Source organism: Sturnus vulgaris, chromosome 13 (assembly GCF_052056855.1).
Source record: "Sturnus vulgaris isolate bStuVul1 chromosome 13, bStuVul1.hap1, whole genome shotgun sequence".
Taxonomy (NCBI): Eukaryota; Metazoa; Chordata; class Aves; order Passeriformes; family Sturnidae; genus Sturnus; species Sturnus vulgaris.
The window spans coordinates 13,278,970-13,348,185 of record NC_142255.1 but is presented as its reverse complement, the minus strand read 5'-3'; the positions used below and the strand labels follow the sequence as shown (position 1 = coordinate 13,348,185).

General features: G+C 50.7%; 4 protein-coding genes across 6 annotated transcripts; 2 read left to right on the top strand and 2 right to left on the bottom strand.

Moving 5' to 3' along the window:
* Positions 1-18,546: 18,546 nt before the first annotated feature.
* MRPL46 (mitochondrial ribosomal protein L46) lies at positions 18,547-20,997 on the bottom strand. Its single transcript, XM_014886342.2, has 4 exons — positions 20,787-20,997; positions 20,275-20,467; positions 19,570-19,743; positions 18,547-18,988 (listed from the first exon to the last, which is right to left on the bottom strand). Exons 1-4 carry the CDS (start codon positions 20,979-20,981, stop codon positions 18,738-18,740), a joined length of 813 nt encoding a protein of 270 aa, XP_014741828.2. The 5' UTR covers positions 20,982-20,997; the 3' UTR covers positions 18,547-18,737.
* A 7-nt stretch (positions 20,998-21,004) lies between these two features.
* On the top strand, positions 21,005-24,779 carry MRPS11 (mitochondrial ribosomal protein S11). The gene is made up of 6 exons (XM_014886315.2): positions 21,005-21,092; positions 21,251-21,361; positions 21,598-21,687; positions 22,431-22,560; positions 23,916-23,981; positions 24,419-24,779. Exons 1-6 carry the CDS (start codon positions 21,046-21,048, stop codon positions 24,524-24,526), a joined length of 552 nt encoding a protein of 183 aa, XP_014741801.2. The 5' UTR covers positions 21,005-21,045; the 3' UTR covers positions 24,527-24,779.
* Positions 24,780-32,812: 8,033 nt separating this feature from the next.
* DET1 (DET1 partner of COP1 E3 ubiquitin ligase) lies at positions 32,813-46,309 on the bottom strand. Of its 3 annotated transcripts, none has more exons than XM_088172616.1 (5): positions 46,052-46,309; positions 44,487-45,687; positions 41,240-41,430; positions 39,422-39,613; positions 32,813-35,666 (listed from the first exon to the last, which is right to left on the bottom strand). In XM_088172616.1, exons 2-5 carry the CDS (start codon positions 45,567-45,569, stop codon positions 35,477-35,479), a joined length of 1,656 nt encoding a protein of 551 aa, XP_088028742.1. In that variant the 5' UTR covers positions 45,570-45,687; positions 46,052-46,309; the 3' UTR covers positions 32,813-35,476. The 3 variants fall into 3 exon arrangements, with proteins under 3 accessions (XP_088028742.1, XP_014741824.1, XP_088028741.1); XM_014886338.2 differs by having other exon boundaries at positions 44,487-45,595; XM_088172615.1 differs by having other exon boundaries at positions 44,487-46,309.
* A 19,236-nt stretch (positions 46,310-65,545) lies between these two features.
* On the top strand, positions 65,546-69,010 carry AEN (apoptosis enhancing nuclease). The gene is made up of 4 exons (XM_014886349.2): positions 65,546-65,685; positions 66,074-66,729; positions 67,013-67,213; positions 67,588-69,010. The coding sequence occupies exons 1-4, from the start codon at positions 65,565-65,567 to the stop codon at positions 67,789-67,791; spliced, it is 1,182 nt and encodes a 393-aa protein (XP_014741835.2). The 5' UTR covers positions 65,546-65,564; the 3' UTR covers positions 67,792-69,010.
* The last annotated feature ends 206 nt before the right edge of the window (positions 69,011-69,216 follow it).

Here is a 69,216-nt window from a genome sequence, read left to right as displayed (position 1 = left end):
GGACAGACAATGCACTCACTCTCCCTGCAAGAGGGACAGCAATGTTTTAGGTGGCTGCACCCATTCGCACACCGGGCAGTGCAGGGAGGAGCCCCTGGGCACACAGGGATGTTCTGCTGCCACCCTGCCTGGGAAAGAGCATCCCCCAGCACAGAGCACTTCACTGCGTGGCTCTGCTTTCATTGAAAGGCTGGTGAACTTGACAAACTTTGAAGAAAAATCCTCATGCCCTCAGGCTGCAGAGACAGCTGTAGTGTTTGCAAAGCAGGAAGGGGGATGACTCTGAGAATCCCACAGCGACACAGTAGGAACAGCATGATGTGGGAAACCTCCACTTTTTTCCACCAGAGATTATTCAGACAATTTCAGAAAGGTGACAGGAGTGCCAGGCTGTTCCCAGCCCCTCGCTGTCCCCAGGGTAGCTCTGGAGCCACATCTGTACCAGCACATCTGGCAGGTGTCCCTCAAATCAAAAGCTGTGCTCATCACCTGGGGACAGACTGAGGCATTCCACCAGTCCCCCTGCACCTTCACCTATGGCCACATGGACAAAATCTCCTCTGCTCCCCTTTCTCTTAATATATAGAAGGAAAACATCTGAGATCACTGCGGTTTTATTGTCAGATTTGGCAGCCTTTTCATATTTGCTTGGATTGAGATATAAATTGAATTTGGTTTTCTCCCGCTGACTCAGTTATTTGTTATAGGAATTACCATGTGGTAATGGATTAGACAGGGGAAAGAGATTTCTCTTTCAGGCGAGTGCACAAGGTGGGATTTGCCATGCCCTGTCCCACGTTTTCCTGGTGTGGCTTTGCATCATTAATGATTTTGCAAGCACCTTCCCCTTGTTGTCTGGCCACAGCTGGACGTGGGATTCTTTTCCGGCGGACTTGTGCTTCTTTCCCCAAATTCTGCAATGTTTTAGTGTGGAAGAGATTTAACCAATAGGGAAGTCCTTTGCTAAGTCTGCTCGCCACCCATATCCGTCCCTCTTTTCCCTAGTCCCCATCAGTCACTTTGCTGGAAACAGCAAAGCGTTTCTGCAGCTCCTCAGCTGTGCCTGCAGCAACCTCCCTGCCAGAGGAACTGTCAAGCTCCCTTTGCCCTTCCATCTTCCATTTGTGCAGGCCAGGAATGGCACAGGATGCTTTCTGCATTCCAGCCACATCCTTCCCACCTCCCTGCTCGCAGCAGGGCCACACTGCACCACCAGCAGCCCTGCAGGGACAGTGGCAGAGAAAAGGGCAGCTTATGTGGCATTAACCCCTGGATTTGCCCACCAGCTTTGGCATTTCTACATTTCCCATCCCAGTATTGCTGCTTCATCCATGGTATGGCACCCCTGGTCTTCCTCAGTGCTGCCTGCCCACCTAGGGGCAAACAGAGCCCCCCAAATCCCAGGCATGGTGCAGGCAGAAGAGCCCAGCTCTGGCTCCCCAGCATCCCTCCTTCATGGCACTTGTGGGAAGTTGTCATGGAAAGCACACAGGATCCTGCTGTCCCTGGCTCTTGACAGGGATGCAGGTCCTTGCAGCATCCCTGAAGCCACAGCACACTCTGCAGGCACTCACACCACAGCACCGACCCCAAACCCTCCACCAGGTCCCTCCCCAAAGTGTCATGGCCTCAAGCCCTGTCACTCCACGTGTCCCCAGGGATGGTGGCAGACGAGTCTGTGCCCACAGCCCAGCAGGTGCTGGGAACTGGGGCCATGCAGAGCCGAGGTCCACAGACACCAGCAGGCAAAGGCATCAAACAGCCCATTGCATCATCCTCCCACTTCCCCCAAAAGCTCTGCTGCCCCACTGCACCCCCTCTTTACAAATCACCAGGCATTCATTGCCCGCAGCCCAACCACCCCCTGCTCCCCTCCCAAGTGGGATTTGGCAGCTCAGGGCAGCTGCTGCAGGGCTTTGCCCCTTCTGATGCTCATTCCAGCTGCAGGGCTCCAGCACGGCACGGCCATGGCTCCACTAATTCTATCAGCATAAACATGGTTTATAGGGCTGCCACTGCTGCCTGTCAGCTTTTCTAAATCACCCTCTGCAATGGTCTCCATCCCTCACCAGAGCTCCAGCCCCTCTCCTGAGGTCAGAGATGCTCAGAGATTCCCCTGAGCAGCAAACAGAACCAAAGGAAAGTTTGCATCTGGTGGGGATGTGACAGGCTGGAGGCATCAAGAGCAGCTTCCCAGCAAGGAAACCTCCACATCAGCCAGAGAGAAGGTCAGCCTCACCACATCTCTGGAGCACACCTTGCAGGGAGGCATTAAGGGGAGAATAAAACCAAACAAGCAAGCAAAGCCCTGAGAGGAAAGAAAATACAGGCTAGACAGCTCTATGAAGTAAAAAAGCAGAATGGCCACAGACCAAGCTCCCCACCAACCCAACTGCTGCCAGTACCCCCTACCCCTGAGCATTTTGGTGGTGGTGGTTTAGATTTTTTTTTTTAATACTCTGCCCAGCTCCCCCAGGACATGCCTAGTACCTACTTTCCAGCCTTAAGGCAAATGCCATTTTTTGAGCTGGATATGAAGCACCAGTGGTTCCTGATGCCCACACCAGGCCCAAAAAGCCCTCACATCAATGATTTCACCTGCAGTGATTTTCATCTGGCCCCAGCTCTCAGGCATTTCCCTGTCCCAGTGCCACACATCCTGGTGCAGGGAAGGAGGCCAGAGCTTGCCAGCAAGCAGCAGCATTTCTGAGCAGAGCTCTTGCAACATTCCCATCCTTTCCCACTTGATGGGCAGCAGAAGCAGCCACGGCGTCCCCACCTTGGAGGAAAGGAGCCACGAGGCAGACAGAGCCTCTGGGCAATGAGGCACTGCAGTGCAGGCTGCCAGGAGCTCCTGGAGCCTCAGTGATGTGGAGGCTGCTGTGGCAGCAAAGCCCTTGGCTTCCCCACTGGGAAGGCTGATGGCCAGGGGACACACTGGGATATCCCAGGGCTGGACCAGTCCCATCAATGGCTGCTCTGGGGTGACTCTTGATGTCTAAGGAAGCCCCCCCTCTCCCCCCCCAAAAAAAAAAAAAGGTGTGAGTGATCCCAGGAGACAGTGAGGATGATGGGGGCTCTGGGGAGCTGGGCGCTGGGGAAATGTGGCTCGAATGAATTCACATGGGGAAGTGTGGGATGCCAGCTCTCTGCCTGAGGGTTTGAGCCTCCAGAGACACGTGTGTGGGGGTTAAAACCCACTGCTCAGCTGGCACTCGCTGGCAGAGGCTCTGGGGTCCCCTGGGTTCCTGTGTCCTCCCTGCTGGAGTCACACACTGATGGAGCTCAGCATCCTCCTGGCCTCCTCTACACTGCTACCTTCACTACCCAAATCTGTCCCAGATGGGACAAACTAAACAGCTAAGCCAGCAAAGGGACTTGATTGCTGCAGCAGGGCCTCTAAGCTGGCCCTGTCCACCCCTCGTGTCTTACCTGGGCTGAGCCTCCACTCAAGCACATGTGCCTTTCAGAGATATTTAAAAATAGAAATAATAACAGCCTCCTCTCTTTCCTGCCTGGTTGGAGAAATAGCTTAATTAGTTAATAAGGGGTTTAATTTGTTGTGTAGCTGTGTGAAGAGCTTGCAGAGGGCAAGCTAAGTCACTAAGTCCAAGCACCGAGCCTTAGAGGTAGGCTGGGGAGGGGAAAGTGCCCCAGCTGTGAGCAGCTGTGACCAGCCATGTCCTGCAGGGACACCCAGCTCTACCTCCAGCATCACAAGAATTTCCAGGCTAGGCTTGAGGATCTTCTCTTGGTGGTGAATCAGCTGTGTCCAGGGGGAAATGTTGTGGCAAATCAATGTTTCTTGTTTTGCAGAGTAAATTCTGCCCATGTTAGTAGTGCAGTTGGATCTTAAGCAAGAGGCTGCTGCCCCCAGACGTGGGGGGCTTCCCTTCTCTGCATTGAGGTGTGGGGTTCTCAGCATCCCCTTGGGATTTCACTTTTCTCCTTTTCTGGGGAAAGGCAGGAAGGTGACCAGAGGACACTTCTTTATCCCCACACACTCAAACCCAGGAGCAATGAAGACACTGGCTCCCGAATATGGATTCCAAAGTCTCTCTCTCCAAATGCACTGGGCTTGTACACCTGGGGACACTGCCCTTATCTCCTGTGCCCCTGTCCCAGCTGCAGAGGCAGGACTTGGCCACCCAACACCCAGATCCTTCGGCCAGCAGCTGTCTCAGCAAACTCCTGCCTGATCCAAAACAACCTGGCAATTGTTTATCCACAGAACATTTACAAAGGCATAAAATGGATCTTTCTATGGAGTCACTGCCATGCTGCAGACGAGTCTCCAGCTCTCCTCATCCCCAAACCTGGGCAGGGGACAAGGACCCTGTGGTGGCACCCAGGATGCTGCAGCAGTCACAGCTCTCAGGAATGTCCTTGCAGCCCTGGTTTCTGCTGGATCCTGTTGAGGGTGAGCTCTTACAATCTCTTGATTCTACCAAGGGCAAGGACTAGTGCTGAGCTGCTGATGGAGTCAGAGACAGGGAAGGCTCCTGGGGTCCACCAAGAGCCACACTGGGATTTACAGGAGGAGCCAAATTATTTTCCTCAACTATCAAAGGCAAAGCCAAAGCAAATTTGTCTTTCTTCCCCCATGGCAGCTCTCTGCATCCCATTTGGGTGTCATTATAGGTAATTCCCTGCTTGATGTCTCGTCAGAGGTGGGGGAGGGAGGCACCATTTCAAGAAAAGACAAAAGGGCTCTTTCTTCATCAGCATTAACCTCAGGCAGCTCTCGAGAAAAATTCTGGGCAATTAGTGGAGCATAAGAAGATTTATAATTGAAATCTAGTTTGTAGCACTACAGGCAGCTCCCTCGAAAGACATTTCTCAGAGACCAAAAAAAAAAGGGGGAAGAAAATAATAGAGAGAGACAGAGGGGGAGAGGGAACTAGTTAAAGAGTTTTAAAATCTCGCTGAAAACTCCATTTAGTTTAACATTGCATGATAGCTTTCATAATTCAGAACAAAGTGCAAAGCTCTTTAATGAGGCCATTAATGACCCTTTAATTTACTCCACCAGGGCTGAATTCATAAAACATTTATGTTCCATTTACACAGGATTTTCCTGAGACTGTTCAGGGCAAGTCACCATCACAGAGCAGGTGGGATGAAACAGAGGATTCTTCTTTTCTGTTCCCACTCTTCTTCACCCCAGCACTGAAGCTCCACATGGGCCTTTTAATTCTGCCAGAGACACTGCAGGGACCCAGGAGGGAGGAGAGCCATTTTTTACTCTTCTGCATGGTAAACAGATGCAGAGTGCTCTCTTGGATTCTGCTCTAGTAACAATGAAATCCTTTTGAAGATTGAGCTGTGGCATCGACAGCCAGCCTTAGAAAATGTTTTTAGAAATCATTACATTCCAGCTCCAATTCATTACTGACTTGTGATATCAGATTTGCTCTTGGGGTAGCACTCTTGAGAGCATGGAGGGAGATATGACCCCCCAGCTCTCCAGGCTGCTCTCCATGCTTTGGGTGCTGATGGGGGAAGGCTCAAAGAATGCAGGTACAGAGATGAGTGCTGAGGATGCTGCTGCTGACTGCTCTGCTTGCTGGTAAGGGTGGGCTGGACTGGGAGCTGCTGCCAGACTGCTGGTAGGGGTGGTCACTGAGATTGTCTCTTGTCATCTCAGCATCTCCTGTCCCTGCAGCTGTGGGAAGCTCAGAGAGCTGTCAAGGGCACACAGGGCAGTACCCTGAGGTGAGGATGGGCTGGTTCATCACCCCCATTCAGCATTTCCTGAAAGCCACGTGAGCTGCAGGTCATGCTCCAGTCTGGCTGTCCCATGATCCAAACTAAGCTATTTGTCTCTCCATGATTTTTCTTCTGTTGCAGACTGCAAGCAGGGAGAAACACCTAGGAATGCTTAATTGCTTGTATTGGCTGAAACATCTCTTTTTATTAAAAAAAGCTAAACAACTCTTCCTAGTTTATTCCAAAGACCTCACTCTCATTTCTTCAGTAAATGTCAGTTTCTGAACATCTTCATATAAAAAGAGCCATTAATCATTCCAACGAGGTTCACAGCATCATAATTTTGCTTTGACCAGCCTTCTCAGCTGCTTGCTCAGCTTCAGGACTGTTAAACACTTTTCATCTGCTTCCCTCTGCAGTTTTGACCTAAGGAGGGTTTGTTGCTTGCACAAAAAATAAATTTAGCAAATAAGCAAACAAAATATTCATGGCAAAACCAGGAGGACAGAGGTGCCAAGCCACAAGAATCAGCCCCTCAAAAGCCTCTGCAGAGAGAGGTGAGGAAGATGCTCCAAGGTTCTTGGGAGGGTAAGAAAGTTGGTGCCCATTGGAGAACGAGTCCAGAGTCAGTTTCCAGCATCTGTAAATAACAGCAGCAGTTCACACCTCAAGTCTGTGGAGCTGGGTCTCCCTGCAGCTTGTGCCTGCCAAGGTGTGGGGACACGGGCTCAGAGGGACATGCACTTTCCATCTCACTTGCTCCCTGCCCCTCAGATTCCGGTTGTCATTCTCATTTCCTCTCTCCACCCCTTATTTTGCTGACGCGGGTTAGAAACCTGATGGCCCATCGAGGCACTGACACTGCTCAGTGCAGTTCATGAGTCACCCTCCTCATTTCGCAGCTAGCAGGGCTGCTGACGCTGATGGCCTCAGAAAGGACACACCAGCAGGAGCATCAGCACCTCTGAAACCTGGTCAGCACGCATCCACAGCAGGCTGAGTGCACACTGGTTTGTTATTGCAGGGTCTCTGGCGTGCACTGGGTTTTACACACTGTGTTTGTGGTTGTAGGGTCATTTTTTACTTCAGGGGAAAGAAGCAGAGAGGAAGATTGCTTGACCTACTTGGATCATTCACGCAGAACTGTTTTGCAGCATAGGGTCAAGTTTGTCAGAACACTTACATCACAAGAAGAAATTATGGCCAAAAGAAATTTTAAACTTGCTCAAGGAAAAAAATAACAAAACCCCCACAGACATACACTCCAACAGAGAGAAAAAAATGGGCACTGTTTTTCAAGTATTTCGTAATATTTTGGAATCTCACACTCAAAAGTGATCTGAGCTCTAAAGGCACCATGACCCTGACAGGACAAACAGGAAACTGGTCCCAGTTCAAGCCTAAATGGTGTCAAGACAAGTGGTGTTGCAGGAGATCGGTGAATGAGAGGAGAGAGAACCTGCAGCAAAAAAAGGAGGCAAAATGGAAGTGGCTGCCCAAGGGCCCTGCACATCTGGCAGCAGCAGGTTACTCACTCTGAAGGGATGCTCTCCATTCCAGCACAGAGATGAGATGCCCCTAGGTAGATGCATTTTGTGGACCACAGAGGTAGGAAAAGTCAATTTTTCTTCCTGAAATCACCCTCAAAGGGAGAGGCAGGAGTGCTAAGGGGAGCCCATGGATGGAGCTGGCTGCCCCCAGCACTGGGATCATTCCTGGGATGCTGTGACAGCTGACTGACAGCAGGGAAAGGACCACATCCGAGCAGAACAGGGACATCCTGCTGTCCCACAGAGCTTCCTGCAGACCTGGATGCTCCAAGGGCTCTTCACTCCCTTTGGCCCAATAAACAAACAGCTCTGGGCAGCTCCAGGAACAGGCTGCCTTAGTTCAATTGTTATTTGATTTCCAGAAACATCAATCCAGGGATTCCATCCAAACTGGACCCTGGGTTGTTTACTAAGCTCAGGCTGCCATTTAGTTAGAAACACATGGGGTCTTGTTACGTTTCCCTGGAAAGAAAAAAACAATGGTTTAAAGGGGAAAATATTCAGTAGAAATCAAAATTTGTACTCATACACAGAGAGGCTCTGAAATCTCATAACCACTTAATTCCCTGCTCCTCCATCCACGTTTCCTGCTCAGCACAACTCTGCTTACAAAGACCACCTCTAGGGAAGCTTACAGCCAAGGGCTGGGGTTTGCTAAGGTTACCCACACATTGACAGTCACGTCTTGTGGGGTCAAGACTTGCAGGCTATGAAGTACAGGCAGGCTCTTGAAGCTTTCCACATTTGCATCAAATTCTTTACACCTCCAGGTAGCTCACACACCTCTGGGGCTCTCAGCTGAGATCTGGCAGCTACTGTCCTTGAGGACATGAAGTACTTGAAGCCAGCAGACACATCACCTTTGTGAGGCTCTTTTTGTATTTCAGCTAAAACCAGAAATGCAGTTTCAGCCACACTGAAAGACCCCTGTGTATATATCCATGAGTGACCCAGCCTATACTGAGCAAAAAAGATCTCTCTCCACCATTACAGCTGAGTCCAGACACCTGAGGATCCTCATGCATCCACTTTCCCGCTGCTACACTAAAACCCACAGGACAGGGAAGCTGAAACACTAAAAGCCTCAGTGTGGTCACTTTGACAGGCCCAGGAGGTGGGCCAGTGCTCACAGGGTGTCTGTCCTACTGGTGGTGCTGATGCTGTCCGAAAATCAACGTGGTTTTGAGGCAAACCACGAGGTACAAAGAGGAGAGGAACAGCAGGCTTGTAGGAATGCCCTGTTTTCCTTTGTACAGCTGCTGGGTCTTCTAATCAGGACTATCTGATACACTGATGTCATGCTGGTAATGGTATAACTCTATATCAGCCTAATGGCACAATGGGTTTACAAAAGGAGCAGTATATGCAGAAATATGCATTCATGCTTGCTAATCCTTCATAAGCCTCTAATCCTGATTTTCTTTTCCAAATAATAAGTGCAGATCTATTAAGACCCTATCACTAGCTGCATGTTGAATTCCTCTCTTCCTGCCTGGAATCTGCAGTGTCCCCTGCACCTGGTGGGGCAGGGGGTGACATGCCATCCCCACCAGCCCACAGCCTCCTGGGGTTTCTCCTTCACCTGTGCACCCAGGAGGAGCACATGGAAGCAGCCAGTTTCACTGCCATTCACCTCCTTTCTGGAGGGCCTGAGAATGCCTTCCAGAGGGCTTTTCTGCATCAAAATGAAATAGATTTATTCACAGACATGCAAATAAGCAAGGGGATAACCAGCAGTGCTTGACAGCTTCCTCCATCCAGACCTAGCATCCCTTTCTTGCCATTTGTGCCCCAGCACTGGCAAATTTCCACCTCCACCAGCATTCCCAGTCACAAAGAGCTACTTCCCAGGAGTCTTGGTATCAAACAACATTTCACAACCATTCTCCAGCCCCTTCATACAAACAGCCTGGAAATAACCTTTCCAGGAGTGACAAAGTAGTAGTCACTAATGACACAATTAATTTATTCTTTGGCAATAATAAAAGAATGACTTTGTGTTACAAAGGAGGAGAAAAAAGCAGAATCTAAGGATTTATTTAATTAAAGCTACAATGTATTGAAAAACCAAGTAATTGTAATGATACAGACAATGCTGAGATTGTATAATTAATAATTAATTACCTACAGAAATGACACTTTCTTTTCTTTAAAGCTATTAACTTTTTTCTTGTTTTTCTTGTTTTATTTTTTTATTTCCATGGAACTGTCTTCAGGGCACACAAATCATGGGAGAAAATTGGTGCATGGCACAGCAGCTACCAGGTTCTGTGTGCATTTTTACATGTGCACAGAGGTGCTGTACTGTCACCTTTCCCATCCTGATTCCCCACTGAGCAGCAGTCACAAAACTCCCTCCCTGGCTTCCCTCTGCCTGTAACAACTGCTCTCCATACCAGAAGCCCTATAAAAAATGGGCAGCAGGGCAAATTGTGACTGCAGCCATGAAGAGCCACTGGGCCAGAGCTGAGAGGCAGAACAGTTACAGCCTTCTGTGGAGGGTGTCAAGGCACAGACTCTTAGCCCAGTGCTATACATATATATATATATATATAATATATATATATAATGCTTATAAGTCCTGATGTTAACCAATGTTATATATATATTTTAAGTATTCATGTATTCACAGCCATAAAGGCCTTTTCTCTACTTGAGCTAAATTGTATAACCGTGACCTATTGTCCCAGAAGGCTTTTTATTCATGTTAAATGGGTACTTGGATTAGAGCGCTCCTTGGTAGTAGGTACAGAAGTGTTCTGGAGGAGACAGGAGAAGATGGATGGTTGTATTGAGGCTCAGCACAGAAACCAAAAACAGGAGAACCAAGCAGCTCTGCAGCCCAGCTGGCTTGGCATCTGAAAAATCAGATGTGGGGTTGGAGTGGGGATGACAGTGCACAGCACACACCCCTCACTCACTCACATATCCCCAGTTTTGGTAGCTCCAACTTCCCATAGGGATCCCTCAGCACCCTCCAGTCCCATCTGCTCCTTGATCTATGATCCAGGGACAGGGAGCCAGGCTGAGCTCTGTGCTGCTGTCCATGCTCCATGCTGCACTCTGACAGGCTGTCTCACCCTGTCCTGCCCCTTAGGGACAGCATTCCTGCTTGTACTGCCCCTGGAAAACAGCACAAGTGCTCCTGGCTCTCCAGTACCCATGGACCCTACAGCCCCACCACCGAGCACAGATGCACCCTGGCAGCTCCCAGTTAATATTCACAATGAAACACAACCTCCCTGGAAAAAACCCTGCATCAGCATCCTGCACCCTCATCCCTCCCTGCCCAGTCAGGAAATCACTGCAAATCACATCAGTGAGACTGGCAGTTCCCCTGCTCTGATCTTAACCTTTATCCAAGGCCAGGGAACCCCTCTGGCTTTGAGTCTCATGGTCACACAGGCACAAGCAGGGAAATGTTCCTTCTCCGTCTGTTCATTCCCAGAGTGTGCCAAGGACAGCCTCCAGTTCCTCAGAGACATGTTACCTCCGTGCTGTCTTGGGAAGAAATCAGGACAAGGCGGACCTGGGTGCTGGTGCCAGGATGCACGGTGACATCCAGGGATGCTGGTGTCCCCTCACTGGCTGTGACACTTCAGTCGCTCTGACACAGGCAGGGTGGAAGCAGCAGCGAGCTGGCTGCTGGCTGTTACACTGCTGCCAGATGGTGGATGAGATTAAAAGAATTTGATTTTCAAATAATCCATAAACCTGGCTGAGCTAATGTCGTTTCATATGCATTATCTTGTAATCCCAGGGAAGAGAACGTTTCAGAGCAAAGAGCCTTATTCTCCCTCCCTGCAAGGACTCTAACAAGCTAAAGATAATCCCCTTTTTGTTGGAAGGTGCTTACAGAGGACCTACAACACCCAGAGTGTGGCACAGGGGCTGTGGCTCTGTGCTGGTGCCTGGGAACAGGACAGCCAGGCACCCAGCACCATGGGTGCTGCCTTGTCCTGAGCTTCATAGCTGTGGGAGCAGCACACAGCAGGGTTCAGGGACACGCTGAATACAGACCCCTGGCCAATAACGACCCTTCTTTTGCCACTCCTGCCTCCTAACAGTGCATGGGATCACAAGCTGCTGCATCACTGGGGTAGAGCAGGGTATACATATATTCTTCTAGGTGAGTCCACTTTTATATGTACTTTTGAGGATAAACCCCAAAGTAAATCAAAGTAAAGTTTGATTTTTTTATTTTAATATCCAAGTAAATTAAAGGCATGCTGTGGCAATCTGGAGAGAGGATCAGGCCCTCCCTAGTGACTAAGTCCCACAGCTAGAGTCTGGTGACCAACCTCCCCCTCACAAGGTGAGGGACAGCATGTGGCTGAAACCTCGACATTGCCCTCTCCAAAGCAACTGCTGCACAACTAGGCTCGTAGGAAATTCATCCTTAGGGGTTTCTTGACTTCTCCTTTTTTGTGTCAAACACGCACAATCATTTTTTGCCTCTATCCCTATTCCATATGGATGCACCCCCATCCCTCCCTACCCCTGCACAGTGCCCTGGGCAGTGCCCTCAGCACCTGCCCTCCATCCACCCTCCATCCACCCTCCATCCTCAGATGCTGCCTGCCTGCTCCCTGCCTCTTTTCCCTGCACTGGAAGCTCCTTGGACTCTCCTGCTGCTTGTCAAGCCTCAGTGGAGCAAAGACGACCATCTGCCAATCACTGGCATCCTTCAACATGTGAGGTACAAGCTTGAACACAGCAGTTAAAAATTGTTGATCCTTATTCCATGCTCCAGGTTCCCACGCTGAAGCATGTGAGAGCTAGACCAGGAGGTTATTTTAAGGGGAAAGGGAAATAAAACTCCACTGAAAGGATTTCCCAGTCACTGCCTGCCATCTAGTGCCTAGCACTGAGCTGTTTCACGGGCAGCAAGCAGCATCCACCTCCATCCTTGGGGGAATTTAGCTCTTAGATTAGAATCAGTGACATTTGAGCATCGAGCTCCCAGCACTGATAATTCCCTGCCATGCTCCTCATTCTAAGCCAGAGCCAGGGAATGGGTTTGGAGTCAAATAGCCCAAATCCTGGTGGGACCTATCAGGAAAAACAGCATGGGAGTGAGGAGAAGCGATGCTGTGTGCCTGCCTGGGCTGTGACACGATGCCCAGCTACAAGAAGCTAACTAAATACAACACAGCTTGACTTGCTGCAAGCTGCTGCCTTCAAGGTCGTGTCATCGTCGTCAGCAGCTCTGATCAAAGCAGTGCACACAGGCATTGTGTGAAGAGTGCCACAGACAGGCTAAAAATAGGGAGACAAATGGAAGCATGAGGGAAAGGGGTGAAGGGTGAGGCTTATCAGCTGTGCAGGAGACTGAAAACTTAGAGAAAATCAGGAAACAAACAAAAGTAATCAAGAAATACTGACTTTGTGACTTGGAATATGCTGGTGCTTGGACACACCTCCGAATTTTCCCACCCAGTTCAATTCATGGACAACCACTGCAGCAGGAACACGGTCCCTACCAACCCCTTGTAGCTGATGATTTTAACCTTGTCTTCAAGCAATCTCAGGAGCTGATGCTCTCCCTTCCTTCCTTCCTTCAGCACGGATGTACCTGGTGTCACCTTAGGGGGTGTCTGGCAGCTTCTTGTTCCTCTGAAAGGGCTCGGGTAACTACCTACCCACAAGGACAGGAGAGAACAGGCAACACAGATATAGCTCACCTTAATCCTATTTGCAGGCAGAGAAAATTAAGTGATATGAAATCCAGAAAGATCTGGGGCAGGTAATGCCCATCTTGCTCACTGCCTCCTGCCCCGGCTCCAGGAGCCTCCAGCATTCCGGGGGAAGGCACTGTCTGCTGCACCACATTCCCCAAGGAGGGACAAGCCTGGATGTTCAGCAGAGGCTGAAAAGTGGGTCCCAATGAGTCCCACCCCCTGAAAGGGGAGACTCACTGCCCCTCCACACAGGGCACTGGTGGGATCAGACACCCTGAACACCCGATTTCCCTCCTCCCCAAACCCCCTCATGGCTTGGCTACCCACTCCCCATCAAATCCCCCTTTCCTCAAGCTCATCCATCATTTGCAGCCTGTGCCACTTGGTAGTAGCACAACCTGGAAAATAATTGCTGTTCTGCAGAGGGGCATTTTGGGTCTGACACAAATGAGCTGCATCAGGAATTTGGAAAGGGCAGGCGGGGCAGGGCAGCGGCTCCCAAACATGCAGAACCAGATTTACTGATTAGCACATGGCTCCGATTTCGTCCAATGCTTCCAGAAAAGCAATAGGCGACATTAACAAAAGGATTACTCAGAATTCAAAAGCAAATGGGATTTGTGACCCATTATATTAACCGGGGACTGGGGAAAGCTCTACAGAGAGAGAACACTGCCGGCAGGTCACCAAACCAATTATTAAGAGCTCACAGATCACGAAACTAGATATATACACACATCAAGATAAATTTCTATTTGCCTGCAGAAGCAGGACGCTGGCTGAGCCACCCTTCAAACCCAATGTGTTTTTTCTATGTGCCCATTAAACTGGATTATATCTAGGTTTTTTTTCCCCAATAATTCACTCATCCCACAGGTTTAATGCTGAGGAATAACATTTGGGAGGGTAAAACCTGAAAGGAGAAATGTAATGAGTATAATTACTTTGATAGATGAGAGAGAGCAGAAAGCAGGCAGGCAGCAGCAGTGCTGGCCCATGTCTCATGTCATGATGTCCCCAGTCTCCCTCTGCCCAGATGCCTGAGAGGAAGAGCAGCCCCTCAGAAGATGATCTGCCTTCAACATCAGCTCTCACCTTAAGCTCCAACAGAGTTCAGCTTAAACTTCAAACTGTTAACTGAAAAATCTTTTCCTCCATTTTTGCATCAGTTAATTATGAAATTGGATGTTCAGCAGCCAGGTAAAGAGCCAGTTGCTGGCAGCAGAGTCCTGCTCCTGGAGTGGGCTGTGATGGTAAGTCCTAAAGCCTTGCATTCTTTCCATAAGGGCTTCGTTGCTGTGCCTGGGTTTTGAAGCTTCATTTTAATATTGCTGAAAGACCCTTCATAATTCAATTGAGAAATGTCTCTGGGTCTTCAAGCATTGCCTATGAAGTCCTGACAAAGGATTTTATACCCCACAAGATCTGATAGGGAAAAGTAGCCTTGACAGCAAAGCTGTAGCTGGAACTACCCTGAAGGGGGTTCCTGTTGTCAGCATTTCACACTCACCTCAAAAATTCTTGGCTTTCCTTTTTGAGAGGCTGATGTTAAGGATTGGGTATTATTAACAAAGCTTCTGGGGAAATTTGACCCTGAGTACAAGTTTCCCAGCAGCACCCGTTCTTGTATATCCATTCTTACTTTTGCAGAGATTCACTCAAGCCTTGCCTCCTGACTGCCCCACTCTGTGTCTTTCCAACATGCTGGTTATACCAACCCACAGGGATTTCACAAATAAAGGGAGGAAAAATGCGTCTTTATAAACAAAAGGATGGGATCTAGTCCAGTCATGTCACTGGTGACCTCAAGCAGATTTCCCACACAACTTTCTGCTGGGTGTCTGGGCTGCCATGAGCAGAACAGCCCACGCTGCCTCCCCTGCAGGCAGCAGAGCACAGCAGGAAAGAGCAGCACCTGCAGAAAAATTCCTTCCAAGGAGTCAGATCCCTTCCAACACAAGAATGGGAGCTTGAACATAAAGGCAAAGGGACTGACGCTGCTGGAGATGCTTCATCCTCCAGGACAGAAAATGAGCCCAAAGGCTGCAGCAGCTGGGACAGCACAATTCCCATCCTCCCTGAGCCAGCTCACCCCTTGCCCCGGCAGTCAGGGATGCCTGAGGGTGCTCCCCGCACCCCAGCAACTCTCTCTGCTCATGGTTTTATTTGGGAGAATAACATCTTTCCTCCTAGAGGTTTTCAGAGAGCAGGAAGAGGTGTAGCCTGAGGCTCCAAAGGTCTCTCCTGGCTCTGCATGTATTTATCTTCCCAATTTTAAAGACTTTCATTGCTTGGGTTCAGCCAGGAGGAGCAACAGACGGCAGCTTTGCATTATGTGAGAAAGTGTGAGGTTCTGAAAAGTTCACACTGTATCTATCACAAAACATATGAACAGGGCTCTACGTAGAGAACACCAACCCCCAAAACATACACAGACAAGGAGAAGATATCAGCTAGTGAACAATTTTGTAAAAGTAAAGGAAAACTGTATCTGTGAAGCTGGAAATGTTTTTATTAGTACTTGTTATTTCTCCTCCACTGGAGGGGAGTGCTAGTATCAACTTGCCACAAAGAAAACCTTTAGCTTTCTCTTCTAACATGGTGGTTTAAGCAATGGTTTAGATGCCAGTGTTTCAGAATGCAACTGCTCCTTCCATTTGTGTCTGCTACTGGAGACTTTTAGCAACAGCTGCTGGACTGCATCACACCAGGATCAGGACATCTTGAGATGCTTCCTTCCCCCTTGGAGAGGGAAAAGATGAGGCTTTTTGTCTATGACTCTCAAGAATGGAATCATCCTATGCCAAAAATGGCCTTGAGGAGCAGAAAGCCTCTGCAGCATGAGCAGTCAGGAGCCTCCTCTCTGGTGTGCACAATCAGGAGCAGGTAACAGCAGCACCAATCTTACCTTGGACTGCTTAGATAACCTCACATTGCTGCTCTCAAAGTGAGGAGTTATGGGTCCTTTCCAAAATTCCTCTCTCCAGTGCATGGTTCACAGGAGAGCTCTTCAACTGATCTCACAGAGATCGGAGCAGATCAGGTGCAGAGCCACAACAAATTCAGTTTCTCTCCCAGGGACTTGCTGTGGCCTCAGGTTCTGGCAGAAATCTGATGTGAGGCCGTTGTCAAGGTAAGAAAAATCCTCCAGGATTTGGGTGCAAAAAAGCTCCAGCCTCCCCCAACACCGAGTAAAACACTCTGGTGGTTCTCCATAACGTTTGCAAGGGGAGTTTTATGTTTTATGTTCAACTAAAGTAAAATGTTCCCCCTGCTCTTTGTGCTGGACTGCAAGAGACACACCTGGCTGCAGCAACTCTCACACAGCCACGACTCCACAGGTTTCTTCTGCTCTCTCAGAAAAGGCTCTCAGGCTTTGTGCTGCCCTTGCAGCAGTTACCAGCAAAATATATCACACCAGCCTGCTCAGACTTCTGCAGCTCTGAGTATGGGAACAGGTTCACATTGAGTGGAAAGACAGCCTGCAGCCACCAAGTTCCCAAAGGAAAAGAACAGCCTCAGTGACCTACTGCAGGAGTTCGGGGGTAGAGGAAATGAGAAGACTCAAACCATCTTCGAGGATCCTCCTGCCTTCCCTCTCCCCAAGGCTGGGGAAGACATCCCACAGGAGAACTGAGCAAAAGCCCCTGAGTTTCGGGATCTGGGATCATTTGCAGCAACTGGCTGAGTGGTTTTAAATAAAATCAACTAAAGGAATTTTTTTTTTTTATAAATTAATAAATAAATTAATAAATGGTGCTGTTCCCACGCAGGTTGCAAGCAGGAATTTTTGTTTCAGGTGATGAGAAAACAACACTTTCAGCTTTCAGAATAGACCAAGCTTCTCACACACATGCTATCTGTAAGAAGGTCTGAGGACAAGGAAAAAGTATTTTTAAATGAAGGATGCTGTTGATTCTGACCTTTCCACTGCTGAAGGAGCTAGACATCTCTCAGCACAGACAATGCCGAAAGACTTGCAGCTTGAGTAATCCAGAAATAGGAACTGTCTGGGTCTGAAGATCTGCAAGGTTTCAGTACAGTCTTTTCTTTCATTTGTGCTGTCTTTTAGGAGCAAGCACAGATTAAACAACATTTTTTATGCTTTGAAGGTTTTGTCCCAGCAATAAAAAACCTGCCCTGCTATGGGAATCAGGGCAGACTCTTTAGCTAAGGGCATGCCTTAAGCCTGTGGCCACAAGGGCTCTGCTGCATCTTCTGAAGCCAGTGACAGCCTGAAACAAGAGCAGCAGAGAAAACCTGTACTGACTGCACCCATGTCCCCCACAGGAGGGGCACAGCCTGAGGGGAAGGACTCACGTCCCCCTGCTGCAGGAGCTTCCACTCCTGTAAAAGGTAAGAGGCCTCTCTTCAGCAGTACTGATCTCAGAGAGCAGCCAAAAATCTGCAGTCTTTCAGGCACGTGTTCTGCTCCACATTTATTTCCTCTTTGCCACTGCTCTCTGCTGCAGACTCAGCCTCCTTGCCTGGCCTGTGAGGATGCTTCCAGGACCCAGATTTTGTTGGTAATTTATGGCAAACCTGCAGCTCCTAAACTGTCCTGCACTAGAAAATGGAAGGTTTCTGTGTTACCCTCCATCCCAATGGCTTGCAGAGTGATTAAGGATAACTTTAATTTGAGGCCTGGAGCTCAACAGCTCCCAAAGGATTGATAAAATACATACAGCAATCTCCAGTTCCACCTCTGGAGGCCAAACTCTCTCTGGATGATTAACGACAGTTATTTCCTCCCTCTCTCCCTGCTGCTGGAGGAAGCTCATTCCCTGCGAGGTCCAGCAGCACTCTTGACTACTGAACAGCAACATTTACAACCAGAAAAAACCTCCAACAACAGAACCAGCCTCAGAGCGCCAAGACAGCACCACATAAGCCCAGGATAGATCTTCTAATAAAGAAATTGGGGTAATAGGGTCAGGCTGCCTGAGGCAGACCCAGCTGTGCTGGTTAGCAGTGCTGGCCTGATGCAGTGGGAATGGGAGCTAAAAACTCCCTAGGGACACCTTTGAGGCTGCTCCCACGAGGCAGCAATGATAAAGCACCTTCTCCTCCCAGGAAAAACAAGCCTCCCAGCCCAGACAGAGAGCAGCTTCTGTTGCTGTTATCCTCCTCCAGTGTCTGTTGCTGTAACCCGAAGCTCACAGGGAGGCAGTGTGAGTGGGAAGGCAGCTGTCTATTCCTCATGGATCCATGTCCTCCACGGCCACTGTGCATCACAGACTCCAAGCCAGAGGCAGGTAACACTAAAAGTTAATAAGCTGTAAATATCCCTGCTCACATCTGCCCAGAAACCCACCTTGTCCTGGCTGGTGGTCAGGAGAGTCTGTTCCCACCCGGACACACAGATAACCCTCCAGTGCTGCTCTTATCAGAGAGCAGGTACCAGCGATAAGCATTAGCTGTAGCAAGGAGAAACCCTTTGAGGCTGAGCCTGTGACAGGAATCCGGAGAGGAAAGCAAACCTTCTGGGTACCACAGCCCCAGGGAACCACACTCTTGGGAGAGGAAAAGATCACAACATGCATTTCCAGAAGAGGTGGAGGAAGAGAATTCAACAAGAGCAAAGAACTCCCTCAGGAAAGCTTCGCTTCCAAGTATAGATTTTAATATTTATTCAGTACAGGCCCAGCGAAGAGAACTGGGAAATAAGGCAAAGGCAAATTATCCTCCAGAGCCCAAGTGAACATCTGATACACACCGACCATGCAAAGCAGCAGCCACGCTCCTCCCTGGAGCCACGTCCCACATCTTCCCCATCTGCTGGAGCACAGGCCATTGCTTACAAGTCCAGGAGGAATCGATTGACTTTTTTCAGGTATTCCGACTTCAGGTAATCTCCCAGCTCCTTCTTTGTGACCCACAGATAATCTGCCTTCAGCTCTGCCTGGGACAAATCACTGCTTTGGAGGTAGGCTTTGAAGAAGAAGACTTTGGCTCCCACATTATTCTCAGTTCTGATGGCCCTGGGGAATTTATACTTGTAAATCCCATATGGTGCATTCCCCAGGACTTTGGCTTGAACGTGATCTCCTGCAAGAAGCCAGCAATGTAAGAGAAAGACAGTAAGACATAAGAATATAGAGCAACAATAACTGCTCCCCTGTACAATAAAAACACAGCATAAGCCAGTCAGACTGACTGTTCCCTCTTTAGCAGAAATACTGACAACTGTGAAAAAACCTGTGGATTTTCTCATGAAAAAACAACTTATTTGGGGACCAGAGAGACCTCTCAGAGTGGGAGAGGGAGGAAGGGGAGGGTATCCAGCTTTGCCAATCTTGAGTGAAAAGCAAGGACAAATGTTTGCCATCATCACCCATCTGCCACAAAAGCTACTACAGGGCAACTAGAGGGAAAGAGAATCCCAAAGCAATCCCAGACATCCAGAAGTGTCTGGTGATACCCCAAAATCAGATCATGATGGCCAGACATGGTACTGCTGCTACGGGCAGACAGAGATCCCAACTCACAGTGTGCCAGCTCTCTGCCATAACATGCCTTTTCCCAGCAGACAGGAGAAGATTTCACCACAGCAGATGGCAAGAATCTCTCAGACAGGGCACTGAAAGAAAACCACTGGGACAAACAAGAGGGAGGGTCAAGTTACACACCCAAAAACGTAGCCATGGCTCGCTCAGCTGTGCTCCGTAGAGTCTCTCCAGGCTGCCACTCCACTTGAGGCAGGAGCCACAGCTCCTGGTTACCAATTTTCTGTTTCACCAGAAGCATCAAGTTGCTGTCCAGCTTCCTGCTCAACGATGTTCGATCATTGCTTTTATCAGCATCTGCCAAAAACCAACACATGATGAAAACAAAGTCTCCTGGCAGCGTGCTCTGCTCCCCTTGATTACCAACCCTCTGTCCCTCACATCCAGCAACAATACACAAATGTGGATACATGGAATAAGACAAAAAAATCTAGACAGGAATGCTCTCAGTCACTCTGGAAGTCATTGCAGGATTCACCTCCTGTTTTCCTTTTCAGAAGGACTCTATAATAAACAGCCTGGATCTCCACCTTCACAAAAATCAGCAAGAGCACTAAGCAGAGCTTGGGAACCAAATAACCAAACATTTCTCTTGTCTGAAAAACACATCTTTTTTTCACCATTTTTCCCTACGGAATACACACATTTTTGCAGCATAGGAACACTGATTTTCCTGTCAGACAGTTAACTGCACGTGTGATGCCATAGAGTCAAGACTCTCTTTAAAACAATAATAAAAAAAAAGACCCAAAAATGCCTTCCTTCTACTAAATTGCACTCTGGCAAACAATCTGGGTGTTCTCACCCAGCACGAACTCCAGGCTGCACCTGTTATCCGCGGGGCAGCTTTGAACCGCAGGAACTTCTGTTCCCATTTCTCCTCCAGGTCCTGAGCCATGATGACCGTCTTGCCACGTGCTTCATCCTCATCGTACAAGCTTTCCTTCTTCCTCTTGAGCTGCTCCTCCTCCTCCAGCTTACGGATTTCGTGATCTGAATAGTGGCTCTTCTCCAGCTCTATCTAGAAGAGCAACATAAAGAATTATTCAGCCACAAGCACTATAGGTATTAGCAAGCAGAATTAAATTATTCCCAACTCAGCAAACCTAAGGCAACGGGAATTTCCTGAGGTTGAGCAGGGTTCCCTGCTTGCAGCAGGAGCGTGTGACAGGGACACCAAGACCATGGGAACACCACCAGCACCCACGAGATATGGTGCACACCGCACGCAGAACACTCGGGGAGCAACATCACAGACGGCGTGTGCAAGGCGGACAGCCCCTGATGCTCCTCTCCCCTCATGCCTGAGAGCGCCATCAACACCGCCATGCCCCCTCTACCTGCTCCATGAGCGCTGCCACCTCTTCCTCCTCCTTTTCCAAGGGCTGCGTGATTCGGGGAAGCCTCAACAAGCACATCGCCCCAAAAAGCTTCCACGGGCGCCGCGCGGCAGCGCTACAAACCCACCGAGCGCTGCCCGCCGCCCGCCGGGCCAGGGGCGCCGCCATCACCCGCGCCCCACAATGCCCCGCCATGTCCCCTCCTCGTTCCCGGCGTGCCCCGCGCCGCCGCTCCCCGCCGCGGGTCGCAGCCGCCGCCATGAGCGCCGCCATGGCGGTCGCCGGGCAACGCGTGCTGGGCTGGGGGTGAGCGGGGAGAGCGGGACGGGCTGTGGGGAGCGGGGGACAGCGAGGGGACAGAGAGGAGAGCTCCCCTCGCTGCGGGGTGGCCGCTGGGGATTCTCGGTATCGCTGTCCCGAATCCTCGCACCCCCCCAGCGCTCACCGGTGGTTGTCTCCCTCAGGGCCCGCGCCGCCGCCCTGTGCCGCGGGCTCCGCACCGGCCTCCCGAGGCTGCAGGACACGGCGGGGGCGGCTGCCAAGGAGACGGAGAAGCAGAGCGCGACCGAGCAGAGGTGAGAGCCGAGGCCAGGCCGCGCCGGGAGGGCGCTGCCATCTGCCGCTTGCTGCGAGGTTTTATCGCCTTCGGTGGGTTTTCAGACGAGGAAGGGGAGGGAGCCGCTTGACTCAATCAGAAACGCAGCTTGTGTTTTTCGGAGGCTTGATCCCTTCTTTCCTTATTTCCCGTTATGAAATGAAACTTTGTAACGTTTAAAGAGCGAGGCCTGATAACTCTTGTTTTGCTCCTCAGCTCTTCAATCCTGCAGAGGAACTCCATGAGATGGGATGGCAAGGTTTATGAAGAGGTCCCGATAGCTCACATCAAAGCAACGTACAACAAGTAAGCAAATGAACTGCTCCATTTCTGCTCTCGTATGAAATAAAAGTTTAGAACCCGGGGTTTGGCCTGTCATCATTTTGATCTAAAGGCTCAAAGGAAAACAGCCAGGGGAGTGGTGTTCATGGCTGGGAAGATGTCCCTTGATTTAAACCTCATTGTTGTTCAGGGAGCACAACTGTCCTTGGAGTATCTTAAAAGCAATGAGATTGGTTTTATACATTTTGATTACATTCTGATATGAATAATCAGATGCTGATAGTTTTAACAGAAGCTTACTTCCAGCCCACTGCTCTAGCACTATTTCTGTACTATTCTGTACTATTTCTTTTTCTTTTGGTGTTGAAAAAATTATCATATTCTCCATGAGAGACAGTTGTGTTTCATCAGTGATTCCCCCTGTGATATGTTACTGCTTAAGGCTCTTTCAAGTTCTAGAAGTGTTTTGTGCACTTTTGTTTTTTTAATAGAAGAGATAACATGCAGTGAGAGGTGGGTCAGAAAGGGCTGAGTGGAGTCTGAGGTGTACTGAATGTGTAAAGCACACCTTCTCCAGAAAAGTTCTGCCCGTGTCTGTAAGATGACCAGAAGGTCACTGCTGGTGGTCTCTGCAGTGGGTTTAAGTGGGATACTTTGAAAGGGAGGCAGAAGTCCTGCAGTCAGCTGTGCCAGTAAGGTGAGCGAGAAACTGGAGAATGAAGCTTCGTTCCAGCTTGCTTCTTCCCTTTACCCCTGTCTTTCCACAGCACCCACATCCAGGTGGTGAGCTTTGACAACCAGCCTTTTTCCCGCACATCCTGCGGCACAGAGGGCTTCCAGAACGCCAAGAAGGGCACTGCCATCGCAGCACAGACCGCAGCCATGGCAGCAGCAGTGGTGAGTCCCACCCGAGATCCCCACCTCCCGAGGGGAGCACTGACTGCCTGCCCCCATACCTGGGCACAGGCCTGGCTCACAGGCAGCACTCCATAGCTGTTCTGTGGTGCTGGAGCAGTGTCTCAATTTCATTTGCACGCAGACAAAGTGTGTTTGAAAGAGCTGTTAAAATGCCCAGAGTATGAGCTGAGCTGTGCAGGTTGTGATTGGAAATGTGTGATTGTAACTTGGAGCCTGTCCTTTCCTAATGCCATTCTGCATAGCCTCCTGTTTTCCTAAGTGAACACTTCCCAGTCATTTGGGGAATGTAGCCCCTGAATCAGCAGCAGTTCCAGTTTTGCACTGTATGGGGACTGAGAAGTAGTTGTAGTTACTGTCTGGATGTTTTATGTCTGCTCTCTGCCACAGAACTGAGCTCCAGTCAAGATAAAGTGATGTTCTTGTACCTGTAGTTTCTAGCTGCATATGGTTCATTGTAACTCTTTCTAAAAAAACACCATGTGGGTGTCCAGGTGGAGGAGATGAGGCTGGCTGTGCCATGGTCCTCATTACAGCAAAATGAGGCAAGGTTAAACTGAAAACCCTTATCGTAAATTAGGTGGAACTCACTCCAGCCTTTCATGCCAGAGGAGTTTGGTGCCACTGCTGGCCAACAGCTTATTGTGGTTGACTCGGAGGGATGTAAGAACATCTTCACTATTAATCTGTACTCGTTGGAGCCTTATAATAGCTGCATAGCTGTGCTTGGACATTTATTCTGTCACTGTTGAAGTAGTTAGTACGTTAATTGCACCAGAGCACAATGAGAAAGAGAGCCAGAAGAGCTCCCTCCACGTGGTGGCAGCAGGGCTGTGCTGTACAGTAGTTCTTCATTTCCAATTTGCAAGCCCCTAGAATTTTTGCACTGGAGGTGTGGACTCCTGCACAGCAAATCTAAAGCTTGCCTGCTCTTCTCATTTACTCTCCAGAAAGAATCCACTGCTCACAGGGGAGAAGTCGCCACATTAGAGAAAGGAAAACAGCTTAGAGTTAGTCTTTGTTAGTCCCTTGCCGCTTCAGTCATGTATCCATGGATATGTCCTTTTCTGCCCTGGCTTTAGGTCACAGATAGTTTGATTTGAGAGCTTTCTCTGTGTGCAGAGCTGATAGTCCAGCACAGAAGTTCTCTTGAACTGCCATGACCATATCCCAGCCTCCTTTGCTCTTAGTGTCTCTGCACTAATCCCCATATCTATCTTCTGTATCCATTATTACCTAATCTTTATTTTTACTTTAATACTGCTATGAAAATGAGAGACAGCAGGGGAGCCAGAGTTTATGTCAGAGAGAACACTAACCAGTTGTTCTTTTCACAGAAAGCACGTACGAAGGGTGTATTGCACGTGCGAGTCATGGTGAAAGGACTGGGACCAGGACGCAAAGTAGGTGTTGGAGTTTCTTTTCCATACTTTATTTTCTCAGCTGTCATGGATGTTTGCTAAAATCAGGCTGGTCTCAATTAACTTGTTTTTTCTGAAGCTGATACAAAGGGTTCCTCACCCAAGTGCCCAGTAATGAGTTTTTAGAGTCATTAGAATATTAGAGTAATACCATTTTGGAGGTAGAATAAAAGCTGTATTTGGGACTTCTTATGGCTAAAAAGTAGGAAAATTAATGGGAATGTTTAATAAAGGACTAGAGCAGGTAAGTTTAAACTGGGTTTTCTGACATGAGTTACTTAATTTTAAGAATTACAAAGTGAGAAGAAGCATTGGAGCAAGTTGATTTTCAGATGGGGGACGAAACTGTTTTGGCCTGAGCTTTTTCCTTTCTCTGCTGCTCTGTGTGTTGGTAACTGTCATCTGCTGTCTCGTTGCAGGCTGCCATCAAGGGGCTGACCATGGGAGGTTTGGAGGTCATCTCCATCACTGACAACACCCCAGTCCCCCACAACGGCTGCCGCCCACGGAAAGCCAGGAGACTGTGAGGGCAGTGCAAGGGACACCCAGCTTTCAGAATCAGTTCATCAGGGACTGAGTTGAATATTGCTTCTGTGACAGATTCTGGAAGGCCACCCTCCCTGGAAGTTCTTGTTTAGGGAAGCTTGGAGAGGCCATGCTGAGCCTTAAAAATGCAGGAGGTAGAAGCTGCTGGTGAAAGCAGGAATCCGTGTATTCCCTTAGTGGGAAGCCTCTTGTGTACAAAGTTTGTTGATTAAAATGTTGGTCTTTTGACAGCCATTCCTGCTGTGTTCCCAGAAGTATTTTGCCTTATTATTGCTTTTCGACTGCTCTCTCCCTCTTACCACCACATGTGGCTCTTGACTAGTCCTCCATGCCATTAGTGCCCTTGTCAGGCAGAAGGAGAGCCTGAGATCTCGATCTCCTTGTAGTCATTTGTAATAAACAACTGCACAGGGTCAGGTCATCTTCCTTCCCTCTTTGTCTCACAGCTCACATTGGGAAACAAGGCATGGAGTAACTTTCCTTCCCCCTGGCTCACAGAGCTACGTGTGCCCTAAGAGAGGCAGCTCTCCCTGTTCACAGAGCACCAGCCTGGATCCATTCCTGGCAAAGATCTCTTGCAGCACTTTGTTTCATCCAAGCTGTACTGACCTGCCACTGCTCTTGGCAAAGGAAAGCACCACTCTTTCTAAAGGGGCTGCTGGGGTCTTGCCAGGTTTGATGCCTGCAGTCTCTTTGGCCCTGCCTTGTGCACCACAAACTGGATTTTCCAGGGTCCTGGGGAAAGCAAGTAGGGGTTACTAGGCCCAAGGAATAATGAAATGCTGCCAAGGAGATACAAAGCACTTAAGTCTTGAATTGTACCTCTGTGTATCCACAAGCAGCAGGAGCTTGTTGTGGGTCTGTGATGTATTATCACTGTCCCAGCTCTATCCAGAATTTCTGCCAAGAAAATATGTCAGGAGCATTAAGCAGGGAAGGTAACAGCAGTAACTGACTACAGGATTGATTTGCTGGATGGCAGAGGCACAGTGCCCAGCAAAGGGCATCTCACTGAAATCCCTGCTGCCAGAGAAGCCCTGGCCCTATACAACATGCTCTGGGCAAGAATTTCACCTGTAAACACAGTGTATTTTGGAGCAGCCAGCAGTTATATTGCAAATGCAGAATCTTCCTTTCTATTATTTCTCATTCTGTCATTCCTCTGTAGTTTCTTAAATTGCATAGTTAACTATTTTTTTCCTCTAGAGAAAGGGTACCATAGCAACAAGGCAGTGAACCTCCTTCATGGGGCTGAATGGCATACGGCAGGTTTTGAAAGAAATCACTCTGCTTAGAAAAGCCTGTTGAATTGCATTTGACAGGAGAAAACAAGATTTAGACAAATCTCTTACTTTAGTCCAACTCTTTGAATTTGAAGGGAGGGTAGGTGATCTTAAAGGGAAGTTCCTCGAGCTGTCACAGATCTGAATGAGGAAGTGAGGCTCTTCCATAGATGTTTGACACACTAGAAGAGTGTCTACCTCACTCCTGGCTGCACTAGGAACTTAATATTCTGCTTTTTAAGAAGATAGCAGGTCAGCCATAAACTGCCAAGATGAACTCTCTGAATATGCAGGCAGCTGGCTGGGGAAGGGGTGTGTGATGTGCTGACAGCAAGGCTGGGCTGGTGTCTGTGCCCAGCATAGCAACCAACCTGACAAAGGAAGGGCACCAGGCTGTGCTGGCAGGTTTGTAACACAGAAAACCAAACACTGCTGTTCTCTACTGCAGCCTGTTCATTGCATCAGTGCAGAGGTGCCCATGTCACATGAAGATGGTAGAACAAATTGAAAAGTAAGATTGTGAAGAGATCTGTGGTCCTTCTGGAATTCAGGAAAGAGTATGTGGGTGAATCAAGAGTCAGAAAACAAGAAGAATAAATCTTGGTCTTACCCAAACTTAAAATTAAGGCTGTGTTCTCTGTAAAGGCCGCTCCTTAACATTCTTGGTTTCTGGGTGTTTGTGAAGGTTTTTGAACTCTGCCAGTGCATCACCACTGCTTTATGTCCCTCCCTGCCGTGCCTACTTCTGGTAGCTACCCCTACTTCTTCCTTGGACGGACAGTGCTGTAACACCCTCTGCTCTGGACAGAAGAGGCTGACACTGTTCTCCATGGCTCAGTGGCTGGGATCTGTACAGTATGATGCAAATCTTCCAGACCCCGAGCTCCCTGTACTCCGAGCTCCCCAGCACAGTACTTCAGTTGTCCAGCTTTTTACTGAAATCACATTTTCCATCCACCTTCTCTCCTGCCCTGATGGAGCACTCCCAGAACCATGTCCTATCCTGCAGCACATCCCAGTGCTCTGGGGCAGTCAGTGAGGGGAGGGAGCACAGCTTCACAAAGCAAGGGCTCAGGTGCTCCTTCCTGCACACACTACAGTGGAAGAAGGCTTAAAACTCTATTGTGGTTCGTGTTGCAGGGAATTAATAGACACCAATAGTGCTTAACGATTTCCTTACCCTTCAAATGAAACTATTAATTAAGGGCCTGGTTTTAGTCAGCCACTGGTGTTTATGAGTTCTAATTGCTTTTCTTGGCATCTGGTGGAAAGCCGTTTTCTACTGGCTAGCATTCCTCCTGAGCAGCAATTACTTTATTTGTCAGTAGCACGGCCACAGCATTAGCACTCTCATTAGGGTCATATCCTCTCCCTCTGGGCTTCCCTATTGCTTTTGGACATTTTTCACTCCATTCCCTCCTAACTTGATTCCCTACACTAAAAGATGACTTTTTCTGCGAAACAATCTCAAGAATTGCTGCTGGCTACAAAGCTTCATCCCAATTCAACCTTGGTCTTTCCTGAGATCTTGCCTTCCGTTCTAAATAAACGGTCACGTGGACCACTCTCCATTGTATCCCTTTAAATCCCAGTGTAAAACACAGAACAGGCTCCTGACTTACAGATAAAATGCTGCCTCAGGTCTGTTTACCCCTTACTGAGTGCCACACCGCCTTGGGGAGTTAGACTAACACAGTTACCCTTCCCTTGCACAGGGATGGAACCTGGTGGCCTGGAAAAATAGCCCTCAGTCATCTCCCTAATAGTGTATTATTCTGCAAAGAGGAATTACTTCCCTATCCCTAGCAACAAGGACTTTCTGCTCAGAGCTGCAGCTTTATCTGCTGAATTGGTGATTTACTATTTCTTCCATGAGCATCTCAGTGACAAGAGTCAGGCAGCCAATTTGGATCCCTTTGTGAGATTCAATTAAACCGTTAGGTGATGTCAGTGTCCTTTAACAGCTGACTGTACACACAAGCAGGCAAGAAGGGGGAGAGGGGGACAGACCCTGCAGTGCTAATAAACTGTAGCAGCAGGGGTGGCTTACGGCAGCCCGGCTGCAGCTGTTAAAGACATCTGTGCAGGTTTTGCTGGCTTTCCCTCTGGTGTGGGAATACCTGGCTCGAGATGTGCACAAAGCAGGTCACTGAGTAGGTGTTTATAACCCTAAAGCACTCCCAGGAGTCTTGAAGAAGTAACAGTTCAAATCAGGTTATGGTTTTGCACTCAGACTTCGGCAGATAATCACGGTGCTGATTTCGTGCCTGGCATCCCCACCTGGCCCCTCTTCCCTTCCAACCTCAGCCCATGACCTCTCAGACCAAAAAGAAATAAAGGGCCCTCAGATTGTTTTTGTGCTTTTCCAATGCTCTCCTCTCCCTGAAGAGGCATTAATAGGTACTCGATGGCAGTAGGAACTGCTCAGAGGTTTTACTAATGAACAGCCTAAGAGCATCCAAGTCCCCACACTGATGGTGAAGCAGGGCTGCAGGGTCCTCTTGGGGAGATGTAGAGGGGGGCCATGCCTCGATGCTATTTTGTTTTTTTGAAACTACTCACACCCCCTCTGCTGAGTTCTCCAAGCTTCCCCTGCACTAGTGCCACTTGGCAGGGTCCTCTAATTGCTCCAGAGTCCGTAGCCCTCCTCCAATGCCCACATCTACTAAGAGTCGAGGCTGTGCACCTGGATCCAAACATCTCAGCAGCTCTGGAGCCCTAACAGCCATTGCTTAGGAGAGCTGCTTCCAGCAGCAACCTCACTGCTTGTTTTTCTAAAAAAATGTAAGCAGAAAGGAAAAAGGATTAGGCACAAGGGGCTCCTCTGCACAGCAGCAGGCAACGCTTCCCACCCACACAGTGCTCCAGGTAACAAATAAAATGTGGAGCCCCAGGCAGGAGAATGACATATTTTACCCACCAGTCTCCCATCCTCTGCCCCTTCTGCAGGTCCCCAGGTGAGGTGAAATAGGACTCATCTCTGCATGCACCAGCCTGCAGGCACACAACTTGCTCTCCTAATTGCCAGCCAGGCTCTCACACAGCCCATTGGCAAGATCTGGCCACTGCCTTTCGTTTTGCTCCTGCCAAATTCATAGAAATAGCAATTTCCTGAGCTGCCAAGGTCAAACTGACCAAGAAATGCAAATTACTTTAGACTGGCCAGCCCTGTGGACTTCTTAGTAAGGCCAATGGCTGGAAAGTAGCCTTCTCCAGCACTGGGAGATGCTCTGGGACAATCTGGACATGGTTTCAAAACCAGCCCCATTTACCAAAATCCACCCAAAAAAGGATGCTGGCTGGGGAGATCCCCTTCCAAGTGATCCTGCAGCCAAGAGACACAGTCACAAAAGGGCCAGTGTAAAACTGGAACAAACCCTGCTTGGCTGCACAGCAGAGCTGCCCTCCCCAGCCCTTATCAGAGCCAGTGGATCAGCACCAACATCACCTTCAAACCTGAGCCCTCTCTAGGGGAGCAGCCGATGGGGGATTTAGGGGCTAGGAGGCAGGATGAGGAGAGATTAATTCAGACTTTGCTGCCCAAAGCCAGACTGGCTGCACTACACAATCATGCTGTCGAGATGACATTTGTCTGTCCTATGTTACAGGAGACTGTTTAGCTGCCAGTTGCTCTTTCTTCCTTACAAAGAGGGATTTTACAAGCATTAAGTACTAACCAGTCAGGGGTAAACCAGTGACCTACCTACACTGCTGCAGGTATCAGCACAGATAATCTGGATCTTACCCTGACTTCAGGACCAGCCCCAAAAAAATAGGGCAGCAGCAATGAAAATTATCCGTCACGGTCAGAGACAACAGAGCACGTGCTGGCTCTGCACTGGGGACAATGCCAGCGTTTTGGGATGGGAGGGACACATGCAGGGACAGTGCCAGCGCTGCAGGAACCCGCAGGATGTGTGCTCAGCCCTGCAGCTCAGGCCAAGGCTCCCTGCTGGTCACCACAGAGGTGCTGGTGCCCCTCACCTTTGCGAGCTCGCCATCTGAACCGCTCTCCCGAGTGGCTGGCGGGCACAGCAAGGCCGTTTCCATGCGGATGGGCTGGTTCTCCCCGTTGCTGTGGCGACGGCACTGGGCGCCAGCAGGTCGGAGGCGGGAGGGCGAGGATCGTATCTCCCTGGAGCACACCAAGGGCACTGGGTACATCTAATCCAGCACTGCTCCATTTTAGGCCTCCGAGGAGCTATCAAATGACCAGCTCAGCAAGCAGGCACTCACAGGGATGCAGTGCTGCCCACTGCTCTTAACAACACCCTAAAATCATGTCCAACTGCAGCCAGATGACCATGGCAGGGCTTCCCTGCCACTTGTCTGGTTCTCAACCCTCCAAGCCCCTTAAGCAACTGGTCCCACATGTCCCAGCTCCAGCACCCCCAGGCTGGCAGGGTCTGGCCCAGGGCTGGATGTCAGCGCTGCCAGTGCACCCTCAGCTGCCCCATCCAAGGTGACCCAGTCAGAAAGTGGGACAGTGACAGTGTGCTCTGCACACAACTCTCTCTCATGCCCTTCTGCCTCTCTACCTGATGCTGTTGCAACACACCTGGATAGAGGAAGGACACTGGCAGATGGAAGGATGAACTTGTGCAAGAGAAGCTTTCAGAGCGAACAATTCACTGCTGAAAACAGGGGCTTAGGGAGTCCTCTCAGCAAAGCCAGGGCTGCTCTGGACTACATTTCGCATTTTGCGAAGTTTCTGGGTAGAAGGAAAGAAGACAGCCATGGAAAGTAGAAATAACATGTTCCTGGCTTTAAAAAGACTTAACTCAAACTAGTTTTGTCATCCACAGAAAATAAACTCCTCCAAAGGCTGCAGTTCATACCTGGACAAAGCAGAATGCAGCAAATGCAAGGAACTTGGTAGTGTTATCCAAAGGCCCTGGGCATCCATCACATTCTTCCATAACTGTCCTCAGCTCGTTAATTAAGTGAGGACCCACATGTTACCCAGATGCTGCAGCACAGCCCTGAGTGGCCAGAACCAAGGGCAATGTGTCTTTTTCCAGTTCTCCTCATACACAAGACCACAGCAGTTGGCCATGAATTGCCAGTTTCCAGATTGCTAGTTTAAAACTGCAGTATTTTTATGTCAAAACATCATTAAAAAAAGGTGCCATTTAGTGTTTTCTCCACATCAGTATTTTTCTGAGAACTTATTTCCTTACACAGTAAGTACAGCTCTTCCCCAAGAGAAAGTCAAATCAGACCTTGGCCAGCAAACAGCTCTAACAGTGGCTCGGGCTGCCTGAGCCAGCACCAGGCTGCAACTGCACTGCACAGCTCAGCCCACAGCCCTGGAGCAAGGAAAACACGAAAAAAAATAAAAAGCCATTGCACCATTCCCTCCTCCTGAGGAGTATTTGACCAGAAAAGCTTTTCCAACCATGTAACAAGTCAGGGAAGCACAGGATTCAGGCACATCAATGACAGACTCCGGAACTTGCATAGCAAGGACAAAGTAAACCCACAAAATCCTGTCCCGTTGTCCACAGAACATCCATTTGCTCTGCAGTGTGCACCCATCTGATAAAGGCTCACAGAAGGACAACAACTGGGAGAGGGCCACGTGTCTCATTGCCATCCCTTTGCCATCCCTCTGCCCACAGCCCTGAGAGATCCCTGCAGGAAAAGCTGGCAGAAAAGCAACAAAACAGATCACAAAGAAGAAAAACAAAGAGATTTCTTAAAGCATCAGAAATCTGATTATTCTAGCTGGGTCAAAATGGCCAAGGGAAGAGCTTAATAGATGCAGCACCTGAGCAAAAGGAAGGTTATGTCAGTACACACAGGCAGCTAAATCAGGGCGAGCCATGAGCACTGGAAGGTTAATTGATAGGAGTCTTTAGTAGGGACACATCCTAAGCATATCAATACTTTTTACTCTAATGGGATTTCTTTGTCTTGCTGTGTAATGCCTTTTATATAAGAAATAATGCAACTGTCCTGCTTTCACTACTTTTTTTCTTAAAGTAAAGGCAGCACAAGAAGTAACAAAAGGTGGGATTTTGCTGCCAGTCAAACACGGTTTCCAGCTCAAGCATCTCCTTGTCACTTAGTGCCTATCTGAAAAGCTCCAGGCTCAAGAGCTTTCTGGTGTGCTCAAGGTCCGCACAGGAAAGCATCTGAGAAATGGAGGAAAGGATCAAAGGAAAAATCGCTTTCATGTTCAAGATGCACATGGTTAGAGGAACTAACACAAACAGAGATGCTGCAGTTCTCAGCCAGACTCTTCTGCAAAGAGGCAGGGAGCAGCACATGGAAAATCTGAGTGCCTCAACCCAACCTAAAAGCAGTGGACAGGCTATTCTGCCAAATCAAGGTGTGTTCAGCTTTGTGCTGGTTTTGGCTGGGGCAGTTACAGGGGATGGAGCCCTGCTTTCCTGGAGATGGCTAAACACCTGCCAGACCATGTGAAGTGGGAATTAATTCCTTGTTTTGCTTTGCCTGCATGTGGCTTTTGCTTTACCCATTAATCAGTATTTATCTTAACCCAAGTATTCTCACTTTTACTCTCCCAATTCCCTCCCCAGTCCCACTGGTAAGGGAGTGAGCAAGTGGCTCTGTGGGGCTGAGTTGCCAGCTAGGGTTAAACCACAACAAGCTTTCATCCCTTGATCATGCAGAAAATTACCAAAGGGTTAGATAAATGCTGCAAATGGAATAAAGGAAGAGTCCCTGAACACAAGTTGGGCTAGTAATAATATACAAAGGGAAAAATGTAACCAAGAATTCCTCTCCTGGCATTACTTCATGTGGACAAGAATTTGAGAAATCTGCAGGAACTACAGAAATGCCTCAGGTGGGAACATTCTTAAGCATACTTGTACTCAAAGTGCCAGGAAGAGGCAGCAAGCTTCCATGTGATGTGTCTGCACAGTCCAAGGCACAACCCTGCCATCTCTTCTTAGCAAAGGAATTCCCATCTATACCATTCTGATTTTTGGAAAACAAAGACAATAAATCAGACTCTTAAAGTCAATTCTGTTTATTCTGGTTTTGTCTTGTGTTGCTAACAAATCTTTACCCTAACCTAGGAAAAATATCAGGTAGAAAATATCTCCCCTTTTCTCCCACCCTCCCCACCACACACACTTATTGTTTCTTAAATAAAAGCATCAAAATTTCAAGGATGAGAGACATTTCTTTTCATACATTTCTGTAATAAAATTAACTCTGTTGCTGATATAAAATGCAGCTGCCAAGACCAGAGGATCTGCTATGCTACTCCAAGGCAATTAGTACCCAGTATGATCAGTTTGTCTGCAAACATAAGAAAATACTTAGCACTTATCCAGCACTTTTTATCCATGAATCTCAAAGTGTTTTACAAAGGCTGAAAATATGTTTTTGGCCTCATATACAGAGAAGAAAACACCAGCTGGAGCAGGAAGAGATTTGCCCCCAGCCTCAGAATTTAATAGCAGAGCTAAGAACAGATCTCTTTCTCAGCCTCAAGTCCAACAATCCGTGCCACACTCTCTGCTTCACACAGGGCAGCCTGAATTTGGCAAAAGCCCATACTACAGAAATGCTGAAGTTTATATTTTTGCCACTGAAAAAAAGAGTCTCAATGGAGATCTAACAGCTAATTTAGTAAGCACTGACTTCCTGAGGCTGTGACACCAAGGAGTAAACACAGTCTCAGATGGAGCTGCTGGAAGCTTGGGGGGCGGGGGGAAAAAAAGTCTCATACTGAAGTGCGAACAGCTGTGAGAGTGGTGCAGAGGGAGGTAAATCCATGATCTACAGTGTGCAAACGATTCTCCACTTGGAGCTTTAATTGAATGTTTGAGGAACAGATCACAGGATAAAACCCTAAAACCTTGACAAATAGTGTTATTAGATGAGAGGAACCTGCAGCTAAAGCACTGACACCTCCTCTGTTAGCAGTCCCTGACCCGCCGGCACTCCTGACAGACCTGAGACACCAACAGTGCAAACACCAGGAAAAGAGCAGTGAAATGCTATGTCTTCCCTAGAAATATGTTTAGCAAGGCCAGGAGAGAAGTACAGTGAGGCAGAGAGCAAAGGCTGATTCAAGGTCCCAAGGACACCCTTAATTTTGAGGTCCACCACTCATACAATGAGCAGGCACCCCGACCCACACAGTTCTCTGGTGCATCACCAGCAAAACGAATGCATGACTCCAACACTCCTCTGCACTGGCATGTGGCCACAACACATCACCCACAGCTCATTTTGGTCCAGTCAAGACACCCACAGGATCCTTTAACAGAGAGGCCCTCCTGTGTATTAGCACCAATTTTCTATTGCACCCACTGTACCTCCTAAAGGAATGGAACAAGAACAGGCTCCAGCTCCTGATGGAGCACATCGTGATGCTGGGTGGTTGTGCTGCCTGGCAGCAGTCATAAACCAGCCCTTGTGTAAAAAACGCCTAAATGCTGGCCTACAGCTAAAAACTCAAATTTTAAGAGAGAAGGGCAGGCTAGCATCCTCACCAGCCTACAGTGGCAGGTAATTACACCCAGGAGCTTAATTTATCAGCACCACAAACACTGCCATGGTCCAGCCAACACCGACACGCTGGCCAGCTGTGCTCTGAAGCCTGGAAACAGAATCTGGGTTCTCATAGAGAACAGTGTATCAAACAGACAGAGGTAAGCAACCTAAGTCAACAAGTTCATCTCCAAACTGCCCACCCACAGCAGTGAACATGAATTCAGGTCCCCACCCTTCTTTCTGGGCATACCCTACTAATTTTCCATGCTGGTACTCCAACACACTGGAGGGTGCCAGCAGCTGGGTCTCCCTCTTCTCAGCAGCAGAACCTGCAGATGGCTGTGAGGATTAACCCCCATGCTGCAGAAAAGTCCTTCTGACACGACCAAGGAGCTGCTGCTGCTCCCCACACCCTTCCCAGACACTCATCTTTCTCCTGCACCCACCTCCTCATGCATTATAGACACAAACAGCTGCCCTGGCCTGCTGCTGTAACATCACCTCTCACTTAGGAGCTTTTACAATACTAAGGCACAAAGATTAAGTGACTTGCATAAGAGTCAGGAACACAGCTCATGTCTCTCAACTGTAGCGATTTCTCATACTTTTTTTTCCTGACCTCTTGCATATTAAAATGACGTGAGTAGATTGTGTGGATGAGAGCAGGATCTCATTTCCCCAGCAATTCTGAAGATACAAACAGGGGTAGCTGTATCCAAGCTCTCCCCATGGCTCCCATCCCTTCCCTCTGTGACAGGCCATTTGTCCAACATGGTAGGAGAGCACCAGTGCAGAAGGAGTGCTCCACAAGTGTGATGCAAAGCTCCATCTCTGCCATCCTAAGATCCACAGCAGGATAGAAAGCAGCCTCTGGGAAACCAGGAAAGGAACCTCAGCTACACTTTTTTCATCAATGAGAACAAGGAAGGACAGCAGCGCTGAATGCTGGGGGATCTCCACAGTACAAACAGGGTCAGCAGAAGCATCCTCCCCAATAACTGGGGTGGATCAGCTTTCCACAGCTGAGGCTGAGGGCCCTGCAAGATGCCACTGGTAGGAGCTCCCAGGTGAGGCTTCTCTCCATGAGTGATGGTTTGGTTTCCCAGAGTGTGTGGCTTTGGTGCACCTGTGGCAGAGGCCCAGCGGCAAGGAGAGCAGTCCCCAGCCCCTCTAGGTGCAGCTGTGCCTCATGTGGAAGTTGACCACGTACTCGGCGTTGGTGCGCTGCACCGAGATGGCAAAGGGCTCGAAGGGGTGGAAGGTGAAGGCGACCAGGCGCCGCACGGTGTGATTGATGGGGCGCCCCAGGAGCCCCGCCTGGATCTCGAACTTCAGCAGGCCAGAATCACGAGCGTAAAATCTGAAAGGAAGAGAAACTCAATTACGCCTGTTCCCGACTATTGACTTTGCCATCTGGGCTCTTTGCACACAGAGACAAGTGCCTTGTTCAAGCTCTGGTGCTCCCTGAGGGGCAGAAGGTCCTTAGCTGGGTGTCTGGCTCTTGGCTTCGCAGGAAAGTCCCTCTTAGGGCAGTTGTTTTCCACTCTCTAGAAAAGCATCACTTTATTTATTTTATTATTAGCAACGAGAGAACTCTGCCTGTCACTTTGATGGACAAAGCTGACTTCACAAGAGGGAGTCAGTTTGGTTCAGACCCCACCTGTGCTGGCTCTCCATCCTCTCTTAATGCAAGCTGCTCCCCTTGATCCCTAAGGCAAATATACTGTACAGAAATGAGCTCCCTTCCCTTAGCAATGGCCTTCACTGAGAGTGTCAGGCCACCCTTTCCTCCCCTGGTACCGCCAGGGAAGGCTTTACACTGCTGTCCTTGTGCCTGCTACCTCCCTGTTCAGTCAAGAAAGTAGCTCTGATCCTGCTCAAGGGTGCCATATTGTACTGTTCAAGCAAGGCTTTGCAACTCCGTTTAGGCCGCCACCAAGAAAGTATTAATGAGATAGGCTGTGCAGGAGGTACCTGATGAATTTGATTCAATAACCACAGCAAGGACACAGATCAAGTAAAACCTTGTGGCCTTCTGCTGTCACCCACACACCTGCCTGTGGGTGAAACTCACATGCATCTCCAACAGGTGAGCTCTGGAACACAGCTCCAGTACAGAGGGAACATTTTCAGGGGGATGAGACAAACAGTTCTGAAGAGACAAGTGAGCCCAGGGAAGCTCTTTGCCTCTTGAACCTCCCCTGCACACTCTGTGTAATTGACATAAGCCCAAGTTACACCACTGTCCTCTGCTGCTGTCAGAACACAGGACCCTCTGTGAGGATCCCACCCTCCCTGAGACTTTGGGGAAGGCTTCTGGGAGGTAGTGGTGGAGGTTTCTGGATATGGAACCTTCACCAAGGAGCTGGGCTCTAATTCAAATCCTCACCCTGAAGTTGTCTCTGTTTTTAGACCATTTTCATTAGACCTCTTCCAACTTCAGGCACAGAATTGCCATTACGCCTCCCAGCTGTTTTCTTTTCCACCAACATTTAGTGCATGCGGGTATTTTGCATTTTCCTCTGATTTTAACTCCAAGAATGCTTTTAATGTTGGAGCACATCTCCCCCCTGCCAGCAATACGATGCACTCAGCTCTCAGCCTGGAAGAACGGATGATGACAGATACCAGCGATGCTGTTTCAGGAGCAGACATACTCCACATTTTAACAACACAGCCTATTGAGAACCTCATATTCTTCCTGGAGGGCCACTCTCCTCTCCTTTCCTCTGAATCAAAGCGCCAGCCAGCCCTGCCTGAAAATTGCACACAAGAACCCAGCAAGAGAGTCACAATCTTGGTATTTGGCTTTTCAAAAAGCCCTTTCCCTCCTACACAAGGCTGGGTATGCAGAGGGTCATTCTTTAAATAAAGCACAGTCCCCCATCTGTTCCTCTCTCCCCCAATTCACAACAATTTACTACTCAAGATGAAGCTCCCTGTAATCTTAAAGATGTGCTCAGTTTGGTATTTTTAAATGTATTTTTAAAAGTGCTCTGCAATCAGAGGCCATTTCCATGGGCTCTCATTCTGGGGATAAATTAGGCACTGCAACATAAAATTGTATGTCAACAGAAACAGCAAGACCAGCCTTTTCAAACCGTAGGAAAATGGAAGATTTATCTGCAGACCAATTCTTTGGTTAAATGGCTCCTTATTAGCCATCTAGATGGATTTTAGATACCCCCTGCTATAGGTAGAGTTGTCTTAGAGCCTCTTCCCTCAAGTGCCTTCATTTCACCCACTGAATCTCTCTTCAAGACTTCTAAAAAGAGACTGGAAGGTAGTGGTGATGGGGAACCTAAAGTCCTTCCCACCCAACAGCAAACAATCACTGGTTTCTTAAATAGGCAGAATTGAACCTTCTGGGATGCAGAAAAGCCTTAAGGGTTAAAAGAACACTGAAATACTGAATTTATGTGGAAAAGGTCTGGAAGCCTTCCTAGCTCACACATCATGCCAGGAAACTGCACACAGATTATAACACCCTGAGCTACTGAAGGGTTTTCCATTCCAGACAATTACAGGACTTACATTACAAATCCTGTGGTCCCTCGTTTCCAAGCCCTCTAACCCCAACAGGCAGCTGGCATTATTTTATTAATCCCTTTGTTTTGCACGAGAGAACCACAGCAGCACTACTTCAGCTACTGAATGGTTAAGGTTAGGGCCTCATCTTCTGCTTACTTTCCAAAAACCAGGAGCCCCACTGCTCCGAGGCTCTATTCAAGTCCTAATTGACTCTGCACAGCTTTGAGCTTTAAAAGCTCTGGCTCTGAAACGCTGCTTTGCTCAGGGGAGGGAGGGAAGGTGGCACTTGGCTTTGTTTACTACAAAGACTCCACCGCAGCAAATGACTGCGGTTCTGCTGCCTTTTGTCCACGGGAGCCGGGCGCAGGTTGGCGCTGGCAGACAACTGCCACCCTGCAAGTTCCCAATGCCAAGCACGACAAGGGGGAAAAGGGCAGGCTTTCTTTGCCGATAACATGGAAGTTAGAGATCAAACCAAATCATACAGGCAGAAGAATCAATTAAATATACATAACTTGGGAATTGAGAGTGCAGGAATAATCAGAATTTCCCCGCCACCTGAGTCAGGGCCAGGGGAGATATGAAACCACTTTTTGAGAATGCATTGATGAAAATAAAGTTGGGACGTGGTCCAGAATGATCTCCCTAGGCTGTCTGAGCCTCCAACATGTGTGCAGTCACTAAACAAAGCACTCAGGCACTGAAGGCTCTCTTTGTTTTCAGAGCATAGGTTTGCTTCTGCAGTACTATGAGCAGAAAGACTATTCTGCCTGGCTAACTCAGCCTCTTTGAGCCTTTCAAGCAAGAGATGTTGGAATTTTAACCACTACCTCTTGCAGCCATGGCTGCAGCCAACAAAAAGAAATAACTAGCCCTGATGTTTCTTCAATAAGCATTGCAAACCTCCTTATTCTCAAGCTCAGACTTACTCCCTCTCCCAGCATTGGACACTCAGACAGAAGAGCCACAGAATGGCCCTGACACTTGGCTAGAATTCCTACTACACACAGAAATTTCCTACTGATCACAGAAAGAAGGGAGTATGAAAAGGAGTACAGCTCCCAGGGTGAGAACAGTAAACAAGGGAAGTCTGAAAACAGCTCAGTCAATACCACAAGCTTTCTGAGTAACACCTAGCCCAGATACTATTTTATTCACAGGACAAACCAGACAATCCTTGCCAACTAAACCCACATGCTCAGAGAGGATCCTTCCAGCACAGGAAAGCAAACATCAGAGCTGTATCACTCTGCAACCCAAACACAACGGCAGCACTGCAAGAAGAGGAGGAGGAACAAGACCATTCATATGGAAAAGTCTCAGACTTCACCACCCAAAACTTCCCCAGAGCAGAGCAGCTCAGTGAGAAAACATGAAGAGCCCTCCCACACATGCACATTACTGTAAAGGAGAGAGGCCAAGTTTTGTGGGATTGCTGAAATAAATCCCCTGGTGAAAGGATTTCCTAAGAGAAATGCTTAAATCCACTCCCTGTTCTGCACACTTGATGCCACATGGCAGAGGTGATTCACAGTGACTCCCTGCACTCTCTCCTCACACACAGCTCCCTGGCCCGTCCCATACCTTATGGGGTGATCACCACACGTCTTGGGCCGCTCCATGACTGACACCCACTTGTCATCGTAGCTGAAAAGGGACAGGTCGAGGTAGGGGCTGCCGCTGTAGGACTGGGCGCTGATGGGGAGCTGCCCCAGCAGCCGCCGCACGGCCTCCGTGTGCCCTCCGTACTTGGCGTTCACAATCGTGTCTTTGAACCTGCAGCAAACCAAGAGACACCTTTTGTTCACAAAGGCCACAGATGTGTTAACAGCACATCTTAAATAAACCAAGCAGGAAAACCGACAGGGAAATAAAACAGCTGCAGTGTAAGAACTAAAACAGCTCATTTCCAAAGACGCATCACAGTGATTCTAGCATCAACCAGTTCTGATGACCTTTTCATCCTCCCTCATCATTACTGTCTCACTCAGAACGTCCAGAGTGACAGAAGGAGAAGAATGTGCCTACCCACAAGGTCTGTACCCAGCTGCTCTGCAGTACAGGAAATGAACAGGATCAGAAACAGGGAGAGATGGATTAGCAGCTTATCAGTCAATCTAAGTTTTACCATGAAGCCTGGAAACAGCATGAACAAAAGCCAGGGGGCTTTCGCAGTAACAGCTGAGTCCTTAATGTTGACTTGACTGATCCACCTCTCTCCAGCCACTGTTTTCAATGCATAAAGGGATAAACCTCATATGAAGAAGAACCTTGATGAGAAGCATAAAGTTCTCTAGAATCTACAGTGAGCTGAAAGTTCTTCCTGGAGGAGAGAAGGAAAGACTCCTCTTTCCAAGTAAAATTTGGAACTTTATATGTGCGAGAACATTCAGATCAGCTGCAGGGACAATAAAGAGGGTGAACACTCAGCCAGAAGCCAGCTCACTGTGGACTATGATTTATGGTACTTCGCTGAGGAAGTTACAACACTCCTGTTACAGGCCCTTGTTGCAAGGGGATGAAAAGACTCTCCTTTATACTTTAACAAAAGGCAGGAGTTCTTCTTCATGAGTCTTCAGTGAGTTCTCTCATTCTCTCTCCCATTAAGCATTATGGATTTCCTGACAGGATGCTCTAGAAAGTTACAGACATAGTCAACTTCGTCAGATTTATGTGACATCAGCCTAAAGTCAACAGAAGCTTGATGCCCATAAGTGGATGCCAAGTACTTTGGATGATGAGAAACAAGTCACTGGAAGAACAAAACACCCTGAGTCACAACACAATTTTCCTAGAGAAATAACACACTCTGCCTCTGCCTCATTAAAACCACATCTGACTGTTAAAGCATATTCTAGAAACCCAGGTTATTTTGGTATTTTGCTCAGCTTTCACAACAGATCTAAGCAGATGAGTATCCTTTCTCTTAGTACAGTGATGAGAACCACGAGCTGGTGACTGATGTCGAGGAAATGCTAGAGAACACAGTTTGGTACACACTAAATTCAGAGAGTGGCACTTGGCAAAATACACCCAACTGGATCATGCCAGCATCTTGACAAATCATATCTTCAGGGACCAAAGCTATTGGGCAGTAACACTAATAATCTCCAAGAGTTACTCTCAAGGAGAGACATCATCTTTCCCCCTAAATTCCTTTCCTTTCTTCTAAGCAGCAGTTTGCAGCTGCTTTGTTCCTTCTTCTAACAAGGCAAATGCTGCAGAATACAAAGCCAGATGCATCAGGCTGCAAGGTGAACCATGTATAGTCCTGGCCCTTGCACTAGCTGGCAAAGGGGACCAAAGGAACTGGTTTCTCAGGGTTGGTATTTGATACTGGCCTTCAGTGGACGGGGGTGAGCGTGTGTCTATACGGAATAAAGCATGCTCCGAATGGCTCACCGGCGCTGGATCTGCCTTGCAAAATTGTTGCTGGAAGCCGAGCAGGGGAACTGGACAGCCTCACTGTGCAGGGTGGCATTCCTGAAGAGGTCACAGAAGTTCTCAAACAGCTCCAGCAGCTCATCAGATGTGTTCTCAAAAACGGCAATGACCTCTGTGGTCACCATGTTGTAAACGACGAAGAACGAGGGCTGAGGAGAGAGGCAGAGGTTATCGAGGAGAGCACAGGTGGGGAAGCTGTCCCTTCCTTCTCCCCACATCACACCACAGACCCTATCCAAATTCCCCCACAGCACAGGAGAATCCTACATCCTCACACTAATCCTACTGGAATGCCTTGTATCAAATTATCCAACACTCAGCTGTGATTATTTAAGAAAACCTCATAGGCTTCCAATTTTTCAACTCAAACTAGATGCAACTAGTTTTCTCTTCTTCTGTCCTCCATGAAATCCAAAACACTTACTCAAGTGCCAAATTTAATTTTCATTCCTGCTGACAAAATGACTTTAGATTCACTGCTAGCTGACCTTAAATTATTTTTACCTCTGCACAGATATATTATTTTCTTCCCCTCCTCAATATCTGCATCACACAGAGATGAGCCTTTTTAGTGCACTGTGCACTACATCACTGCCCACAAAAAGCTGTGCCCTCCAGGTACCCTGCCAACACAGAAATGAAAATCTGAAAGGCATTAATGACTTCTTCTTAACGTTGACGTTCTTGTGCAAGATGGCCCTTGCATCATGCTGTGGATTGGCAATGGCAATGAACCCTGGCACAAATAGCAAGAAATTGGGGAAAAAGGTGACATTGTGTCAGCACAGCTACAAAGGGAGATGACATTCTCATCCCATTGGGAAAGGGCATATTTAATTCTTGGTCATTAAAAGTAGCTTTCATTAGAGACAGGAGTGCTGGCATCCCAAAGTAAGAACCTGTCTCCACTTCAAAGGGAACTAATTCCCATGGTACAGACACGTATCTGATTAAATCTTCTGTCAATAGAAACAATTCCTAAATGCTTCACCTTCTGCTCCTGAACAATGTTCAGGGATGACGGCAGGCACTCTGCCCACCCCACCCACCTGCAAATATCACAAGGTTTGTTTGTTTTACAGCCCCAAAATAAACTGTGATAATACAATCCAGCCCCCACATGTCCAAATGAAGCACGCTAGATGAGGTTACTCACTAGACTACTGCCTGAGGAAAGGGAAGCCCTTCTGAAATAAAGGGTTGGAGCAGAGAGAAAATAAGAGGAGACAGCAGAAGGAAAAGCTATTTAAATCACAGAAGATGGCGGGGAGTATCCTCCAATTTTAAATTTAAAAAATTCCTTTGCCAGGTTAACAGATACATCTACAGGATGTCCCTGAGTAGGGAAACCCTCACCGCTTTTGCAGCACCTGTAACACCACCAAAACATCATCACAGCATAGGAGGCATCAGTTGAGTGCCCTAAGAATCACACAGCAATGCTGTCAAGCCTATCAACACAAGCCTACAACAGCAACAAACCCCCAAGCTACCTATGCAGAGCACACTCTTAAAGACTTCAAAGGATACGATGCAGATCCAGACAAAAAACACAAAACCCACAACCGTGAACAGCAACTCCTCAACCTTCTTGGCAGAGAAGCCAGAGGGGAGAGAGAAGCCTGAAACTGGATGAAACCTCATGCTCCTTGTCTGACTGACTGAAGAAAAATGGGAGCTGTAGTTATTTTTGTGAGCCAAGTTTTATTCAGAAAGCCCTAACACAACGCCTACTTTCAGACAGGTCTGTGGAGACTGCTCCACATCTGGAATTATCTCCTGTAGGATAATTTTCCTACAGCACAAAACCCAGTGCCTGAGGCACACTGCAAACAAAGCACAAACTGCATCTTAAAGTAACCCTAGGGTGAAGAGTAGAGAGCTTCCTGCAGCAAACCAGGCACAAAAGCCCCACTAACCACAGCAGAGTGCAGAGCTGAGCCTGCCACAAATATTTACATCAGGGTCAGGAGCTCATTCCAGACACCAGCAATGAGCAGAAGCCTGCAGGCCACTTCCACAGAGCCTTCATATTTCTGAGACAGAAGTTCAGCTTTACACCAATGGGCAAAATGGATTAGATAAAGCCTTATCTATTTCTTCCCAAAGCAACTTCCCCTAAACGCTACAGATGAGGAAAATAAAATAAAACAAACCAGAGTCATCTCCTAGGAAGAACTGGACAAAGGCAACACATGAAGAGCTACTGTCTATTTCTTCTAGGACCTAAGTCCTGGATCTGGCAAAGATGTGGGGAAGAGAAGTGCATGAGAGAAAACAAACACCTGGGGAACAATCAGACCTACATGCTACATTGGAGATTTATTACAAATTCTTGCTAAATACTTTCAGCAGAATAAAACCAAGCTGATTAAAGGAATAAAAATTAGCTTTAAAAATATCTTAGTTTCACAGGGCTCAAAATGTGACCAACCACTCTAAAAGCAGTAAAAAGAGATAATCAACATGTGGGGTTGGGAAACATCTGGAGGGACCCAGCAATGACTGAGCCACATTTGCTCTAATTCTACTTCTTTAGTACTAAATTGAAAAGAGAAGCAATTGGCCCATTAGCTTGATCTAAAAGCTGCTACTCCAATTTGGAGAGATCATAAATACTACCTCTTACTGAAGCTTGAAAGACTAAGTATGTAGGCAGAACAGAAATGGTAATTGTACTAGGGGAAATGAAGACTATTATATTTGAAAAACAAGCTTAAAGATACATGAGAAAAAGGAGAGACTACTTCTACAATTTAAATGGACCATATAAAGTATCAGCTAAAAATAAATTCAGTTGAGGATTTGAGGAGGGGAAGAGGATGGAACAGCATCTATGAGCACGGGGAACAATCCTTGGAGAAAGGAACTTGCTAACACATTCGATCTTTCTCATTTTGCAGGTGAGAAGGAAGGAAGCAATGAAATTAAGAAAACAAAAGATAAAGAAGTTATTCAAAGGCATTCAGAGGCATCATATGTCCACACAAGAATCAGGCACTGGGGATCCTAAATAACTTTTACAGGCTCAGTAAGGAACAGATCACAGCACTGTAATGCTTTGAGCACTTGTCCCAAAGCAACGAGCAGCCTGAAGAGAGAGGCAGCATCTGAACCACCCGATCTAGTGGACCCCTAGCAGGGTGGTTGGAATTAGATGATATTTAAGACTCCTTCCAGCCCAAACTATTTTGTGATTCTATACCTGAGAAGGATCTGTCACCCGCAGTGTGACCACATCTTCACTTGTGTATTTGATAAACAGATGGTTCTCATCCAAGAGCTGCATCTTCCACATGCGGAGCTGCCTCAGCTGGTCAAAGTACTGGAAGAACCTTCTTTTTGCTATAGCACTTCCATCCTGCTCAGCCCTTCTCCACAGGTACACCAGCAGCCTGTGCTTCAGGGAGTTTATGAAGGGCTCTTTGTAAGGGTTGGCCATTCCTGTCTGAGTGTCCCGCTGCACCTCAGGGTACACAGCAGACAGGGTCAGGAGATCGTCCTCGTAGCAGAAGCGGCCGATGGTCCGCACGTCGATGAACGTCCCCTCGGGTGTCACCTGAAACACGTGAATGGTCTGCTGCTGCACAGAGAGAATGGCCAAGATGTTCTTGTACAGGTACAGCCCCTGGTTGTGAGACAGGATGACTTTGTCACACTTGAAGGTCCGCGTGTCGCACAGCCTGCCCGTGTGCAGGTCGATGATGTGCAGGGAGTAGTCCTCCAGCGGGGAGCGGGGGTTGGGGGTCACGGACTCGCTGTTGCGGTACACCTCGAAGAAGGGCGGGTGCGGCTCCTCGGGCAGGTAGGCGGCCGAGCCCACGATCACGTACCGGCAGTCATCCGTGAACAGGCTGCACTCCCGGTTCAGGTGCTCCCCGTTGGAGGCCACGTTGGTGATGTGCAGCAGCACGAAGAAGCGCTCAAAGAGCCGCCCCCGGATGTTGACAGACCTCTGATCGTTGCCGTTGGCCAGGATCTCCCCCTCGTAGCCCTGCAGGAGGTCCTCGGCCGCCTGGCAGCCCTGGTACTCGTAGATCTCCAGCGAAGTCTGGTCGGAGGAGAAGGCGATGAAGTAGCGGCCGTCGGGGGAGAACTTGCGCAGGAAACAGGGTGGCTTCTCCACGTTGACCACGGTGAAATTGGGGAAGACGTTCTGGTGGAAGACGCGGACTTGGTGCCAGTGGGTGCCGGCCTTGCCTGAGCTGATGCGGCGGCGCTCCAGGCGGTGGATGACATTCTGGTTCTGGATGCGCCGGGGCCTGATGGTGGGGGCCTCATGGTCCATGGTCAGAGCCCTACTTCATCTTCATCCTGCAGGTAGAGCACACGTGCCCTGGGACCGGGGTGGAATTCAGGATACAGGGAACCTGCTCGCATGGACCCACAGCACCCGAGGGGGTTGGCTACAAGGTACAGAGGGAGAGGATAAAATAACACGGGAGGACTCGGGGACTAGGAGAAAGATCTCAGTGCAAAGCACCAGGAAAACAAGGGCAGTCCAGAGATGCTTTCAGGGCAGTCCTGCCTGCTGAACAGAGAGAGATAGCACGGGACCAGGAAGGGAAGGAGGGAGCCAGGAAGGGACGCAGGCATAGGTGCACACCAAGGGAATAAAGGGAGCTTGCATACACCGGGAAAGGAGTCCAGGAAGCCAGGGATAAATGCAGACCTGACAAGTAGCAGGTACAAAGTACAGCTTGGAAAGAACGGAGGTAACTGGGGGCGAGGGGGCACAGGAGGGACCACCCGCGATGTGTCCGGGCCCACCTGCCGAGAGAGAAGCGAGAAGCTCCGGTCCCCCGGGCTGAGGAGGCTCCAGGGAAGCCCGGAGGCAGCTGATGGCCCGCCCGCTAAAAGTCTAGGGGATCCCAGATAGTCTCTCGCTGGCCCGAGGGGTGAAGGAACACGGGAGGCCGGGAGCTGCGGTGGTCTCCGCGCCGGCTTAGGACCGGGGAGAGGTCGCGGCGGCGCTCACCGCTAGCGCCGCACCGGCTCCTTTTCACGCCATGGCCGCCGCCATCTTTCCGCCACGGCACAGAGGCAGGAGGGCGTCACGGCACTTCCGCTTCCGGCTCCCGGACCAGCGAGATGGTGCCTGCCGGGCCAAACTGCCAACGATGGCCTGGCGCGCCCCCTGGCGGCAGGAAGGACCCCTGCACCGGGCACCCCCCAGCACCCACCCTGGATCCCGAGCACCCATTCTGCCCCCCCTGCACCCCAGGACCCATCCTGCACCCACCCTGCACCTCAGCACCTATCCTGCACCCCAGCACCCATTCTGCACTGCCCTGCACCTCCAGCACTGCCTGCACCCACCCTGCACCCAGTGCTGCACACACCCTGCACCTCAGAACCCATCCAGCACCCGTCCTCCACTCCGGCCACCTCATCCCAGCACGCTATAAACCCCATCCAGCCATCCCCAAGTCCCCTACATAAACCTTCACCCCCTCCCTGCACCTAAAGGCCCCCTGAACCCCTCCATGTCTGCAGCATCCCAGGCTCCTCCATCCCCAGGAAGGGTCTGGCATGGCCCCACCACTCCCTGCACCCCCTGTACCCTGAGTCCCAGCAGGAGGACACCGCAGGGGACATCACACTTCCCTCCAGCATTTTAGGGTACACCCCGACACCGACGGCAGAGATTGGGGTCACCCCCGGGCGCCTCTTTGGCCCTTCCAAGGGGTTTGAAAGCCTTTTGCTCGCCTCGGCTTTTAGCAGCACCCCCTCCCGCCCCGTGCATTAGTGTTGAGGGCAGCTCTGAGGGGCACTTCTCCTTCAAAGGGACGGAAGGAGGAATGTCAGGGAGCCCTTGAGATCCATTTGCCGGCCTCTTGCCGAGGCTGAGCCGACGCACCGGCTCTTGGAGCCGCTCCAGCGGCAGGCGTGGGAGCTGGAGCGGGGGTGCAGGGCAGGATGCTCCAACTGGGGTGCAGGAGAGCCCAGCGGGGCGTTCCCTCTGCCTGTGGGGCAGGTGGACCCCCAGGATGTGACAACAGCACCCGGACAATGTCACCTGGATGGAAGGGGGATGCTCTTCTGCAGCAAAGCTCACACAGCTGAGCCCCCAGGGATCCTCCGTGCGTTTTATGGGATGCTTTAGGGTCTCACCAGCAGTGGGACAGAGTAGGACCCCACTGCCCCAGGGGATAAGACCTGTGTGGCTCCAGCTGCCTTCCTGTGGGGATGGGGGATGTCAGCCTGCCTGGCATCCCTGAGCAGCAGGCAAGGGATGCTGGGGGACCCTCTGGGTGACCCCACTGCCATCCCACCTGCCTGCCCCGTTCCTATCTCCCAGTTGTTTCGTGCCCAGCAGCCTTATCCCGTCCCTTCCCGCTCTCCCACCGCCTGCTGGTTGCAGAAGTCGCGATGACAAGACTAAAATGAATGGCCTCGGAGTCCCTCTTTGTCTCTCTGCCTCCTGCCTAATTAATTGAGATCCACCTTAATAGGATCTAGCTAAATACCGAAGAACATCCAACCACACAGCAGCTGGCACGAAAACACCCGGCCCGGCACACAGGCACCACCGAAAGGAAAGGCAGCTCACCGGACAAAAGAGCCGCTAATACAGCGGCAATTGGTGCTCCCAGAGCTGAGAGCTTCATCCCATAAACCTGCCCACAGCTGCAGCCCCCTCCCCCTTACTGGGGAAGCGTCAGAAGACCCTCACTGGGGTGGTGGAAGGGATTTGGATCTTGTGCAATAAATCTCAGTGCAGGCACAAGGCTGGGGACAAAGTTAGTCCTGGTTTATCTTGGCCTGGGGGAGGCAGGAGATGTGGGGTCATAGTGCCAGACCCCCACCCAGGCGGTTGCTGAGGGCTCAGGACTCCTGGGACATTTCCCACCTCCCACAGCATTTGGGGGTGCCCCTTTGGAGTCCAGCAATGGGGGTCACATGTCTGTCCCCATCCTCACGTGATGGGACACAGGTGGGGTGTCCGTCTGTGCATTCCTGGCCAGAGGAACAGAGCAAGCCCCAGTCTAATGCTCAGCGCTCTGACACTGGACCTGGTATGGACGTACTGGGGTATTGAGGGTTACTGGGTACTCATAGGGGGCTACTGGGGGCTGGCCCAGGGGGCTCCAGGGCTTCTCCAGCCTTGCAGAGACACTGTGGATCCATGGCTTTGGATGTCACTGGTTTTGGTGGAAGTCCCTTCAGCAGTGTGCCAAGGAAAGAGATGCTCTGTGCCTTTGTGGCATCACCAGTCCCACCAGCACCCTGCCAGTGCCACATCCACCTCCAGCTGATTTCTCCAGAGCCAACAGATGGGTTAAAAAAAAACAAAAAGAAAATAATAGAATGCAGTTCATTTGGGCTGCTTTGGATGTTTTTTCCTGTTCCTGAAGCAAGGACCCTTCTGCTGTTGTTGCTTTGGCTGTTTCTCAAGAGCTGCTCAGCCCTGGATCCTGCGGCTGCTTTCCCAGGATTGGAGAGGGCGTGTGAGGAGAACAGTGATGGGGAAGTCACAGGGGTGGGCTGCTCCCATCCTGGCTGCCCCCAGCCAGATACAACCCCCAGCACAAAATCCCTGTGGGAAAACTTGGGCCATCTCCTCACAGGGATGTTTGTGGAGGAAGAAACCCCTCCAGGTCTTGAGCCAACCCCCTCTCATGGCCACTGGGCTTGGTGGCTGTCGACTTCATCAAGCTGAGGGCAGGGAAAAAGAAAATTACCCCCCCCCCCTTTTTTTTTCTTAATATGTAAAATAAGAGGGTGAAGTTTGCACAGGATCCTGCTGTGTGGAAGGAATGCTGCAGCCCTGAGGTGCTCCCCAAGCCCCAGGGTATTGAGGGATGAGGCTGTTCTGTGGAAACTGGCTGCCTCCATGGGGTCCTTTTAAGGGTGAAGCATCCTAAAGACCATTACAGAAACCGGCTGAGGGGGAAACGCTTGTTGGTGTGAGAAAAGCCCAAAGGAAACAGAGGGAGTCCTTAGGTGTATCTTATCTCTCAAAAAAAACCACGGATGTAATTAAATATTTGATTCTTCCCCACTCCTTGGGAGCGACTTTATTCACATTTGCAGAGTTCGGGGGTCCCATTGCAGGGAGATTCATGTACACATTCACACATTTTCATAAAGGTCTTATCCAGCACAGCCAGGACTCAGGTCCCCCCAAAATCATGGGAGCTGCAGCCCCTCTCCCCATGCTGGGCAGGTCTCACTGGGACCAAGTTTGCAGGATGCAGCACTGGTGGACCTTCACAGCTCTAACGGAATCTTTCTTTGTCACCAAAACGTCCCTTGCTCTGGTTTTAACTGGTGTCAAAGGCTTGTTTTGGATGGAACTGGACAAATTTTAGAGGCTGTTAATGGAATCATCACCACTGGGATGTGGTCCATGAGTGTGGGGTCTGTGGGTTCAGGGCTGGGCCCCCTTTTCTTGATCCACACCAGTTGTCTTGTCTCTGCTTGAAGGCAAGATCTGCTTTAAACACCCTCCAAAATTTTCCTGGTTTTTTGCAAAACAGCCCCTTTCCGGGTCAGAGCACAGGCAGGAGCAGAGGGGCAGGAGATGGGGGCTCATTGGGATGCCTGGTCCTCTCGGGGTGCCCAGGGGATGGCTGGGAATGGGTGTCACTGCTGGGGATCAGGATTACAGGGGATCAGTGGACAAGCCGTGACCGACGACTCCTGGGCAGGGGCACAGCAGCACCTACCCCTGCTGCAGGGTGTCCGGGCTGGGGAGGCCTCCAAGTGCTCCACATTCCACGGGAAGAGCTGGAGGTGCCCACCTGCTTAACCCACAGCCATGTCCCTGTCACCTGTGTGGGTGACAGCCCTGTGCCCTCCCATATACCAGCCACAGGAGAACCATCCTGTCCCCACCATGCCACCGTGGGGTGACAACACCGTCCCCTACAATACAGCCAGCACAGGGTGACAGCTCTGCCCACCCCCGTGCCATCCGGGGGGTGACAGCCCTGTGTCCCCCGTGCCACCCATGGCGTGACAGCCCGGTCCCCCCGCCGTGTGCCCGTGGGGGGCAGCCCCGCAGCCTCCTCCCGGCTGATGCGCAGTGACATTTGCAATCTGTTGCCATGGGCGCTCGGGGACTTTTGCTGTGGAGGGGGATCGCGTTTCTCCCCCCTCCTCCTCCTCCTCCCCTTCCCTCCCTCCCGATGACGTCATGGATGACCACGGTGGTGACAGGGCCACCTGTGGGCTGATGAGGGGTTTAAAGAGACAGTCTGCAGCTGCAACAGGAGCCCTGGCTATTGTCTCCGCACCTGAGAGCGGGGAAACCTGCAGCCCCCAAACCACCCACCCACCCACCCACCCACCCATCCATCCATCCGTCCATTCATCCACCCACCGCATCCCATCCCGTCCGTCTCACCTCATCCCTGCATCCCGTGCCTCCACCACTGCAGCTCTCCCGGGACCGGGGCGTCCCAAGCTGGGTCCCGTATCCCTTCCCTGTAGCGGCTCCTCCAAGGTAAGGCTGCGCTCCGTGCCCCCCCGTCCCACTGGGCACCCCGGAGGGCTGCAGCCCCCAGTGCCGCTGGCAGTATTCAGGGCTGCAGCCTGAAGGGACTCCTGGGAATCCAAAGCCTGGATGGGTGCCCCCAGCTTGGACAGAGCAACAGAACCACCCCTGGGACAGCAAAACCCCAGAGGTGTCAGGTCCTTCCTTGCGTGAAGGGGCTGGGATGCTCCTGCCTGGGAGGTGTGGGGGTCTACAGCATCTTCATCCCTTGCCAGCCAGCATTCCCAGACCACCTCAGGGGATGCCCCCACTTCCTTCTATGCCAACTCCCTGGAATAAACCTTGTCCCTGCTGTGGTCCTCATCAAGGGGACTCTGAGTGCTGGTGCCATGTCATGCACCCGAAACCCAGGATGGCCAAGCCCTGAGGGGCTCTGGGTGATTCCAGAGCCACGGTGCATGCTAAGGGAGCAGGCAAGAGAAGGAGAGGAGCTGTCCTCCTCACCTTGTGGGGGAAGAAGGACCAACTCTGCCCTGTCCTAAGGGCTTTGTCCCACTGCCCTTTCAGTTCCAATGGGGCAAGCAGCAGGTAAGTGCCTCAGTTCCGTGTCACTTGGATGTGCAGGCAGTGAACAAGGTAGAAAAAGGGTCTGGGACCTGCGAGAGGCTTGGAGAAGAGCGGGGTGGAGATGTGCATGCAGGGATTGGTGTGTGTATTCCCAGTGAGAGGAGGGCTGTGTCCCTTCCCACTGGACACACTCCAATGGTGACCCTGCAAGTCGCCAAACTCATTGGTAGCTCCTACCAAGCAGTCCTGGAAGGTGTTTCCAAGCCCACAGCTGCCTGCAAATCCAGATCGCCTGGAGCCTGCATGGATTCCCAGCAGCTACAGAGCCACTGGTCCCACAGGGGTGGCTGTCATGGGATCAAAACAACCAGGACAAACCCCACAGCAAGCTGCCTCTGCAGCCTTCCCAGGGACAGATGGCATGGGGACATGGGGCAGGTGGGGAAGTGGTCCATGCTCCAGTGACTCTGTGGTCCATCCTTGAGGACCTGAGCAAACCCAGTGATGCCCCTGGGATCCTGCTGGAGTCAGGCTGTCCACGTCCTGCTCCTGCAGTGCTGGGAGCTGAAGGAATAAGAGCAGCATGTTTCTGCCATCCATCCTTCAAAAGATGCAGAGGGCTCAGGCTGGGCCTGGTTTTTGGGTGGAAGAAGCAAAATATGAATTGTCTGACAGGTGGAAATGTGGAAATTGCTGCCTGGGAGGCCTCGGCATTTGCCCACCTATCAGCAGCACAAGTCGAGACACAGACTGAACCTCTTGGCACATGGCCTGGGAGATTTGGGGGGAGCACCCACAGCCCCCTGTGATGCTCTATCACTTCTCCTCCCCCTGCTGCTATGGGAGCAGCCATTAAATTGGGAAGCTATGGCTGTGCTCAGCACCCCAGTGTGGCACAGGGCAGCCCTGGGTGCACTCGCCTGGCTTTGGAGAGCTTTGGGGAAGCTGAGCCTGCTGCTCTGTGGGCAGCTCCCTGGAAGATGCTCGGAGCAGGATGCAGGGTCTGTAGCAGAGAGCTGTCGGGGGGCTGGCTCCCAGGTGTGCAGTCAGGCTCACCCCCTTCCTGCAGGCTGCGTGGGGCAGGGGCTGCTGGAGCAGCAGCGGAAAGCAGGAGCTAATTTAATATGTATCACCGGGTACGGGTGAGGGCTGCCTGTTTTTCCAGTGTCTCTAAAAGTGCAAGCAGAACTGAACAGGCACGGGGTGAGGGGGTCTGGTTCATGCAGATGATCACACGGAGCAGGCGGGGGTTGTACAAGGCACGGGAGGAGTTGTGGAGTAGCTGCCGGCTGTGCCCGATGATCCAGGGATGTACCGTGCAGCCAACGCTCTTTTACTGCTTCAAAATCCTGCGAGAGCAGCATGAAACCGGGAGGGAACTCTCGCCTGTGTGTGAGGGCACCCAAATATACACATACACACACGTGTCCTACCCCAATACGTCGCGGAACTGGGGAATGCCAGCACATGAGCTGGTTACGCTCCCAGCTCCCCCCGGCAAGCGCTTCCACCTCCCCCGTTCCCTCAGGGAAAACTCTTCCAACGCTGCTGCTGATGGATATCGCTGCCGGAGCGCGGGCTTCTTTCTTGACCCTCCTTCTGGCATCATCCAAATTCCCTCTGTCAGCTTTGTAAGCTTCAGTTTGAGGTGGTGCAGGAGCTTGAGGCTAAATGTCTGTTTGCCGGAGTCTTAAACAAGGATGACATCTCCAACAGGGATTTCTCTGGGTGGGGAATGAAGTTGGGACCTTGCTCTGGTGATGAGGAGCCCAACCCTTTGCGCATGGAAAAGAGACTTAGGATGAAGTGACCAATTCCACCTTCAAGGGTTCTTGCTGGGCTGTGTTTTCCCGTCAGGGTCTGAGCCCACCCAAGGCTCAGGATGTTGCTGTGTGCCCGAGCATGGCTCCCTCTCATCAAACACAGAGAGGGCAGGGAGGTGCTAGCTTTGATCAAACCCTTGGCATGCTTCAGGCTGAACTGTGCCCAAGCCACAGGGAGGAAAGGTGAGGAGCTGATGCCACCAGGTAGTAGCCAGCATCCCTCACCTCCCAACCTGCTCGTGCAAGCAGCAGGCACTGGCTCCCTGGCACCGAGGCTTTTCCAGCACAGCCTCTTAACCCTGGTAATTCCCTTGTGTTCTCCTGCCAGGCCTGCTGTCCCTCTGCCAGGGGATGGCCCAGAGCCTGCTAATTGCACCAGCAAGCTGCCACGTGTCTCCATCACTGGGTTGTTATCCTCTGCTGTTATTTTGGGGACTGCTGGCCCTTGTCTGGCAGCGTGAGACAGGATGGTGACTGGCAGCATCCCTTGCCCCTTCCCTTTCACCATCACCTGCTAAATGGTCTCAGTAATGGATTGATGCCCCTGCTCCCATTCTCACCAGGGATCAGGGCAATCCTCAGCACACCACAGGGCTTCTCCCATTATTTCTTCCCTGTTGGAAATGCAACAAAGACACAGTGAGAGGAAGGTCTGCCTGAGCTTGCCTAACCCACTCTCAGCCCAAAAGTCCACAACTCCAAGACTGGTTTGAAGGTCCGAGTGTCGATTTGGAGGCGCCACAGCTCATCCCAACAATCCTCTGCTCTCCTCCCCTTCTCATCCAGGGGAGGCTCAGGGTGCCAGAGCACCCTGGAGCATCACTCACCTCCCCATCCCCTCCTCCTGTCCCCAGGCCATCTGGCCACACTCATCCATGTTAAACAAATGCTGGAGTCTATTATCAGGCCCTGCCTCCCCCTTCCCCCTGAGACAGATGGAGGTTGAGCGTACCCGGAGCCCCGGCCCGCAGCATTCATGTGTGTGAATGAGAAAATTGAATTATTTATGGCCATGTGAATAAGGCTGGCGGCTGTGGAGGCCGAGCGGAAAGGACTCCATTACGTGAAGAGTACCTGTTGCTATGGAGCTAGGGCTTCTTCCCCATGGCCCCCCATGCACAGCTGCATCCCTGCCTGCCCCCCATCCTACCCTGATCCTCATGGAGCTGGGATGGAGAGCTGGACTGGCCAATGTGACCAGCATGGGTGCTTTCCTCCCTGCACTGTGCCTGCTGCTCCTGCAGACTGGTTTGGAGGTCATCCCAAATCCCCTCACATTTTGAAGCAGGACCTGCAGTGCAATGTGGGGATGGTGTGATGCTGGTGGCCACTGGCCCGCTGACCCCCTGGCCACCATGATCTGCAGCTACAAAACAGTGGGAAATATTGGGGTGGGAAGTGTTGGGGTAGGCAGTGCCAGCATCTCATGGCTAGGGCTGGGCAAAGCAAGTCTGACCCTGGGCACAGCACGGGGTGAGGGGTGACTTTCAGCTCAGACTCCTCAACTCCCCTTAAAACCCCTATCCCTGGAGGCAGCACAAGCTGTGACTTGAGGTCCCCCACTTTCCCCATGCCCAGGCAGAAAAACAGCTTAGCAAGAGCAGGGACTCCTTCCAGAGCCACCTGCATTGCAGCCTCTTCTTCAGGGATGCCAAATTCTGCAGTGATGCTGAGGGAGGTGCTGGGGCTTCCCTCCCTCCCACTGTCTCTCCTACTCCTCTTTGGCTAAAAAGTGGGGCTTTGTCCCTGTTGGAGTGCAGTCCTTCCTGCCTCAATGCCACACTGGGGTCAGGCCAGGCACCTGGGGACCATGAGGGATGGGACGTGGCAGCCCCCAACCCTGCACGACAGCAGCACAGGGACTCCTGCTCCCTTCCCTGCAGAGCTAAGAATAGACTCCAGCTCCTCTCCTGGTGCTGAGTGGGCTCTGCTGGGCTCAGAGGAATAAAAAGCAGGAAAACGCTTATTTTAGTTGCTGCAGTCGACAGCTGTGACTCGTATGTACCTAAGGAGCGGCTTTGCACCGTGTTTACCCTCCCGCTGCTGGGAGCAGAGGCACCATTGCAGACCTCTCATTCAGGCTATAGATGCCCCTGCCATGCTCCCAGCCCCAAAATCCCAGCTGGCTCCCAATCCTTCTCCAGCACAACCGTCTGCTTCCCACCCTTCTTTTCCCCAAGCTTTTAGAGTGAGCCCAGGCAATGCAGATGCTCCCACTATTCCCGTGCCTTGGGAGATGCTCCCCACCATTCCCTGCGCCAGCTGCTGCTGGAGGCCAGCAGAGTCTTGCTGAGATTTTTAGGGCTTCTGTAGGGTCCCAGAGTGCTTCCAGCTACATAGGGGGACTGTCCCCAGCACCTGAGATAAAGGCAGACTGCAAACATCCCTATGTCCGAATGACGCACCTGCCTGGGATGCTGCAGCAGCGAGCGGGCATTTGCCAGCCCTGGCTCTGGATGCAAGGCCAGGGGAAGCACCTGCTCTAGGAGAGCAGCTCTGGGTCCTTCTCCCCAGCGTCACCCCCGAGGTAAAACCAAGAGAAAGCTAATTGTTACCATAGTTACGTGAAGTGGCCTTTCTTAGGGAGCCGCGTCATCACTGCTGTCACAAGGTTAAGGCGGTGGGGAGTGGTGGTGGGGAAGGGGGGGGAGATGTGTTTTCTTTGGGAAAACCATGGCAACAGCTATTTCTAAGGGAACAGCTGTGCACAGCGAGGCCATGGGGAAGGGGAAGGGGCTGGGGCATCTCAATGCCAGCCATGCTCTGAAGGCAGCAGTGCCAGGCCCAGCAACTCTCCATGGCAGCCTGCATCCCCAGAGTCCCCTTCCCACCTGTGCCAGGGCTTGCTGGGTGTCTCTCATAGTGCTGGCATGTTGCCATGGGCTTCAGCATGCCCAGGAAAGCAACATGAGGCCACTCCAGTTTGCTTGGCATGTGCAACTCCTCCTGGCATGTTCCCATCGGCAGGGCTTGAAGGGCTGCCAGATGTGTGGGATGGCTAGGACCACCCACCATGGGGAGTGGGGATGGAATTGCTTGTCCAGGGTAAATTCACACGGAAGGAGCCCCAGCAGAAAGCTTGAGGTTGATGAATGAGTGACATGAAGCTTGAACAACCATATGTAAATACTAGTGGAAATCACAGGGATGGTGTCGACTACCCTGGAGCCAGTACAAGATGGGCTGGTAAAATGGGAAGGTGCTCTTGGGGCTAAAGCCATGGGGATGTCCTGCAAGTCCAGGCAGGGCTGGCTAAGCCCTGGAGACACAGAAGTCTGAGGAATCCACACCTTGGATCAGCTTTGCAATGGCCAAGCAGACCCAGCAAGGAGAAGATGCTCAGCTGCACCCTCTACCCCAGCTCCTGTTTCAACACATAGCTGGGAATTATCTCTGTTTTCAAGACACTTAATTAAGACCATTTCCCTGAAGGAAACCAAGATGGAGAGCTTCACTTCTCGGTATTCCAGTGCTTTCTGGCATTCGTTTCCACACCAATTAGGGTGCAAATTAGTCATGCCGAGAGCAATCCAGTGGCTGTGCTCAAGGGAAGCTCTTCAGCACATGTGCTATCTTCTTCCAGGAAGGCAGGTGGCAGGCACAGGTGGGGTGGCCACTTCAGGGACAGGGAAGGGGTCCTTGGGGTGCTGGGGAGGTGCATTTTGTGGTAACAGCTTGGGACTGGGCTCAGACGCTGGGACTGGGCATGGAGCAGAGTCAGGAAGAGGGTTTAGGGTGTCTCCATGAGCTCTGTGTGCTTCTCCTAGGCCCCTGGGCTTCAGGATGACTTGGTGAACCACTGAGCTCTGAGATTATGCTCCTTGTTGGCACTGACAAGAGAGGGAGTTGAATCTGAGGATGAGGTGCTCAGGTCTGTGCCTTGCTGTGATGAAATACAACCAGAGGGTGCATCAGAGGGCTGGCACAGAAATGAGGTTCAAGGGTGCTTGACATTTTGAGGTTGTTGGGTCTGGACAGTCTCCTGCTCAGGTCTTCAGATGGACATGTGGAGGCACCCCTGCCACGGCTGTGGCTGTGCATCCATCCATCTGCAGGTGAACATGTCCTTGTTCACTTCAGCTGAGAGGTTTTTATAGGAGACACAGCTGAAATGTGGGATGAGAGTTCAGGAGGAGGAGGGTCCAAAGTGGAATAAACAAAGCCCCTCTGGACAGCATTACAGTCACACTGGCTGCTCTCCCAGGGTGCTGCAGTTGTAGGAATTCACTGAACATGACCAAGGGCACCTGCTGGGAGCAATGATGCAGCCACTCAGCACGCAAGGGAGAATCTGGTTCATTGATTGATGGAAGACCGTGGTAGCAGAGCAGGCAGAAGAGAAGCTGGCAGAGAGGTGGCTGGGAGGAGGCATCTGAAAGTCACAGCTGGCTGTGCACGTCCCCCTGTCACTCACGGAGTGGGATCTCACTGTAGCACCAGGCATCATCCCTGCTTTCCCTCTCACCCTCTTCAGGGGAGTGAAAGACATCCACAGCCCTGCAGAAATACTGCACAGAGCCCTTGCTGATTGTCAGAGAGTCAGGATGGGAAGGTAACAGCTAAAATAATTTATTGGTGATCTTAGTGGTGAGGTTCAGCTTCCCCATTGCTTTTGATCCCCTTTTGCTGAATTTGTGGGGTGGTCTTGGCTGGTGCCTCATTCTCCATCAGAACACTCGTATCTGTCTCTGCCTTCATGGGACAAACTCAGAGTCAGGTGCATGATGCTACTTTCCCTAAATATTCCAGCTTTCTCATTTCCCATGGGCACAGCCACGATGCAGGGACCAGAAGCCTTCCTCACCTTCTAGCCAGCCTTCCCACTGCCTGCTCCATCCGTTTCCAAACAGAACCAGAATTCCTGTGAGGAACCACCTGCCCATGGGACCTGCCCTCCAAGCCCCCATTAGTTAGCAGTTGTCTTAAGCACTGCAACATTTGATGCTTTATTCCTCCTAATCCCGCCTGATGAAACCGTGGCTGTCCTCATTAGCCACATAATTGTTTGCCAAACACAAAACAGGCCCTGACACAGTCGAAGGAAATTGGCTTAAAAATATGGAGCCACATTCTCAGATGTTGTTGAAGGGGTCTCATTTGTTTATTTGCATTCACATGGCACCCTGTGGATAATGAGAGACAGACTGCTACAAAAGCACCTGTTTTTCTTAAAGATCCTCTGAGGTGGGAAATGCCAGCTGGGATATGCAGCCCAGCCTTTGCACTCCTGGAAGACAGCTACCTCTCCACTTGGTCCCAACTGTTGCACCAAGGGGTTTCCAAGAAGAGAAGATGGCATGTGCCACCCATGGTACTCTCCACACTGGTAATGTTGCCCAGGGAGAGACTTAGCCATCCACATCTCCCAGTGATAATGCCTTGAATATGAATTTTGAAGGGGCTCTGACAGCAGATGACAGGGCTAGGTTAATGGAGGCAGTGGTAAGAAATCTAATTAACCCACAGTATGTTGTTTAATTTGTGCAAAGTTGTTGTGGTTACTCAACTATAAACTTCATCCCCAGCTCTAATGACAGTGACTTGCATGGCAGCAGTGGAGAGCATCCTGGAGGTGGGCAGCCACCCCGTGCTCACCCTTGAAGGTGCCCTCAATTACGTGCAGAGTGTTCCAGTGGTTGCCTCCATCTGGTTCTTCCATGGCATTTGAGACCCTTTTCTAGCTCCGGTCTTTGGAACGGGCACCTGTGCTGCTTCGCTGCCTGCTCTGGCATTAAACCCTCCTGCATGGCTTCCAAAAACCAGCCTTCAGGACCCAGCAGTGTCAATCTGTTGATTGCACTCAGGTCCAGGAGATGGCTTCAGGTCATCGAGTTCTCATCACAGCTCTTAGGCTGTAATTATGTTCAAGGCTCTTTGCCTCGGTTATGTCTTTTTACTAATGCTTGGAGCTGCTGTACTGATCTTTTCTTCAAGGCTGACCTCCATGTAGCTTCCCAGGAGAGAGCCAGGACTGTTATTTAAGCAAATTCACAAACCAGGTCCCAAAGGCCAGTTGTCCATGATACGATTTTTTGAACAGCAGGAAACATCAGGAGGGCTGATGATGGCTGAGCTCTTTGTGTTGGTTCAGGATGAAGCACAGGAAAAGGGGTGGATGTCACAGGTCAGGTTCTCTTCCCAGGGTAACCTCCCCCAAAGATCTTTGACCAGACAACAGCTCCTCTGAAGAGGAGCTCTGGAGCCTGTGGTGTCCACAGAAGGGTGATGCTGCACCTCAGCACCTCCATCTCTCACCAAAGCTCCATGGTCTGCCCATGGCCGCTACAAGAGACACAGACACACACATTCCTTGCCGGGACATCCTTCCTGTGGAGCAAAAAGCTTTAACCAGATCCCAGAACACTCCCAGTTGCCCAGCGAGGTGAAGTTTGACAAGAAAAGAATGGAGAAGGGAGATGATTCACCTCTGGGGTCCATTAAAGCCGAGCAGACTGATCCCACACTGCTGCAGGGTTTGTAGGAGAAGAGACTTCCAGCACTGAGCACGCTGAGGTCCTGCTGTTACTCTGAAAGTGCTGGGGATGTGGAATACAAGCACATCCTTGGCAGCAACGTAAGGTTACACCGAGCCCTGTAAGGTGCACAGCCTCCTCCCTGCAGCCTGCAATAGCTCCCACTCCCATTTCCAGGGGACTGCAGCCCCCTCTGTCTGATGGAAGGCTAGAAGGGAGACCTTGGCTCACCCCTCCCTGGACACAGGCTGTTCCTCCAAGCCAGTGGAGGTGCCTGGTGGGGATGCCAGGGCATTGCTCGCTGTCCAGGATGGGATTCTCATCAAATAATATGCCCAGCAAGCCAGTCTGCATCCACAAATAGGGTTCCCAGCAGAGTCCCACGTGGGGACACAGAACTGGGGACACAGAAGCACCCTCAGAGCAGAGACAGCTCAGCCTGAGTGTGTCCCCAAACAAATCTCTTGGCATTCTGTTCCCACACTTTTGAGCTTCACAGTCCTTCCCCTCCACCCTGGGGACAAAACCAGGTCCCTGGCCAGCCAAGGGGGGAAGTAGCAGAGGAGCTCAATTTGGGTTTTCCTTTCTTTTCCTTTTTTTTCTTTTTTAAGAATTAAAAAGTGGCAGTGCTAGCAAAGGGTAATTATCCCTCTGTTCCAGCTGAAATACAATTAAGGCGGCTCTCAACGAGCCCCCGGGATATTGTGGTTTACTAATTAACAAGCGGATATGCTGTGGCCCCTGTCATGGCAATTACAGCATGAGACAGGCTTCAGGAGCTCTAATTACACGTCAGCCCCCAACACACGCTGCAATACAAATTAATGAGGGCCCGAGCTGGCAATGGAGGGAATTTGCCCAGCAAGAGGCTGAGATGGGCAGCAGGGATGGGGATGGATGCAGGAGATAGGGATGTGACTCCAAGCCTAGGGATACCGTTGCACACTGCAGGATCAGAAGAATGAAGGGAGGAAATTTGGGATGAAATACTCCATGGTTACCCAAAAATGGTGCATTGAAGAAAAGGAGAGGGGCTTTTGCTTTATGGAGCCATGGCCTGATGAGATGAGTGGCATTTGGGATGGCTGCAATGAATAGCAAGTATCACATCTTCCACTGTTAATTCCCAGACCAATAAAGATGCTGTTAAGAAAAGAAGTCAGATGGGAAATACCCAACAGGGTTTTGACTGCTGACAAATAACAAACAGATCTCCCAGAGCCAGGAGGAATTTTTCTGACAAATTGTTTATTGGGGAAAGTTATGCACTTTCAGATTGAGTTGAACTAATAGCTTTGGCCAGGTCTGGAAAATAAAAAAAAAAAAAGGCAATCAGGATTTTTGTAAATGCAGTTTTGACACCTTGCATTTTAAAAAGCTGCTTCCTTTCAAAATGTATTTAAAAGATGTAATTAAACCAAAATACAGACCGCACACCTAATGAGGACACTTTGTTTCTGACAAAATGAAACTATATTTATCAGCTTTGCTGATATTTATCAGAGTTTTGCTGCTCCAAGCTCAGAAGTGACACAGATTTTCTGTGACATTAGTATGCCTGTTGAATTTACTGCTCCTGAATTTACTGTCTATTCTCCAGCACCTGTCTGCTGCGGGCAGCCAAGGAGGGACAGAGGGAGGTGACATGGTGGATGCTCCAGGCTTTGGCCACCAGCATCACCTGCAAATGCCGCTCAGACAGAGAGGTTTTTGGGCAGATGGGAGGATCTGGGGAAGGTGAAGTGAAGCTTCCAGGTTCTGGAGCTCCCTCCAGCCTCCTGCAGGGATGGAATCAGTGCAGCTCAGGGGCAGCCCTTGCAGGGGGATGGAGTCAGAGCAGAGAGGCACACAGCAGGTCCCTCATTTGCTCAGGTTGTCACAAAGGGCTGGGAGGAGGCAGGTGAGGAGCTTTCAGACTAATCCTTCTTATTCCCATGGGCTGTGGGGAGGAGACCCTGCACAGTCCCCACTGCCAACACCCAGAGCATGAAATCACCAGTGGTCACCTCTGACACAGAACGTGGCAGGGGAAGAGCACACACCTCCTCACATGCAGCTCCCAGTATAGATCTCATTAACCATTGCAATTAACATGAGCCAGGCCCTCTCCCTTCCTTGTCACCCCAGCCAGAGCTGTACATAAAAATAACTGTTTATTACACAGCAGGCAGAGCCGGCTTATCACTGCAGACAGGAAATTGCTGCGCAGAAACCGCACGTTTCACTTTTAATAAGTTTGGCAATAAAACATCTCATCAAACGAGGCCACGACAGGGCAATAATGAAGCTTCCGCGTGGACCATAATTGCTCACTGCTCTCCTGGGGGCGAGCCAGAAAATGGGGAGCGAGGGGGGAGATGGATGGCAGCATCATCCTCCCTCACCTCCTGCTCTGGGAGCATCCATCCCTCCTTATCCCCGGAGCACTGATACCCTCCAGGAAGGACTGAAGAGGAGATCTGTCCATGCTGGAGGGATACAGGCAATTCCCATGGAGTGTTGGGGGAGATGTCAGAGGAATAGGGAGGCTCTTGGTGCTCCGAGGGAAATGAAAAGGTTTTCTGCCTTCCAAGCACAGCTTTATATCACTGAGTAGTCTTCATGGGTGAGCAGGTGCTCTCACACACAGTCCATCCCCATCCTTAGCCAGGAGGTTTTGCCCAGGTGGGCTCAGGATGGGGATCTCAGCATGGCAACAGAGGGATCCTGCAGGAATCCCTGTGCTGGGCCTCTGCTGTGAACCAAGAGGGCTGCAGTGCTCCAAAACCCATCACAACAAAGAGTGACATGGTGCCTGTGTGTTCTGACATCCTCATGCTGGTGGCCTCAGACTACTGGCTGGTGGCACCTCAGCCACAGGGCACTGGCTGCCCCAGCTGGTCCTTTCCACCAAAGGATGGTGCTGGTATTGTCAGGTGCTCCATCATGATGAGAGTTACTTTCTCTAAAGGAAATCTGGTCCAGCAATTGGTCACTACCCCAACCTATTTCTGAGCTTCCCAGCTTTTGTTTGATCTTCTGGATGCTGGTGGGCACAAACCAGCCCTGGTACAAGCCGGCTCAGAATGATGGGAGCAGCTTAGGAAGCCCTGGTGAGGTTCCCCAACCACACGTGGGTGACAGGGAGGCACCAGGCAGCCTGCAGAGCCCAGGAGGATGAAGTGATCCCTCATCACTCCTGGAAGCAAAGCTGGCTCCTAACTTCTCTGAGTTAACCTATCCCATTCCCACCAATCATCCTCCTTGGCAGGGAGGGAACAGAGAGGTCCAGGAGGACATGGTGCAACCAATGCTGCAAAGAGGAGCTCTGGCATCAAGAGAGACAGGAGACAAAACAATGCATGTCCAGGCTGGCACGAGGAAATGAAGCAGTTTAGAGTCACAGCAGGAATGTGCTGGCACTAGCAGGGCCTGCTGGCAGGCTCCCGGGTGGGCAGGAGGCTTTGTTCGCCTGCAGCACTGCTCCTGGGGAGTTTACCTGGAATTACTGATCCGCATTCATAAACATGATCACGTTAATTGCTTGCTGAGGCTGCAGTCACCATCTCCTCTCAGCACTGGGACTTCATCTCCCTTTCCATCCCAAATGTCAAGATGTGTCTGTTCTTCCACCCGCTCTGCACCATGGCCAAGGACAGAGAAGTGGTTGGAGGAGGGAAAGAGGCAGAGGATGGGTGAGTCCACAGGCCTGGAGCCAGAGACACACACTCACTTCCACCACCTCTGCTCTGCAAAGCAGTGCCTTGAAAATAAAGAGCAGACACCTTCTGGAGGGCACCAGGAGCTCTGCAGGAATCCCTGCAGCCTTGGGCAGTGATGACCTGGGGAAAGGCACCTTGTCTAGAGACCAGATTTAACAGCAGAGCAATGACCAGGCAGCAGGAGAGACCAGCTCCCAGCTGAGGACAGAGACACCCAGGCTGCTCAGCCTGAAACCAGGCTGGTGCTCATCTCACTTGGAGCACAGCCAATCACTTCTAGTAAATTATTCATCTGACAAATTTAGCCTGTTATTCTAGTCGTGCTCTACCCAGAGTTTTACAGATTTCGTTATTATTTCAAATTGTGCAAACACTGCAGAAACCTCTCCCGGGCTCTGGCGCACTCTGCCTTCATCTCAGCTCATCTGCCACATCTGAAATGCGATTTCTGCCATCTGGTACCCAACCCTCCATCCCCAGCATGGCCCCAGGACCTTGGGGAGGTGAGTAGCATCAACAAAAGGCTTTTATCAAAAGGAAAAATATCTACTGTGGGAGAACATCTACTGAGGATCCAGGGGTCAGTGGGATCACAGGAGGCCACAGCACACTTTCAAAGTTATTTTGACTTTTTTTCACCTCCATCTTTGTACATGGGGTAGGGAGAAAAAATGATAGCACTGTTCCCTTGCATCCTGGACTATCTGGTTTCCCAAGCCTGGCTACTTTGAAAAACAGGGAAAAGCTTTTCCCTTCTCCCCCACATACCATAATTTCTTCTGTTGAGGTTTCTTTGTAATCATGAGGGCACAGCTAAAACTTTGCACTCTCAAAGAGAATGCAAACTATGCGTCCTGGGAAGAAAAGAAGGAAGATGGATGGGTTTGTTATGGACAAGCTGAGAGTGATCAGACCCACGAGTGGAACAGCAATGTGTCCAGGGAGAAGCTCTCAGCCAGGCACTTGAATCTCTCATCATATAATGCAGGGTGTGAGGGAGAAGAGCAGGCAGTGACACCATATCCTTATCTACTCAGAGCTGGAGTAGAAATGCAAGCCCATGTCCCTCACAGCAAGGCTCGAGTTTGCTCCCACTTGTGTGGTGACAGTAAGCTCACACCTCATTTACAGGGAGAAAAGCAGAGTGAAGAGGCCCAGGAATACAAAATGAACCATCTCCAAGAGGTGCAATGCACAGTTTCACCAAAACCGCCAGAAAATAGTATAAATTTCTACATAGAGACCTGACAGGACTCCCTAGCAAGATATTGTGAGACACTTGAATGACTCTCATTAAAGGGAGATTAATTAGCTGAACAGCAGGGATGGAAGCAAGAAATGCAAAACATGGAGCTAATGATTTAAGGAAGAGGTTTACTGGCCAAAAGAAAAACAGAAAAGAAATATGAAAAAATAAGCCACAGGTTAATCTAAATCTTTCCATTCTGACCAGGCTAGAGAGCTAATAGGTGATGGAAAGAGAGAACGGTGAAGTGTGAAAACACTTGTCCTGCATCCCTCTGATCCCCATCCGTAGCAAGGAGAGGGAACATCCCAGCAAGGCCCAGAGGGATGAGGATGGACACGGTGCCTTGTTCCCTGTGGAAGACTAGTGATTTTGTTGTTGTATGGCTCATCCCACCACAACAAGTCACAGTCTGCCCTAGGGCACGGGGCCTCTGCAGCGATGCTGAAGGCACGGAGACAAGCTGGTGGCTGGGGCTGTCTGCGCCCTTTCTCCTCTTCTGACCACCTCGGACATTGCTTTTGTGAGCCTTGAGAGCGAAGCAACGAGAGGCTGGTCTGAAAACCCTCCTTCAACCATGCCCCAGCCGGAGCTGCCCCGCACAGCTCTGGAGCATCCTGGGAGAGTCTGGAGGATGCAAATTCCAAGCTGGCGTGCTCCGGCCCACCCCACCCGCAGGACGAAAGGATGCCCACACGGTCACGAGTCATACAGGAAAACGGCAGGATATCCGTGCCGGGCTGCGCTCCAGGGCGTGGAGCCGGGAACCACAGCGTGCATCCCACCTCAAATTCACCACCACGGAGGGTCCCTTTCTACCAAGGGCAGAGGTGGGGTAGGCTTGAAGCCCTGAGCATCCCCAGTGCGGGCTGGGAGCTCCAGGTGTGGGGCTCCGGGATTCCCACAAAAACCCCAAATCCCCGGCACTCTGCGCTCGGAGGCGGGCGAAGCCCCGCCTCGTATGCAAATGAGGCGATCAGAGCAGCCAATGGTGGAGCAGTGGGTGTGGCCTCCGCGGGACTTGCCCGGGCATGTGCGCGCGGCGGCTTCCGGGCCGGACACGTGTGAGCGGCGCCGGGACCGGTCAGCACCGGGGACACCGGGGACACCTGGGGTGGCACTGCGGCTGGATGGGGCCAGAGGGGCCTGGGGGTGCGTAACGGGGCGGGGAGGGAGCTGGGGCCCGGAGCGACGCAGAGAGGGCCCGGGTCATGGACAGACAGGGCCCTAGGGAGTACGGAGTGGGGGGGACAGAGGGGGCAGTGGGGTGGACAGGGGGCTGCGTATCGGCGAAGGGGTGGAAAGGACCCTGGGATCGGGAATGGGACGGTGTGGGACCGGGCAATGAGGGGGCAAAGGCGTGGGGACAGGGTGTGGCAGTGTGTCCGTGTCCCCTCCCCCCCCCCCCTTCCCTTGCCCCAAAGCTCCTGGCTGTGCCACCCCGCAGGAGGGCGGTTTGCCCTGGGCTACGTGCGTCCTTTTCCGACAGGGGGGCATGGGGTCCGCATGGCACTCATGCCCCCTGTGCACGCTCCAGCAGGAATGCCACCAGGCAAAGGACAGATGACCCCGCTGCTGCCCGCCCCGAAGGTCTCCATGCCCGCCCTCCAGGGCACCCATGTCCCCGAAGCGGGCGGCTGCGCTCAGGCCCCGAAGGGTCCCAGCTTGGCACAGGGTCGCAGCAAGAAGAGGAGCCGTAAGCACCAGCGGTTCATGGAGCGCCGGGCAGTGCTGGAGCAGAAGGGGCTGCTGAGCCCCCATGGGCACCTGGGCACTCAGACCCCAAAAGTGGGGCTGGAGGCAAATGGCACCACGGCACTGTGCTGTGACAAGGTCCCCAAGCCCAAAGGGATCGTGTCCTCATCCCTGTCTCCATCTGCCTCTCCGGACAGCATAGCCAGGCACCACTCCGTGCTGCTGTCCCAGGGGAATGGCAGCTCCAAGAGGGTGCGGACATCCTCCCTAGTCCTGCGTCCGGGCAAGTATGTGGCCATCGACTGTGAGATGGTGGGCACCGGTCCCCAGGGGAAGCTGAGCGAGCTGGCACGATGCTCCGTGGTGAACTACGAGGGGGATGTCATCTATGACAAGTATGTCCGGCCCGAGCTCCCCATCGTGGACTACCGGACACGCTGGAGTGGCATCACCAAGCAGCACATGAAGAATGCAATTCCCTTCAAGGCTGCCCAGGCAGAGGTCAGGAAAAAAAGAAATATTTAAAAGTTAAAAAGCCTCTCTGTTATCTGTCAGACACAAATTGGGATTCTTGGTGGCCTGTGCTAGGCTGCTGTGAGGCAGAGGCACAACGCAGGAATGGGAGCTTCTGAAGTTGTGCAGTGGGTTGGTTTGCTTGCTCGTTATTCCTTCTGGGAGCCTAAAAACTAGAAGCCAAGGAGCTGAATTTAATACAAAATGGCTTATTTTATGCTTGGTATTTCTTTCTCTGCAGTGTATGTCTAACCCACTGTGACTCTTTCAGATCCTGAAGATCTTGAAAGACAAGATTGTGGTAGGACACGCCATCCACAATGACTTCCAAGCCCTGAAGTACTTCCACCCGAAAGACAAGACTCGAGACACCAGCCAGAGCCCTGTGCTGAAGAAGAGGGCAGGGCTGCCCATCAAAGCTAATGTCTCCCTCAAGAACTTGGCCAGACACCTGCTCCATAAAAAGATCCAGGTAAGCACCAGGAGCACTGAGATGGGAAACAGCCCTGGGTTGGCTATGAGCTTGTGTGGTCAGCTTGATCTCCCACCTCCATGTGTGTTCTCTGTGAGGTGCACATGAACATGACACAGCTTACACAGTGCTCCTGGCTGTAAATAAGCTGGGAGAGCCAAGGACCTCCCAAGCTGACAATTAAGCATCTCAGTCAAATGGGGACAGGATCTGTGCCATCCAAAAAGGGTGGGAGAGATACCTGCATGGCCTCGGCTACATCAAACCTTTGCTGTCTCCAAAACCCACAGCACTTGTGTCCTTCCAAGCAAGCAATGACCTGTGAGATTTTTGCTGCCCCTTTTATCTAATGAGGCTTTTTGCCATTTTCTCAGGGTGGCTGCCAAGGACACTCATCGGTGGAGGACGCTCAGACAGCCATGGAGCTGTACAGACTGGTGGAGGTGCAGTGGGAGAAGGAGCTGGCCCACAGCCTGCCCCCCCGGCCCCCCAGCCCCATCACAGACCCTGCTGCAGACAGCAGCCAGTACCTGGATGACCAGTACTGGCCCACAGAGCTGATGGCAAGCAGCCTGTGATGGGGGACAGCATCTCCTCCGTGTGTTCTGGGCCATCCTGCTGCCTTCAGCTGTAAAAGGTGGAGGTGACTGCTGACCTCCTCCCCTGGGGCTTGTGCCCAGCACCCAGCCCTGCTCAGGGGTGGAGACATGGTGACACCTGGACACAAGCAGTCTCCCAGAAATGCTGTCTGCAGCCTTGAGCTGTCGCACAGAAATAAGGTCTGTGACTGCACCGTGTTCATCTGTCACTTGGGGATGAGCAGGGTCCTGTGTCTGCCTGGAGGAGCCTCTGTGGTCATGTCATGGGGGCTACCAACACCCTCCATACTTTCTGTGGTTGTCCTCCTCTCAGACAGCAAAGGGAAAGTTATCCTGTGGAGGAACGGAGGTGTTTCACTGATAACCAAAGGCTGCAAACCATCTGGGCCAGTAAACAACCAGTTTGCTCCTCACTTTCTTTCATAGAATCATAGAATATGTAAATATGCTGAGTTGGAAGGGATCCATCAGGGTCATTGAGTCCAACACCTGGCCCTGCACAGGACACCCAAAGAATCCCACTATGTGCCTGAGGGCTTTGTCCAAGAACTCCTTGAACTCAGGCATGCTTGATGCCATGATCACTTCCCTGGGGAGCCTGTTCCAGTGCTCAGCTCCAGCTGAATATTTTGTCCAGAAGGACACTGGAGAGACTGTCAAAAGCTTTGCTAAGTCCAAAAAGATTTCATCACCTGGTGTCCCTTGATGAGCTAGGTGGGTACCCTGTTGTAGAAGGAAATCAAGTTCAATGAGTAGGACTTTGCCCTCATGAACCCATGCTGTGACCAATGACTGCATTGTGCTCCTGGTGTTTTTCAATACCTCCCAGAAAAATCCTCTCCATGATTTTACCTGTCAGTGGAGTGAGACTGACAGGCTGTAGTTTCCAGCCCTTCTTGCCCTTCAAAATTGGGCAACATTTGCCAGCTTTCAGTCAGCTAGGACCTCTCTGGATTCCCGAAAGTGCTCAAAAATCATTGAGCAGCTCTGTAATGACATCAGCAGCTCTTTGAGGATTCTTAAATGAATCCCATCAGGCCCCATAGATTTATAGGGATCTAACTGCACAATGAAGTTCAAGAGGAAAGTCTGGATCTAATCAATGTCCAGCCTGGACAAGAGCACTGAATGCACTTCATTTTAAATAAATGATTCACATAATTGTCCAATTCTGAATTAAAAACTCTTCTGACTAAAACCCTTGTGTATATTCTGCATGATTTGATCTGGCAGTTCTCCAGGAGTGAGAGGGCAGGGAGAAGGTTGACAAACAGCTGCCCCAGTACCATGCCGTGTTCTAGGACTTCAAACCCACCTGCAACTGGAAAAAGTGCTTTGAGTGGCTGGAGTAGGTAGTTCCTTGGGGTACAGGCTTGTCCCCTCTGCTCTGGGGACACCTCTGTG

Bases quoted from the DNA above. Each gene is read 5' to 3' on its own strand.
- MRPS11 (XM_014886315.2), top strand. From the start codon at position 21,046: ATGAGCGCCGCCATGGCGGTCGCCGGGCAACGCGTGCTGGGCTGGGG. The intron at 21,362-21,597 runs GTGAGAGCCGAG...TTTGCTCCTCAG, and splicing joins CAGAGCGCGACCGAGCAGAG to CTCTTCAATCCTGCAGAGGA. The intron at 22,561-23,915 runs GTGAGTCCCACC...TTCTTTTCACAG, and splicing joins CAGCCATGGCAGCAGCAGTG to AAAGCACGTACGAAGGGTGT.
- MRPL46 (XM_014886342.2), bottom strand. From the start codon at position 20,981: ATGGCGGGGCATTGTGGGGCGCGGGTGATGGCGGCGCCCCTGGCCCGG. The intron at 20,468-20,786 runs GTAGAGGGGGCA...TTGCTCTTCTAG, and splicing joins TGGCAGCGCTCATGGAGCAG to ATAGAGCTGGAGAAGAGCCA. The intron at 19,744-20,274 runs GTGCAGCCTGGA...GGTTTTTGGCAG, and splicing joins AGCTGCCCCGCGGATAACAG to ATGCTGATAAAAGCAATGAT.
- AEN (XM_014886349.2), top strand. From the start codon at position 65,565: ATGTGCGCGCGGCGGCTTCCGGGCCGGACACGTGTGAGCGGCGCCGGG. The intron at 66,730-67,012 runs GTCAGGAAAAAA...TGACTCTTTCAG, and splicing joins TCAAGGCTGCCCAGGCAGAG to ATCCTGAAGATCTTGAAAGA. The intron at 67,214-67,587 runs GTAAGCACCAGG...CCATTTTCTCAG, and splicing joins TGCTCCATAAAAAGATCCAG to GGTGGCTGCCAAGGACACTC.
- DET1 (XM_088172615.1), bottom strand. From the start codon at position 45,569: ATGGACCATGAGGCCCCCACCATCAGGCCCCGGCGCATCCAGAACCAG. The intron at 41,431-44,486 runs GTATAGAATCAC...CTCTCTCCTCAG, and splicing joins GGGTGACAGATCCTTCTCAG to CCCTCGTTCTTCGTCGTTTA. The intron at 35,667-39,421 runs GTATGGGACGGG...TCTTCCTTTCAG, and splicing joins TGTGGTGATCACCCCATAAG to ATTTTACGCTCGTGATTCTG.